General features: G+C 37.9%; 1 protein-coding gene across 1 annotated transcript; it reads right to left on the minus strand.

The window, feature by feature from the left end:
• Positions 1-11,332: 11,332 nt before the first annotated feature.
• Positions 11,333-59,366, minus strand: CTSC (cathepsin C). Its single transcript, XM_043995489.1, has 7 exons — positions 59,014-59,366; positions 55,616-55,761; positions 41,823-41,989; positions 29,172-29,324; positions 20,856-20,971; positions 16,689-16,820; positions 11,333-12,457 (listed from the first exon to the last, which is right to left on the minus strand). Exons 1-7 carry the CDS (start codon positions 59,189-59,191, stop codon positions 11,958-11,960), a joined length of 1,392 nt encoding a protein of 463 aa, XP_043851424.1. The 5' UTR covers positions 59,192-59,366; the 3' UTR covers positions 11,333-11,957.
• Between the last annotated feature and the right edge of the window lie 12,723 nt (positions 59,367-72,089).

The raw sequence follows: 72,089 nt of genomic DNA on the forward strand, positions 1-72,089 counted from the left end.
TATTGTCCTCTACAAATATCTCTGATAAGTAGCCACATGCTCAAATTCTAAAGAGATAAGTAACTCACTCTCTCACAAAGCAGTTTATTTGATGTTTGAACAGCCTTAATGTTTAATGGCACAGTGGATATAGTGCTAGGCCCAGAGTCAGGAAGACCTGAATTCAAACCTGGCCCCAGACACTCCTATGTGACCTTGGGGCAAGTCACTTAACGTCTATTTACCTCAATTTCCACCTCCCTCTCATGGCTGTGATGATCAAATGAAATATGTGTAAAGCACTTAGCACATAAGTGCCATATAAATGTCAGTTATTATTATCATTAGTTGATGATGATGATGGTAAGACATTTCATTTTTCTAACTTCCACTACCATTGTATAGCAGCTGTTTGCTTTCATGTCATTAGGATGGTAGAGAGGCACTACTTATTTACTCATTCAGAAGCTGCAGAGCAGTTTCCTTAAATCCTTAAAGATTGCAGGTGAGGCTTCCCTCTGTCTTTGTTGATGGTATATCTCTAATTGAATCATTTCATTATCTATCACTTAGAACTCTCCCCAAACCAAAGACATGCATGACAAATGTTCTAGGAGTATTTTTGATGAGTGAATAAGACACTCACTTATCTTTGCTCATCATTATTTAGTGGTGAAGTTTCATAGTTCAGAGCTAACAAACATTTTTTTCCCCTCTGCCCACATCTGCCTTTACAATGGGATAAAATACCGCAAGATTGATCTCGTATTCTCTTTTACTCATTCAGAAAAACTGTTTGCTTCCACTCTCCATGTGGTTCTTAACAGTTGGAAGTTACAGACTCATTCTGACACTGACTGGGACACTTCTGGGTAAACTGATCCTTGATAATCTGATAGCTTTTTTAGAATTTACTGCTGAAAGATGAGGAAAATCAGGCCCCCCAAAGGTAGTGACTTACCATGGCTACAGATCCCACAGCTAGTAAGTAGAAGACTTGGCATTCAGACCAAGCTTCCATGTCTCTAAATGCAGTGCTCTTTCTACAAATGGACCATTCTCATAAGAAAGCCAAGACGTTATTTTAGGTCATCTTCCTGAACACAGTGGTCTGGACCAAGGCCTGTGTTTCTATAAGGAGCCATAATAATAGATTTCAAAAGCTATTTAATAGCATTTCTGGAGAACTTTGAATAATTGCTGCTCACATTTCAGTTACACCCCATAATTTAAAAAGCATTTACCTAACAACAACCCAATGAGGGAGGTAACGCAAGAATCACCGTGCTCTCTTTGCAGGTAAGAAAGATGCCTGGTACAGTCAGTGCCTCATACACAACATTTAGGACCAGAGGTTTAGAGTTGATAGGGCCCATGTGGTTGCTGAATCCTTTTTTGGTTGTGTTCAATTCTTCATGACCCCAATTGAGGCTTTCTTGGAAGAGAAAACTATTCACTATTTCCTTCTCCAGCTCATTTTACAGATGAGGAAACTGAGGTAAACAGGGTTAAGTGACTTGCCTAGGGTCACACAGCTAGTAAGTATATCAGTCTAGATTTAAACTCAAAAAGATTAGTCTTCCTGACTCCAGGCCCAGCACTCTTTCTACTATGCCACCTAGATGCCTGATAAGAACCACAGGGGCCATCTAGTCCAACCTTCTCGTTTTACAGATTAGGAAACCATGGACCAAAAAGGTTAAGTGACTTTCTAACAGATATATAGATTACAAATAGCAAATCCAGGATTCAAACCCACATCCTCTGGATTAAAAATAGAGTCCTGGGGCAGCTAGGTGGCACAGTGGATAAAGCACTGGCCATGGATTCAGGAGGACTAGAATTCAAATATGGTCTCAGACACTTGACACTTACTAGCTGTGTGACCCTGGGAAAGTCACTTAACCCTCATTGCCCTGCCCCCCCAAAAATAGAGTCCTCCATTATAATATGTAGCTTCAACTTAAATTTTTTTTTTTTTGCAGGGCAATAAGGGTTAAGTGACTTGCCCAGAGTCACACAGCTAGTAAGTGTCTAGTGTCTGAGGCCAGGGTTGAACTCAGGTCCTCCTGAATCCAGGCCCAGTGCTTTATCAAATGCACCACCTAGCTGCCCTTACGTAGCTTCAACTTGAAGTGACTTGCCCAAGATACAGAGTTAGAACTTGGCCTCAGATCTTTTGATTTCAAATTCAGTAATCTTTATACAATATGACCGCAAACTTTCATAAACATATATACACATATATACATATATATTTGTCATGATTGTGTGACATGAACTTTACATATATGTGTATATATAATATTACATATTACATATATGTGTATAAATACAATATTTACAATATTATGTATATACACATATATATTTACAGTGCGATATTTATAGATCATCTAGTAAAGGCCTCTGAATCAGATGGATAGAAGGAGAATCAAAAGAAAATAGTGTCACAGCCACCCAGCGAGGACTGTCCAGGAAGGGGAGGGAGACCACTCAATAGTGTCAATTGATGCAAAGAAGTTAAAAACCAAACCAAACCAAAAAGGTGATGAGAATTGGGGAATCACCAGCAAATCTGTTAATTATGGGCTCATTGGTTACTTTGGAGAAAGCATTTATATTGAGGGATGAGGTAGGGAACCAGATTGAAAGTGACTGAGCGGGGGCAGCTAGATGGTGCAGTGGATAGAGTACCGGCCCTGGAGTCAGGAGTACCTGAGTTCAAATCTGGCCTCAGACACTTAACACTTACTAGCTGTGTGACCCTGGGCAAGTCACTTAACCCCAATTGCCTCACTAAAAAAAAAAAAAAACAACAAAAAAAAGAAAGTGACTGAGGAATGGGTAAGAGGGAAGGACTTGTAGGTAATTAATGTAAACAGCTTTTTATTGGAGTTTGGCAAAGAAAGGAGAGGTTCTGTAGCAATTTCTCAAGTGAGAGTTTTTAAGGATGGGGAGGAAGGCATCCCAGGAGCTAGTAGATAATACCACAAAAGTGGATAATACCACATAACCCAAAACAAATGAAAGTGATTGTTTATAACAAAGCTCATCCTTAATGTGGGAGTCATCTCTGAATCAGTGTTCTGTGTGTAGTCATGGAGACTTCTTAGAACAAAGATCAGGATATCTTTAAAGATGAAAGAAAAATAATGTAACTATAAAGATACGTCACATAGCCTCCACAACTAAATCCTAGCTCATTTAAATGCTATCAATAACAAAAATAAAAAAATGAATAGTAGACATAAAATTTCATTATCTTGACTGATGTGAATCACTTTCTATAATAAGGATTCTGAAAGAGCCTAAGACGTTATCTTAGTCAGGAAACACTTTTATTTACACATAGAGAGATAATAGCCACGGGCAACACATGGAATGTAAACTATTTTGTAGAATTTTAGGAAGAAGGCTAATGGATGACTATGACAATGAAGAGCTGAGGCTAACTTGGAAGCTGTGAACCTGGATGAGTAGAAGGATAGTGTTAAGAGACTAAAACCAAGATTGCTGAGAAATTGGAGAAAAAAGAGACAGCCTAAACCGGAGTACAGAATTTAAGACCTAACTTATGAAATCTTGTAATCTGGAATACTCTTTGAAAACCCAGGCTAAGTATACCTCTTCAAAATGACAGAGTATATGGGAGTCAAATAGTCCATCTTTCTCATACAGCTACACCAGGAAGTCTGAAAAAAGTAACAGACCCATTAATAATCAAGAAGTCCAAGGAAGTCCAAGGTCTGCAGAAAGAGACAGACAAATGCTTATAGGCCCTAGGGAAAGGGTCATGCCACAGTAACATATCCCACGAATGCAGCACATGTGAGTCTTCTAGCAAATAGAATGGCAGCAAATCAGGAACAATGGGAGCCTATACCCCAAACAGTGGACCAAAGGTGAAGTGTCAGCCCTGGATCAGACTGAACTGGTACAGTGTGTTAGCCTGAGATACTTGAAAACCCACAGTACTCAGTACACAGAAGCAGCAGTGGCAAGACTGCAGATAATTCAGATCAGAACCAAACAAAACCCTACTGTTCCTTTCAGAAGTGTAGAGAACTTGGTTCTCACATGAAACTCCCAATTTGAGAAGTGAGGCTGGGGAAATGAATAAACAAAAGAAAACATCAATGATAAAGACATGCTATGAGTAGTACTTCCTCATAAATCAAAAAGAAGCAATAGGAAGTAAAATCAGTTTACATCAGGAGATCTTAACCTTTTTTTTTTTTTTTTTGCGGACCCATTTGACAATCTTGTAAAACCCATGTACTCCCTTCTCAGAATAATAGTTTCAGATGCATAAAATATATAGCATTGTAAAGGAAAAAATAAAATTGAAATGCCATTATCAACATATTTTTTAAAAAGTTCATGAACCCCAGGTTAATAATTCTAGTTTAAATAAATATTAGTGATAAACTTAACTAAACAAAATTAACCTGAAGGCAATTAAGGATGAGTAGTACAACAAACAGAAGAAAAATGAAAAAAGATCTGCAGAGATTTTTATAACAAACTTTTTACCAACAATAATAATGAGAGAAGAGATAAGAGAGAGAGACAGAGACAGAGAGAGACAGAGAGACAGAGGGAGACAGAGACAGGGACAGAGAGAGAGAGACAGAGACAGAGACAGAGATAAAGCACCAAAAGTTCAAGAGATAGCCTTAGGTATGGCCATCAGTATGGCCAACAAATCAAGTGAATGAAGGATAGGAGGCCAAACTGAAAGCAAAGAAATGTATTCTCATGCCAAAGAAACTGATGACAGCAGCTTCAGCTTCCTAGAATACAGATAAGAGATTTTTACAAGTTTTCTGGCCTACTCAGATTACAATCAATCAACAGTATTAGTTAGATAAGTATCACTTTTCACAGTAGATGTAGGGGTAGAGAAAAAGAAAATCATTTAAGGTATAAAAATGGGACTTCCGGGGGAATTTTTGCCATGCAGCTGAGAGTTTATTATCATTATTGGCATGAGGAAACATTCCCTTTCAAGGATAGGAGCCAGAGGGAAGTAACCAAATATTTTCAAAGTTGTGAAAGAAGCTATTTTAGAAAAAACTGTAGGGTTGAGGTAACCATTTAGGCAAGACTGCAGGTATCTCTAATCCAAGAACAACAAATAGTTGTTGCAACAGTGGATAAGACTACCCACTTTACAGAGGGTTTTTTTTTTTAATTTCTCCTTTCTTTCCACTATTAAGTCACCAGGTAGTTGGGGGATTTCTATATTATCAGTCCATCATGATGTCAAGAAATGATTGTGGTTCTCACTTTGAAAGGGCACTTATAATAGCACAAATATCAATTTGACTTAACTTAAGCAGAACAACAAAATAAACCCAGAAGATGCTAGGCAGCTCAAAGATGCAGTGGATAGAGTTCTGGGCCTGTAGTCAGGAAGATCTGAGTTCAAGTCCAGCCTCAGACACTTACTAGCTTTATGGTCTTGGGGAAGTTACTTCACCTCTTTACATCCATTTACCTTACAGAGTTGTGGGGATCAAATATGATAATATTTGTAAAGTGCTTAGCATGGTATCTGGCACATAGTAGGCACTATAAAATGCATATTCCCTTCCCACCCACTCCTATCCCCTATATAACATAAGCTATCGGAGAGTATTCCTTTGACAACTTTAAAGGGAGCCAAACTAGTTCAGCACTAGGGTACAAGGCTTCTTTATTCAGATTAGCTCAAGTCAGGGCTAATGTTCCTAAACTTTTTGAATAAACTTATGTAGAGGAAACAAACTTGTTCTACATAGCCTAGGACAGAATTGGGAGTGGGAGTTCAATGTAAGGAATGGCTCATTTTAAAGAAAACTTTTCAAACAACTTGAACTATCACAAAGATCATACACTAATAAGATTTGTACCAGGAATGCAAGGTTGGTTCCACATGAGGAAAACTATCAGCATAACTGACAAAATATCAATATCAATAAGAAAACCAACAAAAAACACATGATCTTATAGATGCCAAAAGAGCTTTTGACAAAATCCAGCACCCATTCCTATTGAAATTACTAGAAAGTAAAGGAATAAATGGAGTCTTTACTAAAATGATAAGTAATATCTACCTAAAGACAAGAACAAGCATAATCCGTAATGAAGATAAACTTGAAGCCTTCCCAAGAAGATCCGTGGGAATCAGGTATGTCCATTATCACCAATATTATTCAATATGGTATCAAAAATGTCAGCTATAGCAATAAGACAAGAAAAAAAAATTGAAGTAATAAAAAAAATAGGCACTGAGAAAATTATTATTCTTTGCAGATGATATGATGGTATTGTGTAATTTAAGATTCTAAATGTGGATTCTAATCTGTTCCCCCAGTTTTGGGGGAAACTGACTAAAATCACTGATAAAACGAGTTTAGGTTTTTTAAGGGTTTATTGAAAAATAGAAAGAGAAAGATTGAGAACAGAATTCCAACAGCCTGGCATTCCTATCTTTCCTCAAATTTCCTGTGAAGTCCTCTGCCACCACCACCACCAAGTCAGGAACCCAAAAGAGAGAGAGCTCTCTGTGCAGGCCCTTTTTCCTCCTTCCTGTCTCCTCCCAGAAAATAGGAGGCTCCTCAAGTTGATTGGCTGGTAGCCTTGATAGACAGTACCCATGAGTAAACGTCACTTCCTGACGCCAAGGAAAAGCCACATAGCCTTGCCCTCTGAGGCATTTTCCTCATGGTGAAGCTTTCCTATAGTAAGTCTCCAGTAGGTGGCATCATTCCAATTATTACAGTATATTTAGAGAATCCTAGGGAATCATCTAAAAAATAATAGTCAAAACAATTAACAACTTTAACAAAGTTGCACGATAGAAAATAAACCCATGTAAATAGTTAGCACTTCTATATACTACCAACAAACCCAGCTAGAAGAGGTATTAAGAGAAATTCCATTTAAAATAACCCCAGACAATATAAAATACTTGGGAGTCTACCTGTCAAGACAAACCCAGGAAATATATGAACACAATTACAAAACACTTTTCATAGAAATAAAGTCAGATCTAAACAACTGGAGAAATATTAATTGCTCATGAGTAAGCCAAGCCAATATAATAAATACTAATTCAGTGCCTATGGCAAACTATCAAAGAATTAAAGTTAGAAAAAAAATTCATCTGGGAAAACAAGAATGTCAACAGGACCAATGAAAAAAAAATGTGATGGAAGGGACCTAATAATAGCATATTTCAAACTATATTACAAAGCAGTAATCATCAAAACAATCTGGTACTGGCTAAAAAAGAAAGTGGTAGAGTAGGCACTTTATACACAGTAGTAAATGACCATAGAAATCTAGTGTTTGACAAACACAAAGATCCATGCTTTGGGGACAAGCACTCACCATTTCACAAAAATTGCTGGGAAGAATGGAAAGCAGTTTAGCAGAAATTAGGCAAAGACCAATATCTCACAAGATAGGTCAAAAGAGATAAATGATTCAGACATCAAGGATGATATCATAAATAAATTAGGGGAACATGGAAAAAATGTATCCATCAGATCTATGGATAAGGGAAGAGTTAATGTGACCAAAAAAGAGATAGAGGATCACAGGAAACAAAATGCATCATTTGGATTACTTGAAATCAAAGAATTTGCACAAAGAAAACTAATGCAGTAAAATTAAAAGGAAAGCAGGAAACTGGGGGGGAATTTTACAAGTTTCTCTGATAAAGGATTCATTTCTCAAATATTTATGGATTTGTGGCAATTAAAAATTTATGGGGTGCTCTATCCATGTCCCAAGTGTTAGGGAAAATTAGTTCTGGTTTTTCATATATTGTTACTTAGAAATTAGAGGCTACTGCACCAGTTTGGGGCATTAAGCATTTATTAAAACATACTAAATGTTAGAGAAAGTGAGAGCACATGGTTAGAAGCCCTACATACTTAGGATAGAGAGCAAGACCCAGAAGGTAGTGTAGGAGAGGCAAGAGCATGCAAAAAAGAGTGAGAGAGACCCCTCTCAAGGGTTTTTAACCTGTCTCAGGTAGAGGTGGGTCACTTCACCTTGCTTCAAGCTAATTGGCTGGTAACATTCAAGTCCACTGATTGACATGACTTGAGGGTGATCTTAGGTTAGTTAACTTCCTTTAGTTAGTCTGGAAGGTTGATCTATATTTCCTTTGAAATTCTCCTGAAGCTGGGCTGGTTCTACAAAACCAGCCAGAATTCTTGTGTGTGTGTGTGTGGGGGGAGGGGGTGTCTCTGAGTCCCCCAAACACTCTATTATTAATAATTTTCTCATAGATCTAAGCTAGATTTATTTAAAAATAATGAGCCATTCCCCAATTTATAAGTGGTCAGAGGACATGAATAGGAAAATTTCAGAAGACATCAAAGCTATAGTCCCATAAGAATGCTCTAAATCACCATTTACTAGAGAAATACAAATTAAAACAACTTTAATGTGCCACCTCATACCTATCAGATCTGGCCAACATGACAGAAAAGGGAAATGACCAATGCTGGAGGGGATATAGGAAAATTGAGCCACTAATGAGAGTTGTGAACTGGTCCAACCATTCTGGAAAACAATTTCAAACAATAATCAGAGTTATAAAACTACATTATCTTTGACTCAGCAATGCCAGTACTAGGTATGTATACCACAAATCAAAGAAAAGGGGAAAAGACCTTCTATGTACAAAAAGATTTATAGTAGCTTTTTATGGTGGCAAAGAACTGGAAATTGGTGGGGGGATGCCCATCAACTGGGGAATGGCTGAACAAGTTATGGTATATAATTACAGTTGGATAAGAAATAATGAGCAGAATGGTTTTAGGAAAAACCTGAAAAATCTTATATTAACTAATATTAAGTGAAGTGATCAGAGCCAGGTGAACATTGTACAGAGTAACAGTAATATTGTAATACTCATCAACCGTGAAAAACTTTACTCTGGTCAAGACAATGATTCAAGATAATTCCAAAGGACCTATGATGAAAATGCTCTCTGCCTCCAGAAAGACAACTAAACTCTGCAGAATTTAGCATACTTTTTTTTTTTGCGGGGGGTGGGGCAATGAGGGTTAAGTGACTTGCCCAGGGTCACACAACTAGTAAGCGTCAAGTGTCTGAGGCTGTATTTGAACTCAGGTCCTCCTGAATCTAGGGCCGGTGCTTTATCCACTGCACCACCTAGCTGCCCCTAGCATACTTTTTCACTTATATTTTTCTTGGGTTTGTTTGTGTATTTATGGTTTGTTTTTGTTTTTTTTGGTTTGTTTGCAACATGGTCAGTATACAGATATATTTTACGAGACTTCACATGTATAATCATCATATTGCTTATCTGGATGGGAGGGAGAAAATTTGGAACTCAAAATTTTAAAAAATATATGTTAAAAAAGTTTAAAATATAATGAAGACATATTTAACAAAACAAATAATTAAAAAAAAAAGACAATTAGAATTGTCCCAAAGTGGAATAAACTGTCTCCAGAAGTGGTGGATTCCCAATCCCTAAAGATTTCCCAAGTGTAGGCTGGAAGACAGTCAACAAGCATTATTAAGCATCTGAGATGTGGCAGGGATGATGATAAGCATTGAAGATACAAAAAAAGGTAAAAGACAGTCCCTGCCCTCAAGGAACTTACAATTTATTGATGGGATGATCAGTTGTAAGACATGGATGATGCAAAGATTTCAGTTCACTTGGAATAGATGATCTTGTAAGATTCTGCAAATGGTTGTGTATATAGATTTGGGCAGTTTGATGAGATAATTTACCCTAGTTCTTTCTTTTCCTGACCCTTGTAACCTAAATTCTTCTGTGGCTTTATACATGAGTTTTTTTTTTCCTCCCCTGGAAATGCCCTTGCCTTGGTTACCTTCTCCATGCCTGAGGTGTTCTTCTCTATTCTTTTAGGTGTTATCTTCCATCTAGTAGCTCTCTATTTTTGTGTTGGCATTAAGTATTACATAGTCCAACTTGAGGGATGAAAGCCACAATCTAATGAATTCTGCTTAGGTGAGAGCAAGGCCAAATTGTTGTGTTTTTTTTTCCCCATTGAATAAAATTGAAATGAAGGAACAGATATAAAAATGGCATACTAAATTCCCTCATTAAACAAGCATGCTTCACAACAGTATCCTCTCTGAGCAGTGATATCACCATAGACTTCCACTTCATTTGAGGGACTTCTATATACTGAATCTTCCCAGGTGACTGTGGGATTTAAACTTTATAGATGTAAGCCCTTTTCTAATAACATAATTTATTCAGTCTTCCCTGTATTCCTAAGAAACAAAGCTAGTAGTCATTACTCAGGTGGTACCTACAATGACGCAGGGAAGTAATATAGAAATCTTTTTTTTCCTTTTTTTGTGGGGACAATAAGGATTAAGTGACTTGTCCAGGGTCACACAGCTAGTGTCAAGTATCTGAGGCCGGATTTGAACTCCGGTCCTCCCGAACCAAGGCCAGTGCTTTATCCATTGTGCCACCTAGCTGCCCCATTATAGAAGTTTTATAAAGTGGTTTGATGGAGATTGTATGTGGCTGGCTAATGACCTTCTAGAGAAAATAATGAGCAGATTTACTATTTGTGTTTGGATTTCAAATCTGTATTATACATATGTGTGTATATATGTATGTAATTGACCATCAGTAACTATTAACAAATGAAAATGCCATTCACTATCTGAATTTCATACATTTTCTCTTATACATACCAGGGAATCAAGATTAGTCAGAACTTTCCAGACAAAATGATGGGATTAATTATTATGTCAACTTCAGGATATAATTCTGTTCAAAAGTTTGTTAATTACCTACTGAAAATGATATATACTATGTTAAGAGCTAGAAGCATAAAGCTGAAACAACACACTAAGCATTAAAAAAAAGACCAATTCATTAATTTGCTTGTTGTTCTTTCTAGAGTCATTAAAAGAGTGAAACTTCTAGGGTAGCTAATGCTATTAATCTTTCTACTCCTAGCTATGTCCCTCACCCTGAGTGCTTATAAAGAATTTGCTCTGGCAGTTGGGAGGGGGTTTGAGGAGGAAGAAGAGAAGGATAGTTTCCACTCCCACACCCCCTGGGGGTGGGGGCATTCTAATGCCAAAATATGGATAACAGCATCTTCTTTTGATTATGGACACTTTCAAGTAGTTAGATTTCATTATCTTTTAAAAATCACATTGTTTCAGCCATCCTATCTTGGCCAGTGTTACACCAGATAAGTCTTTAAGGCAGCTACTTCTAAACATTTAGTATATGTCACCAAAATTCACCTATATTCCTCTTCCACATGTCCCTACTCCCTTCAGTCCCAGCCTCTGGACCCACAAAGAAAAACAAATCAGGTTGAAATCACTCTAGGCATTGTTGAATACTGTGAAGGAAGGGGCAAAGAAAGAGGACAGACATTCATCATGCAGACTCAGTAAATAATCCAGTGCTTTGATTGTGAAAATGAATTACACAAGAGTCCCTTAGCTTCTCTCTGTCATATAAGTAATTTTTTAAAAGTCCATGTATAAAAATTTTCTGAAATATATAAGCCATAACATGCCTGAGGTTTTACTTGAATATTCGTCAAGCAGTAAAATCCCTTTTAATGAACACAATCACTCCCCCTGTGATTCATACAACAAAATCCATTTTTATACATTCTGGTGGTTTTACAAACATAAGGCACAACTTTTTTTTTTTAACAATATCTCTTTGAATTACAAATGACTATTAACATTCATTTCTCCACAGTTCTCTATAACCCTGTAAACATAATTTAACAGTGCTCTTGGTAAAAGGTCTTTTGATAGAGACCCACACCCAAAGTGGTGCTAGAGCTTAGTGGTCACCTTTGGTTTTTAAGAGAAAATGATTCATCACATTCTACACAGAAGCTTTCAAAAAAAAGCTTTCATGAAATCTGAAATTGTTCCTGAGTTAATCTATTCAGATGGAGTGAGATAAATGAAGAAATGCCTCACAATATGGGAATTGGTGTGGCAGCCACAGGTATGCTCTCAACGGCACATTCGTCAGTGCCTCGGCGGATTCTAAAGTAGCCATTCTCACCCCAATTGGGCCCCCAGCTATTTTTAACTATCCAGTAATCCTCTCTAGTCTTTTCATCAGTGCCATAACCTACGAGAAGAACAGCATGATTGGTCAATTCAAAGGGATTGAAATTGTCCTTCAGGCCTGTGTGGTGGTAGACCCCACCCTTGTAGTGAACGAAGTCGTCATATACTTCAAAAGCTATGACCATGGGTCCATTCTTAATCAGCTCGTGCTTCATCAGGGCTTCATTGGAGGCTCCATAGAAGCCACCCACATAGTGGTACTCAGATGTATAATAGCGAAGACAGTTCTTTGGGGTACATGGAGAATCAGTGCCCTGATAGGGAAAGCATTCCTCCTCCACCAGCCCAAAATCTTGAGCATACTTTCCCCCGATGAGATATGGGAAGCCACCATCACAGCCTAAGGAGGGTAGAAAAAAGAGCACATTAAGTTATTCTCCTCTACTGAAAAGATCCTTCCTTCTCACTATTCTTCCTTCCTTCCTGCTGCCCATGAATTACTTAATTTCTCTACATTTCTTACAAAAGAGGGGAAGAATTCCTGGCACGTTTAGTCATTTCCCCAGAACTGTCTCCCTGTTAAGCTGGAGTTCATAGCAGAAGCATTAGAAATTGGGGAACTTTTTATGTTGGGCAACATTCTATCATCATCAAGTCCTGAAGGGGCTTTGTATTTATAACCTAAGTTTGACCTTTTCGGAAAGCCAAGGGGAGAATTAAAAGCAAATTTGTGCTTACAAGTCGAAATTTGGGGAAGACAAATTTTGACATATGAAGGAAACATAGAATTTAGTGCCTGAAGGGACCTTAGAGGTCATTTAATCTGACTCCTTAATTTTACAAATGAGAAAAATGAGGCCCAACGAAGGTAAATGGCTTGCCCCAGGGTACACAGTGAACAAGTAAAAATTAAATCAAATGAGACACTAGAGCAACAACCAACATTTTAAAGCAGTCTAAGGTTTGCAAAGCATTTAACATGGCCACACAGCTAATGTTGTTAGATCTGAGATTCAAACTCAGGTTCTCCTGCCTCCAAGCCAAAAGGTCTTTCCATAACAACAGAACATTAGTTCCTTGCTTATGTGGCATGGGGAAAATTCTCCATGGAGGAAGACCTGAGGTGGAGGATCATAAGGATGGTCCCAGACCTTGCACAGTCTATTCACCTGCCTTTGTTAGCTTACCTGCTCCTATCTACTGATACTCTGCTTGTACTCCCTGATGGTTGGTAAACTCCCATAGTTTTACATTCCCAATCCCTTTGATACCAAGTCTCTCACTGCCAATGATCAAACTCTTCTTATCAGTAAGGGATGTCCACTCTCTCATCCCCATCTAATTCAACTTTACCCCAACAATGTTCTACCTCCATGTCTATGCTGTACCTCTGCCAGCGGCTTCCACTGTACCTTCAGGAAATGCTGCTCTATAATTAGCAAACTTCCTTTCATTTCATTTCATTTTTTTTTATATTTTTTTTTTGGTGAGGCAATTGGGGTTAAGTGACTTGCCCAGGGTCACACAGCTAGTAAGTGTCAAGGGTCTGAGGGCAGATTCGAACTCAGGTCCTCCTGAATCCAAGGCTGGTGCTCTATCCACTTTCATTTCAGATCTTTTCCTTTCACCCTCCTTCCAACTCTTGCTCTCACTGCGGACTAGTTCCTTTCAAATGATGATTCAGCCCTGGCAATCCTTTCCCTTACTGGTTGGACCATTTTATACCATCTATTTCTCCTAAAGGTAGAACCAAAAGCCTCCTCACTTGTCCTAGAGGTAGAGTCAGAATCATCCTCACTCTTCATTGTCATTTCCAGACTTCCATTCAACAGCCATTACTTAGCCACCTTCTCTTCTTTCAGCTTCTCTCTTTGCAAATTTATCATCCAATCCAGATCCTGGTAACTTATACTTACCAACCCTCACACATTCTCCCTCCTTTCTCAATTAATTTCTCTTCATGCAGCCTGAGATCACACTGGCTTTCTTGGCTGTCCCATCCTGCTGCGGACTCACTGATGCTTTATGGTCCACAAAAGACACCAACATCTTTTTTCAAAACAAAGGTCTATCCATCCATGCCTCTGCCACCTTGTACTTGTGAAGCTGACTTTTGGTACCCAGATGGAAGACTTTATGTTCATCCCTGTGGAATTCTATTTTCTTCGATTCAGTCCAATGGTCTCAAATGTCAAGATCTTTTTGAATCCTGTCTTTCTCATCCAGGTGTCCCTTCCTGCTATATAAAACCTATAAATCTGATGAGCAAATTATCTATGCCTTTATCCAAATTACTGATAAAAAAGGTTAAACAGCACAGGGCCAAGCACAGATCCCTAAGCTACTCTATTGGAGACCTTTTGTCACATTGACATTGAATCAATAATAATAATAATAACAACAGGAAATATTTATCTAACCCTTACTGTGTGGGGGGCACTGTGCTTTGCTTTACAATTGTTATCTCATTTGATCATCACAATAACTCTGGGAGGTAGGTGCTATTATTATTTTTATTTTATAGTTGAAGAAACTGAGGCAAATAGAGGTTAAGTGGCTTTCCCAGGATGACTGGGAAGCAGTGTATATGCTGAAGCAAGTAAATGCTGAAGGCCTATTCTAGTTAGGTGCCTGACCCAGACCCAACACTTTATCCAGTGATTCACCTATCTGCCATGAGCAATTATTCTGTTTGTCCAATTAATTATGAATCTTCTTACTATACCATCACCTAATCCATACTTCTTCATCTCTCCATGAGAATAAGATGAGAAACTTTATCCAAAACTTGGCTAAAATCTAGGTTTGATTGGATTGACTGACTTTACTGATTAATGTACTTAAAGTTAATTCAATTGAAACCACACCTGCCTGACTCTGAAGAGGGTGTGTTTTCAGAGCCTGTGGACTCTGAACTCAACATAGGACCACCCTCAAGTCCAGTGAACCAATGGATTTGGGTGATGCTAGCCAATTAGCTTGAAGCAGTATGGAAGGATTGCCTATCCTTGGGACTGAGAGGAAGCTTGCTCTTTCAGCTCAAACAGCTGGTGGTGGGAGAACTTGAGAACTCTAGGTTAGATAGGCCTTTTTCTTGACTTTCTGACCCAGGTGTTCTCTTTTTCACTAATAAATGCTTAATGCCAAAACTTGGTGCTAAAGCTTCTAATTTATAAATAAACCCTAGCTAGTTTTCCTTGTACTTGGGACAGAAATAAAGTGACCACACACTAGATTTTAAATGTCACAGTAGACTATATTCAAAGATGTTCCCTCATCTACTAGTTTAGTAATTCTCTCAAAAAAAAAAATGAGGTTATGACATGACTTATTCCTGAAGAAGCCATGCTGGGTCTTTGTGATCACCAATTCCTTTTCTAGAATTTTCCCAGGAATCAAAGTAAACCCTACTGACTTATATGGTTTGCAGCCTCTCCTCTATTCCATTTTTTTGAAAATCAGGATAAATTTTACCCTTCTCTAAATTTGTGGTTCCTCTCTCATTTTCCATGGACCACTGCAAGAACCTACTATTCAGTCTCTGCACCTTGAATCTCTCTCCACTCCATTTTTTCCTCCACACAGTTGACAAAGAGATTTTCCAAAGGCATATTTCTGAACAGGTCACCCCACTGCTCAATGATCTCTAATGTTTCCTCCATTTTAAGGGTAGAACCAATTATAAACTCTTCCATTTGACACTTATAATCCTTTGCAAACAGACCCCTTCCTATCTTTGCTCCTTATAAAATCAACTCTTCTATGCACTCTATGGTTCTGCCAATTTCATTTACTCCCCTTTCCTCAAACATGGCACTTCATCTTTTTTCAGTGTCTTTTCACTGGCCATTTTCCATCCCTGGAATGTGCTTCCTCCTGTTTCAATCATAGTTTCCTTAAAATTTCTGTTCAATCACCATCTTTAGTATGAAGTCTATCCTGATACCTCCAAACTGTTAATGCATTTCCTCCCAAACTATATGTGTTCATTTTAAAATATATATATATATATATAGGATATAGTTATATCTGTATGTACTACACACCCTTTCCTTGCTAGGATATAAATCCCTGGAAGGCAGGAATTGTTTTCCTTTTTAGATCTATATGCCTAGCATTTAGCACAGGGCCTGGTATATACTAGGTGCTTAATAAGTGCTTTTTGTTTTATTCATCTATAAGATTAAGGGGTTGGACTAGTTAGCCTTTGGGTCCCTTCTAGCTCTAAATCTATTATCCTCTTCTCCCCTGACTAAGTCATCATTTTGTCTCTCAGTGGGTATGTAAAGTACTTTGCAAACTGTACAGCATACAAATATAAACTATCGTGTTACTATTTTCCCATTAAGTATCACATTCAAGCTCTAAAATCAGTGATTTTTTTTAAAATTACAACATGCCTGTGGCTTTCAGGCTAAGCTTCATGGTGGCTTGTGGGAATATTTCTGGTTCATCTCGAGGATGCCCACAGCAAAAGGGAAGGGCCCCTTTCCAATGTGGTTCATGCAGTAGTCAACAAGTCTTAGTGATCAATTATCCTTGGCCTTTTATCATCTTACATTGTCTCAACTTTCATTAAGCCAGATGTCTGTAAATGCTACATAGATGTAAGCCATTATTGTTTTTATTACCTTGAGAATATTTGCTGCAAGACACGATCTGCTGGGGACTTAAAACTGGTGTCTGGGAATTATTGGTTAGGATACGAATTCTTGACTCCAGCATACCCATAGAAGCAAATGCGTAGCAGCTGCCACATGATTCTGGAGAAAGAAAGGTAAAGACATAACATGTGAATCCTTCCTAGTGTCACCCTTCCATGTAGTCACAGAGAATCATACTTCCATGGCCAAGCAGTATGTAAAACTCATCATCCTGTTAATGTCTTTTGAACAGTTTAGCACCATACGAAAGACTCAACTGGGACTTCATAATTGTTCTTTATATTTTCTTTTACCCTTTGCTTCTTTCTCTCAGGAAGTTCAAACTCAATCAAATGTCAGGCCAAAAAAGCTTCAGGAGCTATAGAGAGTTTGTTCAGGCATGGAGCTACAACAGAGGTGGGCTTGTGATCTGTCATGTCATTAGTATCAGAGACCTTGGGTTAAGGAATGATCATTATGGCCTAAGTATTTATGTATCTCTGAAGCATGGACATTTTCTCAAGGCAAGTATCTGTGTTCCACAAGTCTTTCACATTTAACAACTGTCTGCTTGATAAATGGCTAATCACCAGGTAATTTTTCATCTCCATGCTGGGGTTTAGTTCAGGATCGTTTTCCTGTGTATATCCATGGTGAAGAGCTACAGATCTCAGGTCAGACTACAAATAATGATTATTTACTCATAATCCACTCTTCCTTCATCCCTACCCACCGCCTCCGCCCCTGTCCAAACACACACAACTGCATTTACATTCTTAAATAAAATAGAGAAGGAGCAGAGATGGTATGATCATTGGTTCCCACTTATTAGCAAATATATTCATCTTTGAGATTCAACATTTATTAAAGAAAAGCAACCAATAGCAAAGGCAATGGACACCTTTATGTCCTAATATGTTACATTTCCTTTAGGAACTCTGTCCAGCTTGAAGGGGGAATTGGGAAGGGAGAGGGGGGAGAGACTCCTTTTAGAGAGCCTGGCTGTGTGTTTATGAGAGACAAAAAGGACAGAACTAAAAAGTGAGTGTGGAATATGGTTGATTGGTTGTTGTCCTTCGTTCTTGAAGAGGACCAAAATGATATCACTATGTTGGGGTCAATGTATGGTGTACACAGCTGTGGCTGATCAGACCAATATGAGCTTGGAAGGCTCTATCAGAGGATCACAGGTCAGGCACAAATGTTCATATGAACATTTAGAGTGGAAATGTGGTTAGAGATTCTGAGTTGGAAGCGAGTATGAACTATGGTTAAAGATTCCGAGTTAGGAGACCTCAGGGGACAGCTAGTGCAAACCTCTCATTTTATAGATGAGAAAATTGAAGTCCAAAGAGGTTAGAGGCTTTGTCCAAGGTCACCCAGGTAATAAGTGGCAATATTGAGACTTAAACCAAGGTCACTTCACTCCAAATTTAGCATCTTCTTCAAAGCATTAGACTGTTCATTTGCCAGGGCAGACACAGTTAGATCCTAATCAGCTACTCACCAGAATAGAATGAGCAAATATTCTCTTCAACCCTCATCCAATTGCTATGTATCCCTATCAATTTTCAAATGGGTTTCTCCTCTATTCCCCAAAGGAAGATATACAGGGCTCTTACATCTTTTAATCCAACTCTAATCCTGTGGGAAGACTTTATCTGTTTTTAATTGGCTAGCTAGATGATACAGTGAAAGAGCACTAGACCTCAGAGATTAATGAGTTCAAATCTGGCCTCAGATACTTACTAGATGAGTGACCCTAGGTAAATCACTTAACCTCTGTATGCCTTAGTTTCCTCATCTGTAAAATGGAGATAATAGTACTTAACTACCAGAGTTGTTGTGAGAATCAACTGAGATATTTGTAAAGCACTTTCCAAATCTCAAAGTGCTATATACATGCTGGTTATTATCACTGAGCTGCAGCTACAGCAGCTGACTATTCTAGCCTATCAGGAGAACAGTGTTCTAATCTTAGTTTTAACAGTAAAATACCATTATTTTAATTTAACATTAACATAACAACTTTAACTTTAACTGAGTCTCATTTTCCTCATCTATAAAATGACCAGATTAGTTTAGATGCCGTCTCTCATGTCCCTTCCAGCTTTAAAATTATGTAATTCTTGAGAAAAAAAAAACATTTAGAATCAGGCCCTTGGTGAAACTGAGCAGCATTCTGCCTACCACTCCAAGAAATCCCTGGGGGAAAACAAATAGACTGGTATCTTAAAACTGACTCTACCAAATATGAACAGCATACGCAAATTATTCCTAGGTTGGGAGAAGCAAAAATTATATATAACCCCCTTTTGATCTGGGACTTATCTTTTTCTTCTTAAATGCAAAAAGAACTGAGCTTCAAATAGTTTCAAATGCATGCTGTTCTGTTTTAGAGAGGGCCTTTTCTGGCCTACATGAAAAAAAAAAAGACTGAGTTGACTCTACCGTGAGAGAGGGCCCTGCTGTTTTCTGGAAAGAGAAGCTGTGGATTTCCTTTTACTGTGGCTGAGTCTATGAATTCTGCTGATTCCTAGGTTTAATGGAATGCTGATAACCTTAGAGTTAGCAGAAATTTCCAAGTTGCCCAGATAAGGGAAGAGAAAATCAAAAGAATCAGTCCCCATTTTTTCCCTCTTTAAATCACTAAAAACCAAGAGGAAATCAAAAGGAGAAGTTGTGGAAGCTTTGTTTTTCCAAGAATCTGCTGGAGTGTAGATTTAGGGTGATTTCAGAGACAAATCGTGTCTTTTCTGCAATAAAAGAATGTCCAAAATGCTGAAAAGAGAATAATGAGGTGACTGGAACAGTGCTAACCCAGGCCAGGTGGAAACCATATGAAAGGGTTAGCTTCAGGAATTTCTTTCTAGTTTTTGCTTACTAAATGAGTGCCCTTCATAACAAGTGGAGCTAATTTTTTATCATTTGCATCTCCAGCTACATCATTCCTCTCTCTTTCAGTCCTCCCTCTTCTCTCTTTCTATCATCCCATGGAGGTCCATTCCCAAAGAAGGGGTGGCAGGGAGCAGTGAAAAGGATACAGACTTTTTAACTTAACATAGCTCATAACTACATGATGCTTGAGGTTTGGAAAGTGTTTTACAAATATTAACTCATTTTATCCTCCCGAGTCAGGGAGATTGGTGCTATTATTGTCCTCATTTTAGAGGTGACAAAACTGAGGCAGACAGAGATTAAGTGAATAGCCCAAAGTCACACAGGAATTAAGCGTTTGAGGTTGGACCTGAACTTTATGACTCATGGTCCTGTGCTAACCACCGTACCTCCTAGCTGCTTCTAAATGGCAGGAATGGTTGGCCTTTAAGAAAAACAGTAAAATAAAGTCTCTGACGTTAAAGTTAAAAATAATAGGACCACAGATCCAGAACAGGAAGTGATCTCAGAGACCACAAGTCCAACCCCTTTATTTTATAATTGAGCAAACTGAGGAACAGGGAAGTTGTGACTTGCACAAGATCAAGACCCTCCCTGAGGCTAGGGAAGAAGGCAATACATTTAAATGAGTGTACAATACTATATGTAATCATTTGTCCAGAAAAGTGAAGAACAATTTTCCACATAGGCAGCGAATTTATGGGGCCACCAGGAGACATTTACTAAAAGTGCTGGTTTTCAGATACCAAAATCCACATCTATTTCATAGTAAAAGATCAGTCACATGCAGAGTAATTAGCTGCAAAATGATCCTAAAAGTAATAAACCTGAGCATGGCATAAATAAATGTTCCAAATGACTATTGACTAACAACATGGGATAATTTGCTACCAGCACTGATTTGAGGGAAAATTATTAAGTTCACACCTACTATACCAAATTTATGAAAATAACTTGTGAAAATTTGACTTTGCACAAGTAGGCTCAAACCAAGGTACTCTATTCGGAAAGACAGGTTACAGTCAATTTAGCAATGTAATCTGAATGACCTTTAAATTATCAAAGTCCCATTGCATCCTGGGATTCTTAAATATTAGCTAAGACCTCAAGGACAGCGGGTTGGTCAGAGACACAGTAAAACTCTCCAATATAGCAATAACCAGGTTATCTATTTTAAAGGGGAAAAGCAAGCCCTTTTAAGCCTATATCAATGATCATTCCTTCCCAGATAAAGATCCAAAGGGACACTTTCTTTACCTTGATTTCGAACAGGGCTAACATAGTTGACACCATTAATATTTCTCCAGTCCCAAGATTTTGGCAAAGTTGAAGTTTTTTGAAGTATTTCAGAGGTCAATGGTGCAGGTTTGGGCCTAAAAGAGATATAGACATATCAGCATTTAGTCAAGTTTCAGTTATTCATTTTGTAGATTATGTGTGTCCTTCATCTTTACTACCACAGCTACTCTAATAGCTTATATGGATCCCAAGCTGACCTCAAAGGAGGAGTAAATATTAGTGTGTGGGTATGTGTATGTGTGTGTGTGTGTGTGTGTGTGTGTGTGTTTTAATGAGACTGACCACATATTTCTAATTATGTTATAATGAGAAATAATTTGGGCATTAGTCATTGTTTTTTGTTTTCTCAGGCCCTTCCTGCATTAATGTAGAGAATTAAAAGTTGACAACAGTGGTTTGCCAAGTGATGAGTTAACAAAAATTCAATTCAACAAACATTTGTTCAGGGGCAGCTAAGTAGCACAGTGGATAAAGCAGCGGCCCTGGATTCAGGAGGATCTGAGTTCAAATCCGACCTCAGACACTTGACACTTACTAGCTGTGTGACTCTGGGCAAGTCACTTAACCCTCACTGCCCTGCCCAAAAAACAAAAAACAAAACAAACAAAAAAACAATATTTGTTCATCACCTAGTAAGTACCAAGAACCTGTGATATCGACATCTTTGGCAACCTTCACATCCTACATTTTCTCACTTTCTTCTAACATGTTTTAATAAGGGAATGGAACAAAAGACGGCCAAGAGCCATAATAGAGAGAGAAGGAAAGATGAGTAGTCAGGAGACACCCTTATACATTCATATTAAAATTGTGAAGAAACTGTAGTTAGATTAATCGGGGCAAGTTATACATGAAAATCAGGGTCATAACTTTAGTCACATCTCATCTAACAGCTCAGAGGCAGCAGATCTATGAAGAGACAGATGACTGAACTTGTTGTGCATAATTAAGGAGGTTAAAGGAGGAAAAAGGAAAAAAAATCCAATCCTAAACAAACATATTAGCAGCTCAGATTGATTTATACCAGTTTCCAATTCATGCCTTTCACAAGATTTCTGCAGCCTAAGTGTTCTTGTGTTCTTAATCTAGGGTCTATAAATATAAATCTATATATATCTATATATATAGATGTATATATAGATATATATAGATATAGATATACACATATGTATATCTATATATATTTGGAAGCTACATTTCAAAATAATTTATTTCCTTTTAATTTAATGCATTTTTATGAATTTTAAAACATTGTTCTATGAAGGAGTCCTCAAAAGTCCTGTGAAGGAGGCTTCAAAAGACTTCCAGAGGGGTCCATGACACAAAAAAGGTTAAGAACCCTTTGATGTAAGCCTTCCTTATTCGCTCTAACTTCCCCCTTTCTTCCATATACTTCTTTTGTAAGAGAAATGTGTCCATTTCTCAACAGAAAGGAAGTTAGAAAGAAATGAAACTCCACAAGTTGACTAGCCCTCAGGAATATCAATAACATACTTAGAAATTTCCAAAGCATGGCCAACATTTCCTATGCAGCAATCCACACAGGGATGCTCTTCCCAATGCAAATGCCTTTGTAGTTCATATTCAGAAGTAGTGCTTGGGAAGACTAATGATCTAGGTAATAAGCTTTCACCATGAACTATATGCTGGTGTTTTCCATTTGATACACTTTAATTCAATACTTTTTATTACTGCATTGTGCTTGGTGCTGTGAACAATAAAAACATGACTAAGATACAGTGCCTGTTTTTCAGCTAACTAAAATCTACTATGTAAATTAAGTATATAAGCAAAATTGATATGCTTGGGGTGTGGATGTTGGTGGTTATATATGATTATCTTCAGAGCTTTATAGAATAAGGTTGAGTTGATAAGGAATTAAACAAAACTTCAATGGTCCTGTGATTTCTTTGATGTGGTATTCCCTCCATCAGTAAAGAAAACTACTCATCTATACCTTCTCATTCTGCTCATGTTCTTCCATACATATTCTACTGAAGATCTACCCAATGTGCATCAGGCCTTTTTCTAGGACTTTTTGTGTGTCATGAATACAAACAGAACACTTAGGTTCCCAATAAAATGTCCTCCTTTTCCAATCACACATTTCCTGAATGATATTACGTCAGTTCTTGACTATAGGTTATCACTGGATATATACTGCAGCCTAGCTGAATCTACCATATGTCTATTTCTCCATTGCTTTCTGGGTAACCTGCAGTTTTAGTTTCCTAAAGACTGTGATGTTTCAAAGTTCACAAGCACAGAGAGAACTGCTCATTGCTGGGAGAATGGTTGTGTTAAAAGGGTGGACCTTTTACTGGGGAAGAGTTTATGACCAGTACAAAGCACTACATAATGTCTAAAATGCAATCCAGCCTACTTTCTTCATTTGTTTCAATTCTGGCCCAATTGTCCACCTAAAGAGTCTGTCCCAAACCTATGTACTGGAGTGTGTATATAGTAGTGTACATAAATACTGATTCATTTATCTTTTCCTTAATTATCAGGCTATTCACTTTATTATTCATTATACTGTGCAAGTCACTTAATTTCTTTCAGCCTCAGTTTCCTCATTTGTAAAATGGGAAGAATAATAGCACCTTCCTCCCACGGTTGTTGTTTGTAAGACATTTAGAATAGTGCCTGACACACAGCAGGTGCTGCATAAGTGCTTACTGCTGCTGCTGCTATTACTATTACTTACCTACCTAGCACTACGCTAGACACTGAAGAGGATAGAAGAGCACAACATGGTCCTGGCCATCAAAGAGTTTATAATCTGTTTTAAAAATAGAAAGACGTCCCCAACACAGTGGGCATATTTTCTGCAGGAGGACTGGGGGTAGATGGGGTGATGATTGAGTCACACAGCGTAAGAACCGGGTAGGTTGTATTATAAAATGATTTAAGAGGGGCAGCTAGATGGCGAAGTGGATAAATCACTGGCTCTGGATTCAGGAGGACTTGAGTTCAAATTTGGCCTCTGACACTAGACACTTGCTAGCTGTGTGACCCTGGGCAAGTCACTTAATCCTCATTGCCCTGTGAGCACACACACACACACACACACACACACACACACACACACACACACATTAAAAATAAATAAATAAATAAAATTATATAAGAGTACTTCAATGAACAAATTTTATCCTAGGTCTGATGAAATTTTTTTTTAATGTTTTGCTGATGGCATTTTAATATAATTGTTTTCCTTGGTAATACAATATATTTTATGAACTTAAAAACGTTATTCTGGGAAAGGTCTACTTCACTGGACTGCCAAAGGAGTCCATGCTAAAAAACAAAACAAAACAAACAAAAAATCCTGGTTAGGTAGTTAGGAACTCCTTAGATTGATGATCAGATAAAATAGCATATACTTTGCAAACCCTAAAGTGCTATTATTATTGTTGTTTTTACTATTATAATCTCCTGTCTCCATGCTTTTGCACTGACTGTCCCCCATGCCTGGAATGTACTCTTTCCTCAATTCTGTCATTGAAAATCATTAATTTCTTCATAGTTCCACCTACCATGAAGTTGTTCCTTAGCTTCTCTACTTCTTGAACTGCTCTGCAATAAATCCATATATTCTGTATGCATTTTATACATCATACATATGTGTGTTGGTTCCCCAACAGAATAAAAATTCAAGGAGAGAACTTGCTGTATTTTTGTCATCCTGGCCACAACACCTAGCACAGTACCTAGTACACCTCGCAGAGTGCCTAGCACATAGCACAGTGCCTGAGACTTAATAAAAGTTTTTTGATTGATTGCTGGAGATCACTGATTCATCAGAAAAAAAACCAACATATTTTTAAAATCTTGACTAATGTTTTTGTTGATTTGCAGGGTTTTCTGAAATAAACTATCAAATCATCCCTAAATAGAGATAGAGTCTAACTGGGGAAGAGAGGATAAGCAGACTTAGAAGTATCAGAGGACAATTATGTTCTTACTGACAATGCAATCAATAAGACTTCAGAAAGAGAGTGCTGAGGGTCTTAAATATCCTATTTACTCCACAAGGAATTGGGAAGGCCAGTATAAAGATGTAAGAATTAAACTTTCAAGATGGAAATTGAGTCTTTCTATAAGGGGTTAAAATAATAACATCAATAATAAATTTATACCTTGCAAAGTGTTTTTACATCCATGATCTTATCTGCTCCTCACAACTGACATGTTTTATCTCTAAAAGCAACTAAAAGTCAACACAATCATTTCCACCTCAATAATTTTCTCTTTCTTCAACACCATCTTCTAAACTCAGTCCTTCCATTTAGCCTTCTAAGTGTACATTCTCAGTACAGGCTGCCCCTCAAAAGAAAAAGATAAAGTGGAGAAACCACAAGGTGCCAGGAAAGATTTTTCCTCCCTCAGAACCACTTTGGCTTGCAATTCTTGACAAAAGAGATCTTTCTACCTTTGTGGCTATGTTTTGTCAGACCAGGAACATCTGTCTCCTCTCACTGTGTGCAGGCAAAAATCCAAACACTAACGGGAACATATCAGAAGCCAATTCTAGAAGACTAACTTTATTTATTTTTTTTATTTTTTGTGGGGCAGTGGGGGTTAAATGACTTGCCCAGGGTCACACGGCTAGTAAGTGTCAAGTGTCTGAGGCCGAATTTGAACTCAGGTACTCCTGAATCCAGGGCCGGTGCTTTATCCACTGCGCCACCTAGCTGCCCCCGAAGACTAACTTTAGATGGTAACTCTTATATGTCCCTTTGTCAGCCACACTTACAAACAATAATCATAAAAATCATTCTTTTTCAATTAAGGCTGAAAAAAAGAAGGGGAAAAAGATTCTAGATGTATTGCTCATTGTTAAACATGATATTTAAGTTAAGAGCATCCAAGAACTTTATCTGAGAGGCAGAAGAAGAGACCAGGAAGATAGAGGCAAAGAAAAGAAAAGAAAAGAAAATGTAAGAAAAGAAGCTCTCAACGGTAAGATCTCTTTTGTTTCTTGCTCATATTGCAGCTTATATTATTATTATTATATTTCTGAACTTGCTACAGGCAGGTTCAGAGCAGATCCTCAACCAAAGCATGTCATTTCTCTACAGAGTCCCAGGTCTGACTCTAGTGGCTACAATGCTGGACTTGAAGTAAGGAAGACCTCGGTTCAAATCTTACACCTAACACTTACTAGCTTAGTGATCTTGGGGAAGTCACCTTTCTGTTCCTCAGTTTCCTCATCTGTAATATGAAGATAACAATACCTCTTAGTTCACAAGGTTGTTATGAGGATCCAATAAGATAATCTATATAAAAAAAAGCATTTTGCAAGACTACAAATGCTATATAAATGTTAGCTATCATTCTAAATAATGATGTCACATTTATCTTTGCTTTAAAGTTTATGAAGTGCTTTTCTTCCTGTACCCTGTGAGATGAAGAAACAAAGCTTTGGGGATATGCAGTGATTTGCCTATGACTGTACAGTTGTTAGAGGTGTGACTTCAACCCATACCTCCAAGCTCTAAGCCCTGTGCTGATTCTAAAACCAATACATGCTCCTCAGCTTTATCAATTCCTAAATATTTTTCAAGACCCACCCTGTGCAAGTCCTTTCTCCTCCAGTTCCCAGACCATTTCAGGCCATGGGTAAGAGCACTGGATTTAGAAACAGAAGACCTGGGTTCAAAGCCAACCTCTGTCACTTTCATGGCCATAGGCAAATCACAATCTCTCTGGATGTTAAATTTCTCACCTGTAAAATGAGGGAGTTAAACTAGATGGCCTCTCCAGATTCTTGCAACTCAAAATCTATGAATTCTGTTCGTCATTTTGTAGAGGATTCACATGGCAACAAATCCCCTACAGTTTTGGGACACCTCTTGTATTTCCATCATCATTAGCTTTCATGAATATACAAGTTGTTCTCTGTTTGATGTCTTCAACCATTCTAATTTGGTGACATCTACCAAAGCTTAAACTCTACTGATATTGCCTTCAAAACCCTATCGTTAGAGGGGCAGCTAGGTGGCACAGTGGATAAAGCACCAGCCCTGGATTCAGAAGAACCTGAGTTCAAACCTGGCCTCAGACACTTGACACTTAATAGCTATGTGACCCTGGGAAAGTCACTTAACCCTCATTGCCTTGCAATAAATAAACAAATAAATAAATGAATAAATGAATGAATAGATAAATAGATAAATAAATGAGTGAATGAATGAATGAATGAATGAATAGATAAATAAATAAATAAGTGAGTGAGTGAGTAAGTAAATAAATAAATGAAAAACCCTATGGTTAATTCTAAGCTTTGATTAGACTATCAGGGGAGAGGAATATCAGAGAAGTCACAACTAACTTCTCTGTATGATGATAAGAACTATTAGAAAGGGGTAAAAAAAAACCCAAACAAAAAACCAAAGTTATAGTATAATAGAAACTGCTGGTTTTTGAAGCAGAAGATTTGGGATTAAATTCCATCTTTTCCACTTACTCTGTTCCTCTGGAATCAGAAGACTTGAGTCTATCTCTGATCTGCATCAAATTACCCTGTCCTTACTTCATTTGTAAAATGAGAGGGTTGGATTGCTGAAATATTGTTTTTTTTAAATGCACAGAATGGGGGAGGGGGGGGTGCAGTTAGGTGGTGTAGTGGACAAAGAGCCAGCCCTGGATTCAGGAGAACCTGAGTTCAAATCTGGCCTCAGACACTTGACACTTACTAGCTGTGTGACCCTGGGCAAGTCACTTAACCCTCATTGCCCCAGAAAAAAAAAAAAAGAATTGTGTAAGCATGATTACAAATATGTGGACAGTAAGTATGGTTATACTGAGCTCTGAATTACCATCTTACCCTTGGGGGAGGGGGGAATGTAGAGAAATTAATGGGCAAAAGCATGTTGGTGAAGGACAAGAAGGATTCTGATAAGCAGAAATTTGCAGGGGCAGAATTGGGGAGGGACTGAAGGATGAAGAAAAGGCATTTTGGGAAAAAGGCATTTTTAAAGAACGGCAAATAATCCAACTTGTTATATGATAGCAGGGTTTGTTTAGGTGATTAGATTGTGAGGGCAAGGATTCTTTTTTTCCACCTCTCTTTTTGTATCACTGGCACTTAGTACAGTACCTGGCACATAGTATGTGCTTTAAAAATGTTAATTGGGGGCAGCTAGGTAGCACAGTGGATAAAGCACGGGTACTGGATTCAGGAGGATCTGAGTTCAAATCTGGCCTCAGATACTTGATATTTATTAGCTGTGTGACCCTGGGCAAGTCACTTAATCCTCATTGCTCTGCAAAACAAACAAAAAAACACCACCACCAACAAAATGTTAAATGATTACTTATCAAGGTGAGCAGAAGGAAATCTGTTTGGAGCCACATTATATAGAAGGCCTTAACTACCAGGCTGAGGAGTTGGCATATTATCATTAGTATTATTTTTAAAAAATAAGAAGACTGTCTAACAGTTATATAGTGCTTTATAGTTTGCAAAGCACTTTATAAATATTGTCTTGTTTAATCTTCATAAGAAGTTTGGGAAGTAGGTATTGTTATTATCTTTATTTTTGGGGTGAAGAAACTGAGACAGACAGTGGTTAAGTAACTTGTCCAGGGTCAGTCAGCTAGTAAGTTTCTGAGACTGAATTTGAATTCAGGTCTTCCTCACTACAGGCCCAAGAGACCTCTCTCTCTACTGTTCCATGAAGCCAATTTTACTTTCTTAGGTAATAGGGAAAGCACTGAAGGTTTTTTTTTTAATTATAGGATATTGATCTGGTGTCTCTGTATATGATACAAGGAGATGAGAATTAGGAAGATCATATGTGACTGTTTAGTTGTCTAGGTAAGAAGGAATAAAGGTCTCAACTAAGGTAGCGGTAATGTTGTGGAGAAGACAAGACAGATTCATCAATTAATCAAACAATTCATCAAGAAACATTTATTAAGACACTACTAAGTGCTAAAATACAGAAGTTGGAAAATGCAAAGACAAAAATGAAACAGCCTCTGTCCTACGAAGCTTATAGTCTATGGAGAGTGGGGGTGGGGAAAGGGGACAAAATGACATCTATAAGACTTGACGAAATATATGTAAGAAGTGAGAGATACTCCAAAAGATTAATAAGTAAGACTTGAGTAATGTTTGGGTGGGGAATAGGACAGCATGGGATTTTCAAGACAACAAAATGACAGCTGGTGCCATTAATAGAAACAAGGAAGTCAGGAAAAGGAGCAAAAAAGATATCCAAGGGTTTTGAGCTCTTCAAAGGGATTGAATTGAGAGGGTATTACCTGGGAAATGGATAACTGCGGCCACCACTTCTCTTCATCATTTGCTCCAGACTTAATTTTTCATATTCCTCATACACAGTAGCAGTCCAGGAGTTCTGAGCAGTGTTGATGGCATTCACAAAGTCATAATTGTTTCTGTAATGTTCCTGTAACCTGCAAATGAATAAGACCTTTAGGTTTATAATCCTTACTACTTTCAAAACCAAAGCCAGGGGCAGCTAGGTGGTGCAGTGGAGAGAACACCGGCCCTGAAGTCAGGAGGACCTGAGTTCAAATCTGACCTCAGACACTTGATACTTACTATCTGTGTGACCCTGGGCAAGTCACTTAACCCCAATTGCCTCACCAAAAACAAAAACAAAAAACAAAGCCCCCAAATCTTCCATAACAAATTTCTTAGCATATTGCTTGGACCTTTTCCTCGCACTCAAAGTTGGTCGGTGGCACAGAGTTAGAGAGGTTATGTTAGAGAGGTCAGGAAAATAAATTCAAATCCTGCCTCAATTACCAAGGCAAATCACATCATCTTGATCAGCCAAGTTTTCCTAATCTGTAAAATGAGGGAAATGGACTCAGTGGCCTTCCAAAGGCACTTCCAACCCGTGGTCTGTGATTCAATTTTGGATTCCCCTTCCTGAGATCAAAGTTATTGCTCTCCTTCCCCTCCCTTCCACTATTAGACTGGAACCTCTTTAAGAGTAGGAGCTGTGTTTTATCTACCTTTGAATTCTGTTTTTTTTTTTTTTTTAAGTGAGGCAATTGGGGTTAAGTGACTTGCCCAGGGTCACACAGCTAGTAAATGTTAAGTGTCTGAGGCCAGATTTGAACTCAGGTACTCCTAACTTCAGGGCCGGTGCTCTATCCACTGCGCCACCTAGCTGCCCCTTACCTTTGAATTCTGAATGTCCAGCACACAGCCTTATCTAGGGTAGGTGCTGAATAAATGTTTGTTGAATTAAAATGCTGTGCCCACCAGAGCACATGGTACTGGAAACCTGTGGGATAAATGATGCCAAGGATGATAATGATGATGATAAATATTGGAATAGGACTTTAAAGTTTGCAAAGCATTTTACAGATATTATTTCATTTGTTCCTCACAACCACCCTGAGGGTGGGTAATGTTATTATCCCCAATATGCTGAGGCAGCCAGGTTAAGCAACTTGCCCAGGAGCATAGAGCAGATAAGTATTTGAATTTGAACTGCTTTTCAAGTGCAAGAGAATTCTGCTTGATAAAATCCCAACAAAAAAGACTGTCCATTTATAAAGCAGATTAAATGAAGAAGAGGATGGACATTAGTATAGAATTACTCAAACCAAAGAAGGAGTTCCCCCTGAGGGAGCAGCTAGGTGGTGCAGTGGAGAAAGTACTGGCCCTGGATTCAGGAGGACTTGGGTTCAATACCACCTCAGACACTTTACACTTACTAGCTGTGTGACCCTGGGCAAGTCACTTAACCCTCATTGCCCCATGGGGGGAGGGGGGGAAAAGATACCACTGGGTATTAAAAATAGAATTTAATTTTCCCAGATTCAATTCACACAGCTTTTCATGATATGCATATTTCATGCTATGTGGCCTGTCTGCATTTTTACACACCTAAATGGTGTTTTTTAATTTTTTTTCTATATTTTGACATTAAGTACATGCCACCAAAGGCCCAGGTGTCATGAACTTATCTTTTGCATTGTGTATCTTAAAACACACTGAACTTGGAGTCAGAAGGTCTGAGTTTGTTTCTCATTTCCCTAAATTATTCCCTGACTAAGAGCAATTGCCATATGCATAAAGCATTGTTCTAGGTTCTTGAGATACAAAGATAAAATCAAAAGTATTCCCTGTCCTAGGAAAAATACATTCTACTACCTAAATAAAGACTCTGAAGAGTTACCACATACATAGAGACAACACTAAAACCACTTCCTTTACAGAGACTCAGTTTTTTTTTTTTTTCCATCTAACACACAGGAGTATAATTAGACTTAATGGGACAATTAGGTAGCACAGAGGTTACAGTGCCAGGCCTGGAGTCATCTTCCTGAGTTCAAATCTGGCACCAAACTTACTAGCTGTGTAACCATGGGCAAGTTACTTAACATGGTTTGCCTCAGTTTCCACGTCGGTAAAATAAGATGAAGAAAGGAAAGGCAAACCACTCTATCTTTGCCAAGAAAACAAATTGGGTCACAAAAAAGTCAGACATGACTGAACAACAACAAATTCAACTTACACTACCTGCCTCATGGGGTTGTCAGGAAGAATGCATTTTGTAAATTGCAAAAAACCCTACATAAATGTGAACAATTTCTTTTTCTCCCTGGCCCCTAACTCTTAATACCCACAAATACCCAGAAATTAGATGAGTTAATCATACAGTAGAGTTACTAGGCTTGGAAAAAGAAGATCTGGCTCACCCCCTTATTACCTGTGGGACTCTGGGCAAGTTAATTACACTTTCTGGGGCTAGGTTTCCTCTTTAGTAAAAATAGAATATTTTTCCATTTATGGCATTACAAAAGATCACCCTCTGGGTTTACAGGGCTTTGTAGATATGTATTTTCTTTTTTCTTTTTCATTCTGGGTTCACTTTAAGCAATGCAACCTGTAGCTGAATGATGGGTGTTATGTAAATAAACTTTAACCTTTGCAAATATTAAAGTGCCAGGAAATGAGAATGATTATCACAATTACCAAAACTACTGTTTTCATAAAGGGTTTTTTTTTTTTAGGATGGGGAAGTGAGAAGAGCTCAGCAAAATTTTAACTCAGTATCAATTCCATGACACAAGTGCCTCTTGAGAGAATCTTATATAAATAACTCTATAAACTATTTTAAACAATCTCCCTTACCACACCCAGAACATGAACTTCTGTTAAAGAGTACAGAATATGAGGCAAATGACTTAATAAACTACTAAGTGCATCTTAACCAATACTTTGCTTCATTATCAGGAAAGGAAACAACATAGCTTTAAATAAGCACTTTGCTAAAGGACAATACTAGCAAGCATAATTTGTTTTTTACTGAAAATATGTAATAGCCATTAGACTTCTGAGTCAGAGAGACCATTCCAGAAACCAGAAATCCAGGTTATATTTTTAGGGGAGAGAGAAATTATTATTTTAAGCTCTTTTATTTATTTATTTAGAATTTTCCTATGTATAAACAAATTTTCACATAGATTTTTAAAACTTTGTGTTCCAAATTCTCTTCCTCCCTCTCTCCCCACCCTCTTTAAGAACTCAAGCAATTCAATATAAGTTATACATGTGCAGTCATGCGAAACATTTCTACATTAGTCAGGTTGTGAAAGAAAACAGACAAAAAAAAAACTTTAGAAAGAGGAAATAAAAAAATTATACTTCAATCGGTATTAAAATATCATTAGTTCTTTCTCTGTAGATGGATAGCATTTTTCATAAATCCTTCTGATAGCAACATGCTCATCATTTCTTATAGCACAATAGTGTTCCATCTTAATCTCATCCCACAATTTATTCAAACTTTCCCCAATTGATGGGTATCTCCCTAATTTTGAATTCAACTTTTTTTTTTTAATCTCTCTTTGGATACCAAGCTAGTAGTGGTATTACACTAGGTCAAAGAGTATGCATAGTTTTATAGCCCTTTGGCCATAGTTCCAAATTGCTCTGCAGAATGTTTGAATAAGTTTACAACTTTACCAAGAGTGTATTAATACCATTGCCCAGCAAAAAAAAAAAAAAAAGAGTGTATTAATGTCGCATTTCCCCCATATCCCCCACAACATTCATCATTTTCCTCTATTGTCTTATTATCCAAACCAATAGGTATGAAGTAGTACCCAGAATTGTTTTGACCTGAATCTTTCCAATCAATAGTGAGAGCATTATTTTTTTCAGATGTCTTTTGATTATCTATCAATTGGGCAATGGCTCTCATTTTTAATAAATTTGACTCAGTTCTCTATGTGTTTGAGAACTGAGACTTATTAGACAAACTTGCTTCATTTTTTCTTTTTCTTTTTTTGGTAAGGCAATTGGGGTTAAGTGACTTGCCCAAGGTCACACAGCCAGTAAGTGTTAAGTGTCTGAGGTCGGATTTGAACTCAGGTACTCCTGACTCCAGGGCTGGTGCTCTATCCACTGCACCACCTAGCAGCCCCCATTTTTTTTTTAACAGTTACTATTGCTAACTGTATTACCCTCCATCCTATTCCCTCCCCTAGATATTTACTCTATTTTCTATCTTCTTTCACTCTATCCCTTCTCAAAAGTGTTTTGCTTCTGGTTACCCCCTCCCCCAATCTGCCCTCCCTTCCTTCACCCCTGCTCCCTTATTCCCTTTCCCTTCCACTTTCCCACAGGGCAAGATTATATTATTACTATATTATTACAAGATTATATATTACTATACCCAATTGAGTGTGTATGTTATTACCCTTTGAGCCAATTCTGATGAGAGTAAGGCTCACTCACTCCCCCACACCTCTCCCATCTTCCTTTTCACTCCATAAGGTTTTTCTTGCTTATTTTATGTGGCATACTCTGCCCCATTCCACCTCTCCCTTTCCCCTTCTCCCAGTGCATTCCTCTCCCCGCCTTAATTTTATTTTTTTAAAGATATCAACATGGGGCAGTTAGATGGCACAGTGGACAAAGCACCAGCACTGGACCCAGGAGAACTCGAGCCCAAATCTCACCTCAGACACCTGACACTCATCAGCTATGAAACCCTGGGCAAGCCACACAACACTGACTATCCCACAAAAAAATAAATAAATGCTTTAAAGATATCATGCCCTCTGTCTAAGTATACTCTATTCAGCTGCCCTAATGAGAAAGTTCTTATGAGTTACAGGTATCATCTTCCCATGTAGGAATGTAAACAGTTTAACCTTTTAATATACCTCATGCTTTCTTTTTCCTGTTTATCTTTTTATGCTTCTCTAGGGTCTTGTATTTGAAAGTCAAATTTTCTACTCAGCTTAGGTCTTTTCATCACAAATGCCTGAAAGTCCTCTCTTTCATTGAAGTCCCATTTTTTCCCCTGAAGAATTATATTCAAGTTTGCTGGGTAGGTGATTCTTGGTTAGAATCCCAGTTCCTTTGCCCTCCAGAATATCATATTCCAAGTCCTCCAATCCTTTAATGTAGAAGCTGCTAGGTCTTGTGTTATACTGACTGTGGCTCCACAACACTTGAATTGTTTCTTTTTGACTGCTTGCAATAATTTCTCCTTGACCCGGGAGTTCTGAAATCTAGCTAAAATATTCCTGGAAATTTTCATTTTACTATTATATTAATAGCCAATTGTTGAAATTGGCATCCAGGCTTTTCTCCTCCATTTCTTCATTAAGGCTCAGTTCCCCCTGGAAGTTCAGCCTCTGCAAGACAGGACTGATTGAAATTACCTTTACCCCTCAGGGAACATGCTATCTGATCTTGGGATGGACTCCACCCATCCAAGAGACCATACTTTTATTTAAGAGTATAAACAAAACCCAGTCTAGGCAAGTTCTTAGCCAGAGGAAAAGAATGCCTGTCCTTATGTCCTTCTTTAGTATAGGGTGGCCCAACAACTCATGAAGGAGAAAAACAACAAGAGTAGTCTGCATGGAGACAGATTTCTCTGCCCATATTGCCCCTCCCCCTGCCAGTATTTTTTCCCCAATTACATGTAAAGATAGTTTTCAACATTCATTATTCTAAGATTTTGAATTCCAAATTTTTCTCCCTCCCTCCCTTGCCTCCCCCCACTCCAAGACATCAAGTAATCTGATATAGGTTACATATTATAATCATATAAACTTATTCCTACATTAGTCATACTGTGAAAGAAAAATCAGAACAAAAGAGAAAAAGCACAAGAGAAAAAACCAAAAACCAACAAATAAAATGAAAATAGTATGCCTCAATGTTCATTCAGACTCCCGCTCTTTCTTTGGATGTGGAGGGCATTGTCCATCATGAGTTCTCTGGAACTATTTTGGATCATTGTTTTGCTGAGAAGAGTTAAGTTTATCAAAGATAATCATTGCACAATGTTGCTGTTACTGTATATAATCTTCTCTGGGTTTTCTCACTTCATTCATCATTAATTCATGGAAGTCTTTCTAGGTTTTTTTTTTTTGTTTTCCCAATCTGCCTGCTCATCATTTTTTATAGCACAATAGTATTCCATTACATTCATATATCACAACTTGTTCAGCCATTTCCCAATTGAGGGGCATCAATTTAATTTCCAATTCTTTGATACCACTATAAATATTTTTGTACATGTGGGTCCTTTCACCCCTTTTTAATGATCTCTTGAGGATATAGACCTCATAGTGTTATTACTGGGTCAAAGGGTATGCACAGTTTTATATCCCTTTGAACATGGTTCCAAATTGCTCTCCAGAATGGTTGGATCAGTTCACAATTCTGTTAACAATACATCAGTGCTCAAATTTTCCCACATCTCTGATATTTATCATTTTCCTCTTTTGTCATATTATCCAATCTAATAGGTGTGAGGTGCTACCTCAGAGTTGATTCAATTTGCATTTCTCTAATCAACAGTGATTGAGAACATTTTTTCATATGACTATAAATAGCTTTAATTTCTTCATTTGAAAACTGGCTGTTCATATCCTTTGACCAATTCTCAATTGGTTAATGACTTCTATTCTTATAAATTTGATTCACTTCTCTATTTATTTGAGAAATGAGGTATTTATCAGAAATACTTCCTGTGAAAATTGTTTCTCAGCTTTCTGCTTTCCTTTTAATCTTAGTCTCATTGGATTTGCTTGTGCAAAACTTTTTAATTTAATGCAATCAAAATGATCCATTTTGCATTTTAGGATTAGACACTGAATAAGTAAATTAATTGAGGTAGAATTGTCATTTTTATTATATTAGCTCGGTCTACCTATGAGCAATTGATATTTTCCCAATTGTTTATATTTGATTTTATTTGTATGAAAAGTGCTTTGTAACTGTTTTCATATAATTCCTGGGTTTGCCTTGGCAAGTAGACTTCCAAATATTTTATATTGTCTACAGCTATTTTAAAAACTCTGCCCAGATTTCTGGCTGTGGCTGTCTCACAATCAAGCCATGTTTTCAGTAGAAGGAACTAAAGACTTCTAGCCCACACACCTCCTCATTAAATATCCACCAATCAGGGTTGATTTTCAGTTGTCAAGAGAATTCCCTTTTAAGAATTATTTAAAGCTTTCAGGATCTCCAAGTCTTTTTTTCTTTGGTTGAAGAGAAAGCACTGACAATCAATTTATTGATTGTTGGCTAGCCAAATTAATAAATTGGTTATTAATTACCCAGAAACTCTGTCTCTCAGGTTTTTCCATTTGTCACAGTGGAGTAGTGGGGTGGACACGGGGGAATGTAGAATGGTGGATGTTTCTTGAGAGGAATGTGTGAAAGGACTTGATGCAAAATCAGCTTTCATAAATAAAAGATTTAAGCTAGTAAATAAGCTTGTTTCAAAAAACTTAGCTGGCTGTTTCTCAGTCACAATATATTTTTCCCATCAAAATGATTTAATAAGTAGCAATAAATGTTCCAGGTGAATCCATATAGCCTATTTTACTTACAGTATGGCTGGAATACTGTACATTTGCAAGGAAAAATAATAGATATTTCTTATAGCACAGTGAAATCCTATTATGCAGAATATGACTATAGAGAAGAATGGGAAGACATAAACTAATTCAAAGTGAAGTAAGCAGAACCCAGAAAAAAATATAAAGCAACTACAACAACATCAATGGAAACAATGACCAGAAGATAATAAAAGACTTATATTGTAAAATTACAAAGAATAGACATGGATCCAAAGAAGAGATATGAGAAGTCACTTCCCCATAATCCTTTGCAGGTCTATAGGTGTGGAACACTTCATGTACTGTCAGTGGTTTTTTTTTTTATTATTATTATTTTAATCAATTATTCAGTTTTACTGAATTTCCCGCCCCCCCCCCTTCTTCCTCTTTCTCTTCAAAGAAATTCTTTGTTATATGAGATAACTTTCTGGAAGGAGGAGGGGGGAAGACAAAGGACAATTTCAAAGCAAAAATTAATAAATAAATTTGTTTTAAAAAAGAATTGACATAATCATTTAAATTCATAGCATCTCAGACCTGAAAGGGGCTTTGAGATGACCCTTTCCTGTATTCAACTCCTCCACTTCAACAGAAGTAACTGAGGCTCAAGAGAATTGTCTGAGGTCACATAGCTGGTAAATGGCAAGACTAAGACTAGAAGCCAGCTGTCTTAACTCCCAGGCCACTATTATTTTTATTAAACTATACTAATTACACCTTATAGAAATATAACATGATTGAATAATTAAACAAGATCCAGCAAGAGTTTTATTTCATCTAAATATGAATGCTTGAAGAAAAAGCATATTTTCTGAGGGGAGAATAAATAATGGAAACAGATGGCAAATTTTATAGTGATCTAAAGTCTTAGAAGAAACTTCTAGGTAGGTGAGAAAGACAGGAGAGGAAAGGAAAGGAAGGGAGGGGAGTTGAGAGGAGGGGAAGAAAGGATAGAAGGCAAAAGGGTAGGGGGGGTATGAGTCAGGCTACTGATCCTGACTGTGTTGTACTGATTATTTGTATGTGTCATATTTTTGCAAATTACATCTTTCATAACTCAGGGAATGTCTACACACAGTTTATGTAAGGTTAGGATAAAAGTATGTTCATCTAGAATCAAACAATCTCAGCAGTTAACTTTAGAGAATAATTGCTCCAATCCACAACTAAACTTATCTCTCCCAATAAGTAATCATCCATTTTCTACTTGAAGAGCTCTAGTGATGAGGGACTTACTAGATTCTGAGACATCTCATTCCAATTTTAAATAACTGTTAGGAACGTGTGGTTCCCTCCCCCCACAACCCCCCCCCCACTTAGGTTAACCTAAAGGTGCTGCTTTGAAAATTCTACTGAAGGCACCTGGGTGTCACAATGGAAAGAATGCTAGACTTGGAGTAAAAAAGCCCTGAGTTCAAAGCCTGCCTCAGTTACTAACTAGCTAGATGAGTCATCTCTTTTAGTTTCCTTAATAGCAAAAGGAAGACAATGATAGCACCTGCCTCATAGAGCTGTTGAGTCTCAAATGAGATTAAGCATATAAAGTGCTTTGTAAATCTTAAAGGGCTAGAGAAATGCTGATTGTTATTATTCCCAGTTCTGCCCTCTGGAATCAAACATTCACATACTTAAAGACTATCTCATCCCTCTTCAGCCTTCTCTTCTCCAGGCCAAATACCCTGATGTAGTTCAAGAGCTCCTTCTACAACATTCCCCTATTATCCTTTTTTTCCTTCCTTTAGGTTTATTCCAGTTTGTCAATGTCTTTTCTAAAAAGCTAGTATCCAAAAATGAATACAGTGCTTTTGCTGTGTCCTGACTGGGATGACAACAAGCTTGTAATCTCCCTCACTCTAAATTGGGTGTTTCTGTTATAGTGACCAAGATACATACCTCACACTAAGACTACAGTCTTCTAAGAATGGTATCCTATTGCAGATACTAAGACACTAGTGCTAAATAGTGAGGCCGTCCTGGGTATCCTTTCAAGAACAAAACTGAGAGGCAATGTGGTGGAGTGCTCTGTCCAAATCCTGCTCCTGACCTGTACAGGCTGTGTGAACCTGGACAAGTCACTCTCTTAGTCTGTTTACACATCTTAGAAAGTGAAATTCTTGAGGGCAGCAAATGTTTTAGCTTTTTCTGTATATCCTCCAAATGTTTATTGCTAGATGACCTGATCATTTATAAAATGTAGGTTTTGGATTAAATGGCCTTTAACTTCTTTTCCAGCTCTCAATGTATCATCCTGTGAGTTTAGGAACACTTGGACCAAGATTTCTCCTATGAGTCTGAGTGTGTTACAATGAAACCCTGTCCTAATTTTGGAGACTGGGCATTAAGTTTTTGTTTCATTGGAAGCACTACTACAGAATAACAAGCTACCATCTTAGAACCGGGGTTAAGAGTTACGCCAACATTCATGTTGGCACTGGAGAATTAACCCAAAAGGAAAATATGCTCACATTTTAGTTCCATAGAAGCCAAGAAAAGAACAGTAGAAAAGTGAGGGGATCAAATATTTAAAAGGATTCATTTTCTCACATTCAACTTAAGCAACGCTGAAAATTAACTTAATATATACAAAAGCCCAACAAGAGCATTATGAAGGAAAATGAGTTGATTGTTGGTTTTAATGTATAAAAGTAGCTCCACATTTCTTTCCATCTTCACAAGGGAAGGCCACTATTTACTTCCTTAATATGGTCTTGGTTAGGAGTTGGGATGGTTGGGAAGGAGCGTATGTGATACAGCATCAGTATGCTGCTGGATTTGGAGTCAAAGTTTCTGGGTTCAAATCTTAGCTCTTCTGCTTAACTATCTATGTGATCTTGGGCAAATCACTTAATATCTGTGGGCCTCCCTTGGCTTACTGTAAAATGATGGAGTTGGTTTAGATGACTTCTAAAGTCTCTTTAAGACCTGGAATCGTATAGCAGATAGACCACTGGATTTTGGACTCAGATGAAGCGAGTTCAAACCCCAGTTTGGTCTTTGTCAAATCACCTAACTCTCCAGGTTTCAGTTTTGTAATTTGTAAAATAAGGAGATTGGACGACTAGACCTCTAAAGCGTCTTCCAGCTCCAAGTCTATGCTTTAAAGGGCCAAAATGTTGGGCCTTGTAAAAGTCCTGAATTCCAGAGTAAACAAGGATTTGGATTTTATTTGGTAAGCAACTGAAAGTTTTTGATCAGATGAATAGTATGATCGAAGATATAGGAAACTACTCTGGAAGTGAAATGAAAGCTAGATATCACAGGAGGGAGCAACTAAAAGAAACAAAAATTATTAGGAGATGACTGAAATAGTCCAGGTGTGAAATAAATGCAGCCTAAAATGGAGGAGGAACAATGGAAACAGAAAGGAATGGACAGAAGTAAGATTTTACATATGTATAATCAATGTGACTTGGAGACGTATTAGATATGTTGGGGGTAAAGACAAGGAAGAGTCCACTATGACTCTGAGATATTTAGTCTGTATGATTAGAAGTGCAGGATACCTAGAGAATGAGGTCCAGTATGCAGTTTTAAATGCAGGTTTGGAGTGGATGGAAGTTGTTTGGGGAGAAGAACAGATGTTGGTGTCATTGACATAAAAGCAAAAATGGATGTCACAAGACAGAATAAGAAAACTAAAGAGAAAAATATAGAGTAGGGTTTTTTAACCCATTTAGTACCACAGACACATTGGAAGTCTTATGAAGCATACGGACCCCTTTTCAGAATAAATGCCACAAAGGAAATAAATTCTATTGAAAATCAATGATTTCAGGGCAGCTACGTGGCACAGTGGATAGAGCACCAGCCCTGGAGTCAGGAGTACCTGAGTTCAAATCCAGTCTCAGACATTTAATACTTACTAGCTGTGTGACCCTGGACAAGTACCTTAATCTCATCGCCTCACCAAAAAAAAACAAAAAACAAAATAATAAATAAATAAATGATTTCCCCTTTCAGATTACCTTCAGTCTCTACATTTTATGAATACCTCTTTATTTACTTGTTGCCTCCCCCAATTACAATGTATACCCTTTGAGGGCAGGCATTTTTTTGTTTGTTTTTCCTTTTCAATTTCTTTGTATCCTCAAGGTTTAGTGCCTGACACATAATAAACACTTCATTAATAAATGCTTTTTGACTCTCTATAATCTCCTCCAATCAAAGTGTGAGCTCCTTGAGAGCAGGGACTATCTCAATGTTTCTCTTTGTATCTCCAATAATTAGCACAGTGCTTGACACATAGAAAGCAGCTAAGAAAAGTTTTTGTTTTTGTTTTTGTTTTTTAAATTCATTCCTTCTCAGGTGTATATTTCCTAGAGTACAAGTAGTTTGAGAGCAAGGGCTTTACACAGACTTTAACAATATCTAACCAAAAATAAAGAATGCTTTGAATGATAAATCTTAGGCAAGATAGGGATTTGGTATTAAAATGGTAGGCTTGTATAAGTAATGCTAATAACTGCCTTTCACATAGGTTTTTAAGCTACAATTCCCTCATGACAACTCTGTGAAATAGATAGCATATAATCTTATTAGCCCCATTTTACAGATGAGAAAACTGAGACACACAAAGAAGTGACTTGTCCACATTTACACAGCTAGCGAGGCAGTCAGATGGCACAGTGGATAGAGCACTGGCCATGGAGTCAGGAGGACCTGAGTTCAAATTTGGCCTTAGACACTTGACACTTATTAGCTATGTGACTCTGGGCAAGTCACTTAACCTCAATGACCTCAAATATCTGGGACCATCTCCAGTCATCCTGATGTATTTCTTGCCACTGGACCCAGATGGCTCTGGAGGAGAGAGTGAGGCTGGTGACTTTTCATAGCCCTCCCTCATATCCAATTCACTGTAAATCATGACATCACCCCCCAATGCCATGGTCCTCTTAGAGAATGAAGGACAAATAACAACTATAACAACACAGCTAGTGGTCACAGAGCAGAGATTCAAAGTGAGAACTGACTGTGCTGGTATGACATAGCTATAATAACAATACAGTTTTGATTTACAAATATGAGAAAACTCAATCCTCAGCCAGGCCAACACACCTTTTCTTATGTTGCTTGTGGGGTAGCTCATTCAAGTGTACGTTTTCAGCAGTGGTCACAAGCTTCTTCGCAGTGAAACATGCCCAGTTCTTGCCCAGAACATCGTGTACCCATCCAGGAAATGTCTCATGACAATAACTCGTCACATTTTGGCCTTCCTTCTTATACTGCAAGAGAAAGGAAGCAAAGGCTTGGTCATTTCCCTGCCCAGCCCTTGTGCATACTCACTTAGACTTTTACCTTGTCCTTTTTTTTTTAATCAGAAGGCTTCTGCAACCCCCACCCCCTCCAAAAAAATTACACATTTACATATTGCTTTAGGGTTTAAAAGTACTTTATCCATAACAACCCTCTGAGATTAGATAAATGTATTATTGTCCACATTTTATAGATGAAGAAACCAAGGCACAGAGAGTTTAAGTGACTAGCCTAAGGTCACACTGTTATTTAAGTATAAAAACGAGATTTGAATTCATCTTCTATCTCCAAGTCTTGTGCTCTTTTTACCTCACCTTACTAAATGCTACGGAGAGAAGGTATGTTCATAGAATAGTGGTAGAAGAGAGAGGAAGAAAAGATTGGATGAAGAGAGGGAAGAGAGGGAAAGAGAATGAATGAAAGAGTGACAGACAGATCTGGTAAAGTGGAAAATAATAGTAATTTTTCATTTAGAAAATAGGCCTGGGCTTAGTTCGTGTATAGTGGATAAGCACTGAATCTAGACTAAGGAGATGAGTTTTTCAGCATATACATATTCGTCCCCTGAACAAAGTCAAATTTTCTGGAAGTAGATGATCATTATTGAACTTGATGGGCAGGAGGAATAAGATTGCCTAGAAAGCTCTTCCTCTCCTTCTCTACACACACACACACACACACACACACACACACACACACACACACACACACACACACACACACACGAGAGATGGGGGAGGGGAGAGAGAGAGAGACTGAGACTATGCTGAAAGAAGCCGTTCTTTGAGTGCAGGAAGTGCTGGGACTGTGTTTTGTCATTCTTTCTATGTCTAGAACTGAACACAATGTTCAATACATTGCAGACACATAATAAGTACCGACTGACTCACTACTGCTAACACTTACTAGCTGTGTGATTGTGGGCACAGGGGACCTCAGTTTCCTCATCACATATCTGTTGACTGAGTCAAAAAAAAAGTCAAGTAACACTTCACATGAACATTCAAGTTTTAGTTTCTATGTTGGAAACTGATGCCCTTTGTTCCCTCTTTGGATGCTTACAGGCCTTCATTTGACCAGCAATTAATGAAGAAGGATGAATCACTTTATTTGGGGGAGGGGGATCCACACAAAATGGCATCACTGAAATGTTCCAGTCTATGCTCACCATTGTTCTAAATCACTACCTTGGTTCCATGGTGGGAAAAGCCTGGAATGGGAGTGAAAAATCATGGAAGAGGCTAAAGCAAAGGTAACTAAAGTTGAAATTTTACAACTTGCCACCAAGATGACTGCCTAGATCTCCAGGGAAAGCTTGCTTCCCTTGTTTGGATTCTGATGAAGAATCTTGCTTTTCAATACACTGACTGTAAAATTTAGGATGTATTCTAGTGAACTATGAGTCACTCAGAGAATATTGCTGTGCTTACACTAAAATATGTCAATGCTTCAAAAGACTGGTGACAATGAGTTGGGGGCTTTGCCCTTAATTGCTGCTAATCCCACCTCCTGTATCCACAATGGTCCAGGTCACTTAGGCTAAAACTCAGGTGAAAATCCATTGTCGGGTCATCTTTAAAACTTGTCAAGGTTGGTATGATATTCCTGAGTTTATCCTTCATTGGTGAAGTATTTAGGTATAGTGGGCATTCATACCACACAGGTATCAGGGACGTGCTTAGTCTAAGGCTGAAATTCAGCCTGCAAAATTCCCGAGTGTGGAAGAACCAGATTAAAATGTAATAGGGAAATATTTAACAAAATAAATAAAAACACAATAAAATATAGATAACATTACATTATTAAACCAAGTCAATATAGCATCCTTAGAGATGCTTATATATGGAATAGTGACCCCTGTTTCTATTTGAGTTTGACATAATTGGTCTGAGGAAGCTGGAATAAGTTTCATTATTTCCTATCCCTCTACATAATGGCCAGGCAGTGTCCTGAAAAAGGCTAGATTCCCATGGAAAACTTAAGATGCCAAAGGTGAATCCATTCCTCGTATTCCCCATGGCTAACAAGTCAGTTGTTCCAGGATAGTGGATAAAATGACATCTATTATTTAACAAAGAAGTCCTTTGCCTCCTGACTTAATGGAAACAGCATCAGAAAACCTCAGAACTGAAAAGAAGCATGAAGGAGAGAAGGCAGATGTAAAGTAATGGGGGTGAGGGTGGCAGTTCAATAGGGAATACAGATTTACCCCATGTCATTATAATAGCTTATAGTTGTGTACTATTCTAGAGTTACATTGTAGTATATAGTTACAAAGTACTGTCATATACAAACATGATTTAATGAAGGGGTTCTTAACTTGGGGTCCGTGAAATTTTTTTTAAAATAATATTTTGATAACTCCATTTTCATAAAATTGGTTTCCTTTGTCATCCAATGTATTTTATTTTATGCATTGAAAAAAATTCTGAGAAGTGATCTATAGACTTCACCAAACTAAAAAAGGGATCTCTCTCCCTCCCTTCCTTTCTCTCTGCTCCCTCTGTCTCTGTCTGTCACTGTCTCTGCCTCTGTCTGTCCGTCTGTCTCTCTCTTTCTCTCTCCCTCACACACACACACACACACACACACACACACACACACACACACACACACACACCCCACACAATTAAGAATACCTAGTCCAGAGGGAAAATTGAATTGGATTGCAGGAGACCTGGCTTCTTATTCCAGCTATAACACTAATAATCTATGTAGCACAGGAAGGATAGAGACTGAACTTCAGGTTTCATTGGCTTGGGGGACTCCCAGCTAAGGAACCCCCCGCCCCCAATACAGGTTATCACCTCTGCAACGTAAAGTCTTAGTGTTGCTCAGAATAAAGGTATCAAACATGTGGTCCACAACATTCCCATGTCTCTGGAACCATATCAAAATGTAATTGGAAAATATTTAAGAAAATAAATAAAACTATAATAGAAGGGAAATAGGCATTTATATATCACCTACTCTGTGTCAGGCACCACGTTAAGTACTTTTTACAAAATTTTTTCATTGGATCCTCACAACAACCCTTTGAGGTAGGTGCTATTATTATCATCCCAACTGTACACTTGAGGAAACTGAGGCAGACAGAGATTAAGTGACTTGATCAGGGTAACAGCTCATAAGTGTCTATAGTCAGATTTGAACTCAAGTCTTCCTGACCCCAGGCCCCATATCACCAGTTGCCTTTATAGAACAATTTCCCAAAGATCACAAAGTAAATAGCAGGGCTGGGAACCTCACAGTCATCTGCTCTAGGTTCTCAGGAAATCGATGGATTCACTGCAAAATGGAATGATCTGTGCAACTGGACATTGGTCTATAATTAAGAAATTTGTCCTATGACACTATAATTATTAACAGAGAATGCATTTCAGCAATATTCTTCACCATAAGAATATCATTACCAGAGACATTTACCAGTCCTTGTTTTAAGTATTCAGCATCAGCCAGCTAAGTATACAAGCAATCTGGGTTTTACCAGAAGAGTTTACTACCCACAGGACAGAGCCTAAAGTCTTCATTTCTTTCCCCAAAAGACTTCTCTTTCAATTTCCAATTCCAAAAGATGCAAAGTATTATAGTGGAAGGAATAATGAAGTTTGAATCTTAAGGTCTCAGTTCAAATTTCCGTTCCAACATTTACTAGCCAGCTGGGTGACCCACACAAGTTATTTATAGTCTCTGAATTTTCTCATCTATAAAATGAAGATAATGTCAACTGTAGTTTCATAGGGTTGTTGTAAAGCTGAAGTGAAATAATGCACTTAGGGTACTTTCTAAACCATATAGTCCTATAAAAATGTAAGTGCTTAATATTATGGTAGATAAATGTAAGCTCTAATTATCAAGGAAGCTGAATGTACTAGTATTTACTGTTTAAAATACAACAAGCCATTATTAAATATCTATTATTGTACAAATTAATCTGTTAGATACTAAGTATACAAAGATGTCCACTTATGAACTTCCCATTTTACTGGGGGAAAACACTATGTGAATAGACAAATGCAGACATCTGACCATTTGAGGAGGTAAGAGGGCATGAATAACAAGAGAGATAAGGAAAGGCTAACCTAGGATGTGGAACATTAGTTGAGCCTTAAGTGAATATACTGGGATGCTAAGAGGAGGAGGGAAGGAGAGAGCACATTCCTGGCAACAATCATAAAGTAGTTCTTTTCTATTTTATCATTCCCCCCAATTGGTTCAGTTCACATTCTCATTCAACAGCTCCCAGAAGTAATTGACCCCAACTTAATCATGTAACGAAAGAACCTGAAATCCAAGGAGATGATATGACTTGCAGTCACAGAGTTAGCTCTTAGCAGAGCTGGGTTTAGAATCCAAGTCTCTAGATCCCTTGCAAATATACTACACATTTGGCACATCAAATTAATTGTCCCCCTCCCCAAACAGAATTTCTATCCTTACAGCAGTCACAGAAGAAATCTCTACTCTCCTCCCTAAAAACAATTAAGACCCTTTTCTTCCAATGTCCTCCTCTTCCCCATCTCTTCTCTGCTCCCTCTTCTAGCAGATTTGCTGTGTGACTGTGAGCAGGCACAGAATGTCAACAATAGAGTTGGCTTGCTCCACCTTGGTCTTATTTCTTTGTTATGTAGACTTTGGCATGGGATATAGCCAACAATCTCCCTCTGGGCTGACTTGCTTACTCCAACCTGCCCTCATACTGGTAGGTGTGGGGTTTCCAAAGATGAACCACTACCATGTGGCTATGACTTAAAATCTCTCAGAACCCTAAAGGTAATCTTGTTATGGATAGAGGATATATTCTCACTACTCACCATTATGGTTCATTGAGACTCTATTGGTATGCTTCTCAATTATACAAAATCAATTACCATGACACTATTAGTTCTTAAAAGAAAAATATTTATTTAATGATAAAGCACCCCCCCAAATAATGACAACATTATAGTTACCTAAGACAAATGAAGGAATAATCAATACATCACAGTTTACACATAAACCTGGGTCATACTCTCTCACCAATATACAGTATTTATAAGGGAGAGTAGACACAAATAGAAAGCTAGCAATGAGGCAAATGAATGAGGAAAACCCATTTACTTGGCTACAAGCACTATCAGTGCTTAGCCCCTTTGAAAAAAAAATTCTCCCAGAGGAAGCCACTTCTGTGCTAGGCTCTTACCTTCTTCACTGTCTCCTGCCAGAAAACTGCAGAGATTTATTGGGTTGTCACTCTGGGCAATACAGAAAAGCCCAGTCAGATTTTCATTCAGGATAATTCTAGGTTATCTAATTAGTTATCATTGGTTAAGTAGAGCTCTCTATGAAATGCAAACAAGCAGTTAGCTTTTCCTTCACAGGAATCAGTTATTTAATCAACAGATTTATAGCTGAGTAGAATTCATAGCAAATGCTGTCTTTCCTCATCTGCTTGTTCAATAAAAGGTTGTTCCATATTCCCCTCCTGAGAGGGGTGAAGAGAGAAACTAGGTATTTTTGAGAGCTTTCACCTCTCTAACACTTAGATGTCACTGAAGGGCAACAGATAAAATTGCAGTAGAGTTCAGCTCTCCCCTAAGAAGATCCTTATCCTTTTCTTCAGCCAATCAACAAGGTGTTTTTTTTTTTCAATATTCAAGCTTCCAACTATAGCAACTGAACCTTCCTGTCAGTTCACTGATCCTGCTAGTAGTGCCTTCTGACTCAGTCCCTACTGCTTTAAAGGGCTCTGTTATCTCCTGCTGGATTCCTCACTGCTCAAATCTGACCCTAACCCTAACCCTTATAAGATAAAACTCAAGAAATCCAACTTTCTGTCAGTTATGAAACTATTACTCTTCATTTAACCCAGTCTCCAAACAGCTTTTGAGTTACAAAATGAGTTTTAACCTCTTAAGATGTAGTCATGCAGGGGCAGCTAGGTGGCACAGTGGATAGAGCACTGGCCCTGGATTCAGGAGGACCTGAGTTCAAATCCGGCCTCAGACCCTTGACACTTACTAGCTGTGTGACCCTGGGCAAGTCACTTAACCCCAATTGCCCCACCAGAAAAAAAAAAAAAGATGTAGTCATGCAAAACGCTGAGGGTCCATAATACCCTGTGACCTTAACCATTTCTGTGCCCTCAAATATGTCCTCTCAGTTGTCTAACAAATCTTCTTCATTGTGTCTGTTCCCACATTTTAACAGAAAAAAAATAGAAACCTGTTTCTTCACACATGGAGTATATCAGTATTTCATGCACAGATGTTCTTTTTTCTTTTCACATATATTTTACATCTTTCTTAAGTTGATTTAATTCTTTTTCTTTACATGATAGTTCATTTTTCTTCTCAAAAGTTTAATGATTCCTTTTCAGCAACCAAGCTGCTCACATACATATAAGTTTGAAACTTACACATGACAGGTTCTACAAAAGTTAGGAAAAGGAACAGGATAAAACTCAAATCTTCAGAACAGGACAAAACTCTAAAACTTTAGACCACAAAACACCTCTAAGGAAATCAGACTTTTAAAAAAAGCAAAATTTCTGCATCCAGCAACAGTCTTATGAAATGATTTCAACTAAAAGAAAAATTAATTGTTTTTTCAGCTCATTTCCTTTTATTAGAACTTTTATCTAGTGAAACACAGGTGACTCAGTAGAGCCTAACTTTTCAAACTCTAGCTGCCTGTGTAGATGTCTGTCCTTCACGTTCAAAGAAGTCACTAGTGTTGTTTCTGCTGCATTCCACATTGCAGGGGAGTAGCTGAAGATGAATGACCAGGAGTCCCTTTCCCAAAGCCTGTAATGTACAGACTGTTCTTTGGTTTGTGGCCTCAGCTGCTTAGCAGGAGAATTCTGAGTCTTAGGCTTAGCATTCCCAAGTACGCCTCAGATTAAAAACCATTTTTGATGGTTCCGTGGTAGACTGGTTTTTCTATTTAACAACTATAAAACAATAAAAACTAGGGTTACTTACTTTTGTCAAGCATGAATTAGGCCCTTCTTTAAACAATATATGTGTTAATGTATGCCCGGCCCAGTGTCCTTCATGCTTAACTAGTAAAAAGATCAATGCATTTTTCATTGCATGATCTAACATTCCATGCAAATGAGGCATTAGTAACATAATGCATGCAGAATATCATATTCAGTGAGCACATCATGCATATGCACAGGCTGGTTAGCAGGTATGATATTAATCTGACCTAATGCTGAATGTTAGTTGGAACACTATTTCCCACTTTAATCTACAAACTCTACCATATGAGCTTAGCACTTGCCAGGCAGGTACTCTCAGGCATTGGGACATTTCATTCCTTTAAGAAAGCCCAGTATCTTCCTCTGCTCCATGAGGTAAGTTTCTCTTGTTGATAGGAGAGAGGAAGCTAATCGGTCACTGCTGTAAGATAGGACAGGAAAGTGAAGCTAACAGGAGGAGATGCTAACATTAGCATCTGGCCTCTTACCTTCTCTTGAATTTCTTTTTCATTACCCAAATCTCAAATTTATGAATGCTACATGAGAAATGAGGGGAAGGTGATGGAAGAATGATATTTACAAGTGGGTGGCTGTGGAGGCAGGGGAAGGTTCTACTTTTTCTTCTCTCTCCTATTCCTTTTCTGATTACCCTACCCATTCTACTGGTCCAGACTAGTTTCATCTTTAATCTAATCCCTCAGAAAAATTAAGGGATCATTGATTTAGAGCTAAAACGATCCTCAGAAACTACCTAATTTGGTCAAGGTCAAACAGGTTCTACGTGGAAGTCCTTAGACTTGACTACAGTATGATGTTTAATAATGAAAATGTTCCTTCCTCATAGTGCTCTCCGGTTTTGTTTTGTTTTGTTTTGTTTTGTTTTCAGTAGGATGGGCCAATGTCACAGAGATGTATAACGTGACAAAGGATAGAGGGATCGGTGTCTGGAAGTATAAGGAAATATAATATCTGAGTATAATTCTAATATAGTGACTTGGCAATTCTAGATTGTCTCAAAGGCTCTCTATTGAAACAGCTCATTCCTTTCTCAAAGGACTGGGGTTGTTATGGCTCTTGCCTTAAGAATTTCCCATATATTCCCTTAATATGAAAATCACATCTGAATAATTAATTAATGCACACCCTAGGCTGCTTGGAGCTCACTATGGCTTAGCAGAAGAACTATAAAGCAACTTACTGGTAGGTAAGGACAAGCAGGCTTAAAGAGGAGGACAGTATAAGCTATAAAGATCGGTCCCTCTTCTCCCAATCTCTTTGAGGATTAAGGTGCAAAAGACACAAGCATTGTGTTATTTGGTAAGAAAGGTAAAATATATCAATAGCGCTCACCCAAGTTGTTCCTCAGATGTTCAAATCATACTTCCCCACAGTGCCCACGTGAAAGAAAAACTGACTCATAAAATCAGTGACATCCTAAGAAAATTTTACAATGGGTCAAATGTGGTTATCAAATTCAGATTAAGAGAAAGCGTGATTAAAGCATGGTAAGACATAAAATTTTCATTTAGACAAACAATGAAAGGCAAATTTTGGTCATTTCTAGCACTTGAATTATGTTGAATATGGCTTTATAAGTCCAAAGTTAAGAACGGTAAGTAACATCAGCTATACATTAGGTTGGGGTAAGTTTTCTTACTGTATTATTAGTATTTATAAAATGGCAGACTTTAAAAGGCTGAAATATCTCTTGCTGCAGAGCCAAGAAAGTCAGTTAAAATTTAATCTCTAGACACACACAAATCTACAACCAAAGAAACACATGATACTGACATCTCTAGCACTGATCACAAATATTAAGGAAAGCATAAAGTAATGTCTAACTTTAAGGATATAGGATTCCCAAAGAAAGGAGTTCCATAGTGAGATTTGTAAGCCATTATAATAATAATAATAATAATAATAATAATAATAATAATAATAATAATAATAATAGGCACACATACAGACACACCCTAGAAAGAAGATCTAAACTGACCATTTTAGAAAGATTCTCGCCCCCAAAAAGTCTTGATTAGAACAGAATAAGGTTTGGCAAGGGTTAACCAAAAAATGTGTTCTTTTTTCCATTCTCATCTCTGACTGGCTTGTGACTCATAATTAAAATGGCAAGTTCATTCTCTATTCTCATTTTGAGTTCTTTTCCTTCACCCCTACGACACAGAGGAAATGACATTAACAAAAGAAAAAGGGGGACAGCTAGGTGGCGCAGTGGATAGAGCACTGGCCCTGGATTCAGGAGGACCTGAGTTCAAATCCAGCCTCAGACACTTGAGACTTACTAGCTGTGTGACCCTGGGCAAGTCACTTAACCCTAATTGCCTCACCAAAAATAAAAAGGAAAAAAAAAAAAGAAAAAGGGGAAAAGAAACCTCCTGCATTTAAGTAATTTGGAAAAGCATAAACTAGTCTGGTCCTCAGCTTACTTTCTATGACTTTCTCCTCTACTAATCCTAGGAGTATTCTGGTAGCAGATATGGGTAAGGGGTTGGTGATGGACACAAACTCAATACATTTAGGAGGAAAACACTGCAGTCTTCTAAAAGATTAAGGAATAATCTCTCTCTCTCTGTCTCTCAAAAGCATAACTAGGTAGGCAGACAGTATAGGCTGGCCTATATGTACGTCTATAGGCTTGATTTTGACTTGCTGAGAATCAAGGAAGGCTTAAAGAACATTGAATCCAACCCCTTCCTTTTATCTATAAAGTAATGGAGACCCCCAGGAGAGGCAGTGATGTGCTCAAAGTGACATAGCTAGTTAGCAACAGAGAACTGCCCAGGAACCCAGTTTATCCATTATTCCCTAGGCCAATGCTCTTTTTTCTGCATAATGAAATACAATGAGGAAAAAGAAATATTGCTTTATTTTCTCACAAAGTTCAAACTAATATTGGGTTGCTGGGAAAGATATTCTGATACAGCTAGATCCCAATTACTATGAATAATGAATCTCATGAAGTGGTCACATGTATTTAAATTCACACTCTTCATTATAATTATTTAAAATATGGTCAATGGTAGCAGCCCAGTAGAATTATTAAGGGCAAATCTGAATATTGCAACTTCTTCATGAGATTTTTTATTCATACTAATTGGACCTAGCTATACAATGCATGAAAAAAAGACAATTTCCAGATAAGAACAGGATAAATAAACCTTAACAAGGTTCTGAAACACAAGAATAAGATCCAATATGGGAATTTCAGTAAAGAGAAACATCCACCCCATTTTCCTTGACAGATATTAGAAAAAATGTATGTCCTATTTCTTCTCTCCTCAGTGCCTACGGGATTAGTTTCCAGTACCACCTTCTTCCAAAAATCTCTGAAAGACCCATAGAATCATAAAATATTAAGTGGTGAAAGGGATCCTAGAGTTCATTTAGTCCAATCTGTTACATGTGGAAATATTCCTTTGGGATGCCCTTGATAAGAAATCACGTGCTTGAATACTTCCAGGCATGGGTACCTCCCTACTTCATTAAATAATGGTTATTTCTGAATGGCTTTGAAGTGCTAATGTTCAGAAAGTTCTTCATAATAATTGCTAAAAAAAAAAGTGAATCCTTCTACTGAACCAAAATCTGCCTACCTGTAACATATACATATTGGTCCCAGTTGTGCCCTCTGAGTCCAAGTAAATTGTCTGTTCTGCTCCCTATTCCACAAGAATGTTTTCCCGAATACTTTACAATAATGGCTATCTCTCTATTCCTAAGTCTTCTCCAGTCCTTTTGTCTGTTTGTTTATTTGTTTGTTTTTTTGCAGGGCAATGAGGGTGCCCAGGGTCACAGAGCTAGTAAGTGTCAAGTGTTTGAGGCTGGATTTGAACTCAGAAATTCTGAATCCAGGGCCAGTGCTTTATCCACTGTACCACCTAGCTGCCCCCTTCTCCAGTCCTTTCAGTTGATTTTCCTATGATATAGTTTTTTTTGTTTGTTCGTTTTTTTTTTTTTTTTTAGTGAGGCAATTGGGGTTAAGTGACTTGCCCAGGGTCACACAGCTAGTAAGTGTTAAGTGTTTGAGGCTGGATTTGAACTCAGGTACTTCTGACTCCAGGGCCGGTGCTCTATCCACTGCGCCACCTAGCTGCCCTCTATGATGTAGTTTTAATAATTATTTTTTATCTGGACACATGATTTTGTAACAAAGACAGCTGCTTTACAACTTATAGACTTATTGAGATAATGCAGGCAGTATCTCAACCAAATAACAAGCATTTACTAAGGACCTACTATGTGCCAGATTCTGCGCTAAGGACAAAAGTGAAACAGTCTCTACCCTTCAGGAGATAACATGGACATATTCTATATAAGCACACAGGAGATATATACACATACTTATATACATAGACACATCTGTGCGTGTTATACATATATGAACATATACATATATAAATTTGGGCAAAGAGATTTGTTGCAGGATGGGTTGGGAAAGACCGCATTTTGAAGATGATGCTTTAGCTGGATCTTGAAGGAAATTAAGGATTTTTAGACACAGAAATGAGGAGAAAAGCATTCTAGGTACAGTGGTCAGGAATGTGTCAAGAGGGAGGACCACAACCTCATCTTCTTGACTACCTTTGGTATTCTCTGCTGAATTGATACTCTTTTCTAAAGAATTATAATCATGATTGACAGATGGCTTAACTAGTGTGTTAAGGTTTGCAAAATAGTTTCACATACCTTACTGCATTTGATCTTTACCACAACCCTGGAAGAGGTGTAACTATTATCTCCATTTTATATATGAATAAACTCAAGAGTCAAATGACTTGTCCAATAAGATGGCTATTAAGGCCCCTCTCAATATTGGCTATCTTCTTCTCTGGTGGAAACACATATTTATATATACACACACCCCCTTTTTTAAATATCTGTAAAATTTGATCTGATTGAATCAAGAATTTGCACATACCCTAAAGACCACTGTATAATGGAAACAACTCTAAACTTAGAAATTCTTGGGGGTGACATTAGTCACTTTTTACTGGGGTGGCCTTTGACTCATTTAAACTCTCTGGGCATTGGTTTCGTTATCTGTAAAATTAGGGCATTAGTTGGGAACAGTTCAATGATTCCCTTGATCATGTGATATTGACTTAAGCCTGTTTCTAATATATGAAAGAGGGTGTTTTTAAAAAGCCAGTGTCATCATAAATCATTGAAAAAGCAGAGTTGTGGGCAGCTAGGTGGCACAGTGGATAAAGCACCAGCCCTGGAGTCAGGAGGACCTGAGTTCAAATCCAGCCTCAGACACTTGACTCTTACTAGCTGTGTGACCCTGGGGAAGTCACTTAATCCTCATTGCCCTGCAAAAAAAAAAAAAAAAAGAAAGAAAAGAAAAAGAAAAAAAGCAGAGTTGTTAAGCTCCTTGAGAACATAAAGTAGACACTGAAATATTATTTGTTGAGTGAAAGTGAGGTGAGGACTGGGGGGTTGATCATCTTTAACATGATGAAAGCTCAAAGATAACGGTCCACTTGTTGAATTCCTAAGGAAATTCATCTATCTGGTTTAGACAAATAACCACCAAGGTCCCCTTCAATGCTAGAATTCTATGTTTCCCTATTAACCAACATTAGCACACGGGGGAGGTCATTTCAACAATGAACAACACACATTCAACAGTAAAACTCTCTAGGGCTTCTGTAGTCATGGACAATATCTTTCTCTCACTTTCCCACGCATTCTTTGCTTCTTAAATTCTGTTTTATTTGTACAATCTTCACCAGATGAGCTTAGTGTTTAAATCCCTGTGCTATGAAGAGGCCTATATTTATATTTACTCTGCATTATATGCTGTAAGAGACAGATATTCTCAGGCTTGTGGATTTAATTTGCTTGGATCATTTAATCCTGTATTTGTATGGGCAGTTGTTTCTGAGTTTAAAGAGAACATCTGGATCACAGACTACCTACTATGTGGGTCACAGTCTGCAATCTTCCAGAAACTAGTTTATTTAAGAGCTTCTATTGAGGGAAGTAACATGATCTGGTATACTATGGCAAGTGAGATCAATAGTTCAGGCCTGTATGTGTGAGGACAAATGATCTAGACTGATCCAACTTCCCCCACTGCTTAAATTAATAACACTTATGTAACCCTTGGGTTGACGATCTTCTGGAGTCACTTCCAGTCCATTCCACCAAGTTATTCTCATGATTTGTTTTGCACATTACTGTGAAAGGGCAGTCAGATCAATAAGTCTTTTAGAGGCATAAAACAAAGGTAAGAGAGGTGAGGTGGAGGCTGTAAACCAGAAATAAACTTGTTTTGTTTTTAATCCACAGTTTTGAGGTACCAGAGCAGGAAAGTAATTGACATTACACTTATAAAGAAGGGTGTAGCCACACTTACCAAACTGTGAAGACAAATGTAGTTAAATGTGTACAATTAAAAATAAATTGAGCTTAATTTGTTTACATATAACTATTTCTGAATTCTAATTTTACATAAAACAGTGAGTGATAAGGTGATAAGACTATTTTAACTCCTCTTGGGAAAAGTGGTGTCCGAAATAGTGACTTTCATTTTTGATGTTGACAAAGGGAACAGATCTTAAACTGAGGCTTCACTGAAAATATGAAAATAATTGGGAAGGAAACTAACCTTAAAAAAGGCAAACCATTTGTAGTCATTTAACACAACCTCAAAACCTTGATTGTAAATGATAGTGAAGAAGCCAGAATTGCCGAAGTCATCAGTTGCCACATCTAACTTCTGCAGGTGCACTACCACTTTCTTTCTTGGTGGCCCTAGGGACAAGAAACGGCAAAGAAAAATTAGGCGTATAAGCGACAGTAATAAATCCTCATTCATTTTTCTCTATCTTAATCAAGCACTTATGCACTAGATTTGGGCTCTTTCTATCTTCTGTTAAAAACATCTTGCCTTATCTTTGCCCATGTCCTCTGAAACATAATCTTTTAACCATATTGTTATTTGGCCCCGTGGAAAACCCTATGCTCGCTAGCAAAGGATAGTGAAAACTTTTTTTAGGAGATCAAGGGACTTGTCTAAAGTCACAAAGTTAGAAAATATTTCAGTCAAAACTAGAACTTAGGGGCAGCTAGGTAGCACAGTGGATAAAGCACTGGCCCTGGATTCAGGAGGAACTGAATTCAAATCTGGCCTCAGACACTTGACACTTACTAGCTGTGTGACCTTGGGCAAGTCACTTAATCCCCATTGCCCTGCAAAAAAACAAAAAACAACAAACAACAACAAAAAAAAAAAAAAACAAAAACTAGAACTTAGATCTTTGGTCTCTATCCAGTATGCCAGCTCAAACAGAGTGATGATTATGAGAGGTAAAAAAATATGAAGAGATATGGAGGGAAAGAACAATGAGGCTAAAAAGTCAGGCCCTAGAAAGACAACAACAGAAAAGGAAATAGGTGGCACAGTGGCTAGAAAGCTGGGCCTGGTGTCAGGAAGTTCAGATTTGGCCTCAGATACTTATTTCTTGTGTGATGTTTCATGTCACTTAACTGCTCTCTGCCTCAGTTTTCTCATCTATAAAATAGGGATAATAATATCACCTACCTTATTGGGTTATTGTGGGCAAATGAGATATTTTTAAAGTGCTTATAGCACAGTGCCTGGGTACACAATAGGTTCTTAGAAATGTTTCCTTTCCACTTCCCTTATGCTCATTAAAATTCAGAATATGGCTATTTCTGAAAGCATACCCAGTGTTTCTCTTCTGCATAATTTATCTGCACTGACTGTGTCAAAATGTTTTCTTCTGTAAAATTTTGTTGGGGTCATGATGATGTATTGTTCTTAGAGGTTTCTTTGGCTATTGAACACTTAAAGCACCACTGTCTTTGTTAATTTACTTTCAAAGAGTTGGGATTTCCTCATTGTGCGTCCCCCCACACCCAAAGAACCTCTGCCTCTAAACACATGCTCATCATAATTGCTCCACACAGGTGTAGACCATAGAATCACAGATCCACAACTAGAAGAACCTTTAGCAGCCTTCTCATTCAAACTCCCCATTTCATAGATGAAAAGTTGTATAGAGGTGAGCCTCAGAGAGATTGAGTAACTTGCTGGGAGTCAAACAATTAGGGCTAATATGAAGCAGATTGAGAACCCAGACTTTCCTGATGTCAATTCCAGAACTCTACTGCTTCTTGCTAATTTTTATGAGCTGTATAAGCCATGAAAAATTCATCTCTTAGGGATCAGTATTCTAGTGATAAGAACCTAAGGTGGTCCTCAGAAAATAGTTAATCATGAGGCCCTAACTCTCAACCCTTTCCAACTTAATGGTCTCTGCTAGAATTTGGGCTCAGTAGCAGAAAGAACTTTTGAGAATCAGGGACATGACCCTACCCTGTTTCCATGCACTGCCTCCTCACACTGTGGGGCTTGGGCTATATTTCATGAGATATAGAACAAAATTAGTGCTCCTATCCAAAATTGAAAATCTTTTTGGCCAGCTAGCTGTCAGCCCTAACTTTTCACTAGATTCATGCCTCCCACAGGGGAAAATGGACCAAAGCTTCTGCAAGGCTTCTACAATCTCTAATTCTACACTTAAGTGATTCTTTTAGGATGTAAAAATTCAGTACCAGCTCTCAAGGCACTCACAGTCTAATGGCAGGTGGTGTTCATAGATTAAGAAGAGCTGGAAGAACCTCTGAGGACATCTAGTCAAACTATCTCTTTTTGAAGGTGTTTTTAAAGATGACTGAGAAGTGAAAAAGTTAAGTGACATGCCCAAAAGTCATAGGTAGTAAAAGGCAGGGTCAGAATTTAAATCCAGGTCCCCCAACTCCAAAACCAGAAAGCTTTCCACTGTAACAAGCATCATAACCTTGAAGAAAACAAGGCATTAGAAAATTCCAATAACAAGTCAGAGATTGGGTATTTTATTTTGTGCTCTGAGAACAGTAAGTTAAAAAAAAAAAAAGCTTTAAATTTTCCTTACTCTGTCAAAAGAAATAGTCTCTACCAAAAGTTATGCCCTGAAACTGCAGCAGTAATCCTATAGTCTATTTAAATAAATACTTTTTTTTTTTTTTGGAAACCCCACAGCTGCCAACTTCCTCATTTTCACCTCCCCCTCTCTGAACATAATATGGAAAAGTTCCCATTGCTGTGTCCTAAAGTATCTGCTAGTTAATTTCTTTTCCCAGGCAAACTCATAACAGACCACACTGCCAAAGGGAACTAGCCAATCAATCTCTAACTTCATCAAATTACCTAAGGTAGTATCAAATTACCTATGAGGTAGTATCAATTACCTAAGGTAGTATCCAAAAGTCCCCATGTTGCAAATTCCCAGCTTCTGTCCCAAAATCTAGGTCTTAGAGGAAAATGGAAAAGGGGGAAAGGAGAGAAATAGCAGCTCTGGGAAGGACCCAGGAGTCAAGGTGACTGTAATCTGCCAGCCTTAAGAGTGAAATTAATGAAGAATATGTATTTAGATCAGAAAATTCCTTTAGAATTAGATTTACAGGACATTACACAAAATACCTAAGTACTGGTATGTTCCCCATTAGACTTTGTTCTGAGGTGTTTTTTGTTTAGTTTAGTTTAGTTTAGTTTTTGTTTTCTGTATTTCTCTGAATCCAAGGCCACACAGCATGGCATAAAATACGCTCTTAATAAATGCTTGTAAACCGACAGCAAGTAAGCAATTTCGGAAGATCTTTCATGGCCGGAAGGGTGAAACATTTTTTTTGTTTAAATAAAGTTCACAACAGTTTAACTTTCCCTTCTTTGACCTGAGGCGTGAGAGGGGCCCTGGTCCCCAAGTCAAGGACACTAGGAACTCAATCTAGGGTTAATGAGAAGGACCAAGATGGTGAGGGAGTAACTTAGAACCATTCAGCACAAGCTCTTATTAAACTCACCTTAATTGTACTGAAAGGAAGACAAATGAAAGAGGTAGTGGGGGGAAGGGACAAGGGAAAGGGACGGGCCTCACTACCTGTTATGAGAGAAGGAAGACATTCACAAAGCAAAGGAAGGAGGTGGCTCAAGGCACTTACCCAATACAGAGCAGTTGATGCGGTTATCTTGCGGCCCCCGCCCCTCGGACACCTGGAAAACCCAGGTGCCCAGCAGATCCGGGTAAGTGCAATTGGCGGGAGTGTCGGAGGCTGCATCGCGGACCTCAGAGAGGAGGAAGAGGAGGACTGGCAGCAGCGAGCAGCCCCACAGCCCCATCGCTACCAGTAGGCAGGCAGAGCCCGGTGCCGGCTCCTGTGGAAGGTGTTCAGAGAGAAGTGCAGCCAAGCGCTAGCTGCACAGGAGTTAGGAGCAAACCCAACCGGGTGTACTGAATTTAAAGCTCAGCAGCTTTAGGGGGCCGGAAAAGAGGAGGCCCCAGAGGGATCACGCGGTGGGGGCGAGATAGGGGAGGGGGAAAAGGGGATCGGTCACGTGATCACCGCCTCCCCACCCACCCCCATTCCGCCAGTCCTCGAGCCCGCCCCTTCCAAAGTTTGGAGACTAGAGTTGTCTCCGTGACGGGAAGGGACCGGGTCTGACAGATGTGTTGCTCTGGCGCCTCTGCTCTGGGGCTGCCTCTGGAGACGGGGTGGAGGGGGGCGAAACGGAGGACTAGGCTCCCTGGGCTCCCTGCAGACTAGCAACAAGAGGGGCTACTGCTAGCCTGAGGAAGGGCTTACAAAAAGAGCCACGCTTCGGAGCCAGGAATTCCGAACATCCACAGACTCAAATTTCTAGTGCTCGGTTACAGTCACAAGGAAGCGGTTGGCCTGACCTACCGCTGGGTCAGAACCTCAGGATATTAATGATGTGTCCTGAGAAAGTCAGCTCTCTAGCTGGACAGAGGAAGGGCTGGCCTTCGACTTCAGTAAGGGGCGTAGGATGAAAAAAAAGAAAGACAAAACTTTCCTTCACAATTTCTCAGAAAGGGTACAGAGAGAATACTACCCTGGCTCTGGTCAGAGGTGTTATTCCTCTTTTTGTTTTTTCCCTTCCTCTAAATTTTGTGACCTTGCCTTCATTGTCCAGTTAATTTCTTTTGACTCCTAATTAATTTACACCCTCCAGGAAGTCTTTCCCTGAGACTTTGGGCTCCCTGCCCTCTCCCCCACCCAGCACTTTGCATCTCTTTAAAGCACTTAATCAGGTAATGTTGTAAGTGTGGCTTATCTGTCTACCAGATTGTAAACTCCCTAAAGGCCTATGACTGAATTATTTAAGCTGTGTTTTCCTTATACCTACCACACTGCTCTGCACACAAAACCTACTTAATAAATGTTAATAATATTAATTATAAATATTAATAAAATATTAATAACAAATGTTTTTATCTTCCCAGTGCTTTCTGGTCTGGCTATACTCCTCAATGTGCGAAAGGGAGAATTTGTATTTCCTATTTCTACCAGGCTAAAATATATCTTAAACCTTGGACCCCTTGGAGGCTGATTAGGTGATGTTGACCTCGGCTGCATGGCCACTTCTTGGGGATATTGTAGCAGGCTTTCTTATGCATTTACAATGTGTGTTATATAGATGGCTGCTGAGGTTCCATGCACTTCTGAGATTCTCTGATTCTACTCCTGGATTAGCTAACTTTTCTTTTAAACTCCTGGAAATTAGTCTTTGCTCTTCTCTTTGCTATTTTCCTTTCCTTTCCCTTACTTTTCATTTATTATCTTCTCTAAATGGGGGGAATAGGATTTAACCTGGAAAACAATGAATAGCTGTACTTATATCTTTGAATATACAAGAAAGTCTGGGGTTAGCTAGGACATTATTTCTGCTGTAATGAATTACCTTTTTTAAATTTAGCATACTTGAAATTTAAGATACTCAGCAATACTGATTCGGCATACCAATACAAACTTTGACTGTAGCAGTGTCTCAGTGAACCAAGGGGAAAGTTCTTTGGTTAATTGCTAAGTCTTTGACACTTATGCTATGCCATTCTTGTTCAACAGCTGAATCTCAGGGTTTCACAACAACTTCTTCAATCCAAGCAGTCACACTAATCAGTTGTAGAAAATTCTGACTTTGAGTTTCTTCACTGATAAAATAAAGGGCACAGTTGAAAAAGATCTGGGCTCAAATTTGGTCTCTGATGTGACTTTAGAGCAGATTGCCTATGATTTCAGAATGATATCTAAGTCCTCTTTGGCTTCTAGATTTGTGAACCTAAAGCAACCTTCTAGACTTTATGTTACAGAAACATGGCAGTGATCTACTTAAGTAGAGGGAATTCCCATATAATGCCTACAGGACTGATTCAGTTATTTTTTTTCAGTTGTGTCCAACTCTTTGTGGCTCCATTTGGGGTTTTCTTGGCAAAGTTACTGGAGTGGTTTTGCCATTTCCTTCTCCAGCTCATTTTACAGATGAGGGACTGAGGCAAACAAGGTTAAGTGACCTGCCCAGGGTCACACAGCTAGTAAGTGTCTAAGGCCAAATGTCTTCTGACTCTTGGCCTGGCCCTCTACCCACAGGACTGATACTGAACCTAAATTAAAGGGGAGGAGGGAACCAAAACAAAACCCAAAACTTGTGTTGTCTGACCTTTCTAGAAAACAAAGGACAGAGCTAATCTAGGGTTTGTGAAGGATTATAAAAATAACTATAAAAATGTTTTCCTCAATAACCTTGTTAAGTAGGCAGTGAATATGTCATTAGCCTCCATTTTACAGATGAGGAAACTGAAGTTGTCTGACTTTCATGAGCTCATACAGATGGGAAATGTTTGAACTAGAATTCAGACTCACATCCCTGGCTTCATAGCCACATATGCGTCAAGACTTAATTGTCTTTGAGTTCCCTTCCAACTTTGTAATTCTGGTGGTAAATTGAGTGCTCTTTCCACAACATACCATACTATCTCTACTGTCAGAAACTGTATTCTTACTACAAGATGTTTTCAACTATCCCAGGGTTTTCAAAGTAAATAATGAGGAAGCTTTTTTTTTTTCCTTCAATTTAAATATTGGAAAAATTAGCTGCAATGTTCCCCTTTTTTCTCAGGGATTTGCTCAACACTTTAGTTCACATTAATATTAAGGATCTTACCAATGAGTGTCCTTTCAGTGGACGACAAGTAGCAACCTTTATCAAGGAAATGAGGACCTCAATTTGCCCTGAACAAACACATTTCTTCCAGTTTGATAAATATACATATACATATACATATGCATACATATATACATATATACATATATATATATATATATATATATATATATATATATATATATATATATATATATATATATATATATATAAGTTATTTCCAACCATCTGCATAATTTACTATGAACACTCCTAAAAAATGTGACTAACTTGAATTTCCCTAACACTTTTTTTTGGCACAGTAGGACCTGGGAATTTAAGTGACTATACAAAAGGTGCTTTCCCAAGAATTATTTTTGACAGATGTTAAGGATTAAGTAGGAATACTGCGTAAGTATATTTGGCAACTTGACCTGATGTATCATTAAGTCTTGAGCAATAGTAGGACCAACCCCCTTCTCATCTTGTGTGATAGTTCTTTTTTTCCTTTTTTTCTTATTTAAGTTAATATACCCTCTCTTTCACTCTATTGTGTGTGTGTGTGTGTGTGTGTGTGTGTGTGTGTGAGAGAGAGAGAGAGAGAGAGAGAGAGAGAGAGAAAGAGAAGGAAAAAAAAATGGAGACATACAAAGTGAATTCATGTCCTCTGTTTTCTAGGCTCCTGCCTGTTGATCTCTTACTGGTCTTCCCATTTAGAAGTTATTTTTCCCTTAGCCTATCTTAGAGCAGTCTCAGTTCTCCCAATGCATTCATCACATCCTAGTTTCTATTATTCTTATATGTATCCCTTCCTTATTTCCCTGATTCGACTTTAAGCTTCATGAAGATAGGAACCATGTTTGAGCAACTTTACTTATGGAGAATTGCCTTACAGTCTCAGTTCTGACAATTATTAACACTGGAACTTCAAGAAAGCCATTTAATCTGGGCCTTATTTTTCTCCAATCTAGTCTTTGAAGATAAAATAAAATAAGAGAGGTAGAGGGAAAAGTAAGAGAGACAGAGGAAAAAATAGAAAGAGAAATGAGAGTGATTCAGGAGGGTCACAAAAAAAAAGTCAACAGCTTGAAAAGCCACACTGGCTAAATGGAAAGGATGTACAAAAGCTCTGTGAAGAAAATCATTGCTTAAGAATTAAGATAGAGCAAACAGAAGCAAATGAATTTATGGAAAATCAAGGTATAATAAAGCAAATCCAAATGAATAAAAAAAATAGATGGTAATATGAAATATCTCCTTGGAAAAACAGCTGACCTGGAAAATAGATCCAGGAGAGATAATTTGAAAATCATTGAACTACCTGAAAACCATGATCAAACAAAGAGCTTGGACATCATCTTCCAAGAAACTGTCAGTGAAAATTGGCCTGATATTCTAGAAGCAGAAGGTAAAATAGAAATTGAAAGAATCTACCAATCACCTCCTGAAAGAGACTCCAAAATGAAAACTTCTAGGAATATTATAGCCAAATGCCAGAGCTCCTAGGTCAAGGAGAAAATATTGGAAGCATCTAGAAAGAAACAATTCAAGTACTGTGGAGCTACAGTAAGGAAAACACAAGACTTATCAGCTTCTACATTACAGGATTGGAGGGCTTGGAATATGATATTCTGGAGGGCAAAAGAACTGGGATTCCAACCAAGAATCACCTACCCAGCAAACCTGAATATAATTCTTCAGGGGAAAAAATGGGAATGCAATGACAGAGAAGACTTTCAAGCATTTGTGATGAAAAGACTTGAGCTGAATAGAAAATTTGATTTTCAAATACAAGACCCTAGAGAAGTATAAAAAGATAAATAGGGAAAAGAAATCATAAGGGATATTAAAAGATTGAGCTGTTTACATTCCTACATGGGTAGATGATACCTATAACTCATAAGAACTTTCTCATTATTAGGGCAGCTGAATGGAGTATATCTAGAGAGAGGGAACAGGTGTGAGTTGAATATGCAGGGATGATATCTTTAAAATAATAAAATTAAGGGGTGAGAGAAATGCAATGGGAGAAAGGGAAAGGGAGAGGTGGAATGGGGTAAAGTACCTCACATAAAAGAAGCAAGAAAAAGCTTGTGAAGTGGAGGGGAAGATGGGGCAGATATGGGGGAGTGAGTGAGCCTTACTCTTATCAGAATTGGCTCAAAGAGGGAATAACATAACACACTCAATTGGGTATAGTAATATATATTATCCTGTGGAATAGTGGGAGGGGAAGAGAATAAGGGAGGAGGGGTGAAGGAAGGGAGGGCATATTGGGGGTGTGGGTAACCAGAAGCAACTTAAACAATTCAATATGAGTTATACATATGTTGTCATGCAAAACATTTCCACATTAATCAGGTTGTGAAAGAAAGCAACCAAAAAAAAAACAACTTTAGAAAAAGGAACTAACAAAAAAAATTATGCTTCAATCTGTATTCAGATACCATCAGTTCTTTCTCTGTAAATGGATTACTTAACTTCTTAAGGGGTGGGGTGGGGTGGGGAGGGAGGGAGGAAGAGAATTTGGAACACAAAGTTTTAAAAATCAGTGTTAAAATTTGTTTTTACATGTAATTTGGGAAAAAATAACATTCTTTTTTTTTTTTTTTTTTTTTTATTTGCAGGGCAATGGGGGTTAAGTGACTTGCCCAGGGTCACACAGCTAGTAAGTGTCAAGTGTCTGAGGCCAGATTTGAACTCAGGTACTCCTGAATCCAAGGCCGGTGCTTTATCCACTGCGCCACTTAGCCGCCCCCAAAAAATAACATTCTTAAAAAAAAATAAAGTTGTGAACTAAGGTAGGTTTGAGGTGAGCATGGCTAGTGATGGCACTTCCTTAAATGAAAACATCAAGGCTGATCACTCAAAGGAGGAGGCAGGGAGGTAGAGTCAAGGCCAGAGGGGCTTGTGCCGGAGTATATGTTGAGAAGGACAGTTATCTCTTCCACATGGTGGAGTTAGAGATATGGTGCCCTGCAATCTGGAAAATATGCATACATTTTTGGCCCTCTTTTCATACCAGAGAAGAAGTCTGAGTTATGGTATTAAATATAAACTATATGGATAATATACAATACTATACATATATTTATGCATTTCTGAGTTTCTAAACTTTTTCTATGTCATCTTCTGGTCTTTGCATGTCATCTGTGGCTTTTGCAAAACTTCCCAAAAATTTCCATTTAATTTCTTATGCTGACTGGTGAGATGATGAAAACCACAGTGGGGAAAGTCACTATTTGCAAGGGATAACTGTAGCTAGGGAAGTCATGGGCTAATCTTGATTTTGAGTGAACATGGCTGGCATGGATAGTTCTTCCAATGGAAGGTCCAAATGGACCTTCCCATCGAGATTGTTCTGAGGGCAGCCCTATAAAAATGTGAATTTTTATTATTGTACTGCTAAGGTGACTATTATGAGCAGAGAATTTTGAAATTCACAAAGTGATATATAAATATCCTTTCATTTTGCCCACCATCATCTAGAACAGCTCATTGTCCATGCTTGTCATTTAATATATACTTATCTCAACATGTTTAAGTCAGAATTTGATATTTTTCTCAAGCCTGCCCCTCCTTCAAACTTCTCCATTTCTATTCTGAGCCCCCAAATTCCTCCATTAACCTAAGTCTGCAAATTTGGAATCATGTAGCTATCATCCTAGTTCGGATCCTTGTGACCTCACCCCATAGTGACTATATTAGTCTACTAGTCTATCTCTGTGTTTTCATTTTCCTCCCTCTACAATATGCACAACTTCCAAATAATCCTTTTAAAGCAAAAGTTTGACCTTGTCAGTTTCCTTTTGAAGAATTTTCAATGGTTCCATATTGCCTTCAGTATAAAAGGCAAACCCTTTAGGTTGGGATTTAAATTTCTTTATGTTCTGATGGCAGAAAATGAAGAGGAATTAAGAAGCCTATTGGGGAAGCTAGTAGGTACAGTGGATAGAACACTCAGGAAGACCTGACTGCAGATCTGGCCTCAGATACTTGCTAGCTCTGAATGCCTCCAAAGAAGGAGGAAGAGAAGGAACAGGAGGAGGAGGATGACAACAAGTCTCTTGAGTGTAAAAGCTGGCTGAAGCTTAAAAAACACACGCAAAAAAACTAAGATCTTGGCAACTAGTCCCATCACTTCCTGGTAAATAGAGGAAGAAGAAAATTAAGAGTGTCAGATTTTATATTCTGTCATGGAAATTTCTAAGTCCAATGAAGGAAAAGAAACAGAAAAGTCTCCAAGCCATAGAAAATAGGTTTACTGAGAGAGGCCCTATTTCACAATAAAACCAGTTAGTCAGGGGTAGGGCCTGAAAGACCCTGAGTAGTGTCACTGGGCTGCTCTTATACCCCAACAGGGCTGAAAAGTATTTATACAATACTAATTTTAGACATACAACAAGGCGAAAGGGTATCACAATGTGGAATCTCAGTCAGACAAACATACTCAAACTCAAAGTAATGCATATCAGCACATAATTAAAAGAATTAAACCACAGAACATAAGAAAAGTGGGGAACTTCTACAACTAAACTAGATGGGTCATAGTGGATGATCAGTCCTGATTAGTCTATCTAGCTCAAGAGTTACTATTCCTGATACTTGACCTTTCTAGTTTGTGGATTTGGCTAAAATATTCTGTGTAGATTTAGCTGACAGCTTGTATTTAAAAAAAAAAAATAAAACAACTTTAATATACTATGTGGATAGCCCACTAACATCAATCTTACCTAATCCATATTACTGCCTTCATCTGCTAATAAAATAAAATAAAGTGTCTATATATAAAAAACCACAATTTTTAGTTGATATACTGATTATTACCATAATTGAATCTCTTAAAACTAAGGGGTGGGGAAAATCTTACAATTCGTGGGCTCAAAGATCACTTCAGACATCAAATGCAGCCATGAAATTAAAGGTGCTTGCTCCTTGGAAGGAAAACTATGACAAATCTTGACAGCATACTAAAAAGCAGAGACATCACCTTGTTGGTGATAAGTTTACCTTGTTGGTAAAAGTTAGTATAGTCAATTCTATGGTTTTTCCAGTAGCAATGTATGGCTGTGAGAGTTGGGCTATAAGGAAACTTGAGCATCAGAGAATTGAGGCTGTTAAATTGTGGTGCTGGAGAAGACTTTTGAGAGTCCCTTGGACAGCAAAGAGATCAAACCAATCAATACTCAAAGAAATTAATTCAGGCTATTCACTGGAAGGTCATACTGAATCTTAAATAGTCTAGGCACATGATGAGAAGACAGCATTCATTGAATAAGACCCCAATATTGGAAAAGATTAAAGGCAAAAGAAAAGGGATGGTGGAGGATGAGACAGTGTCATCAAAACAATGAACATGAACTTGAACAGACTTTGAGAGATGGTGGAATAAAGAAGTTCTATGTCCATGGAATGAGTCATGAAGAATCAGACCCAACTGAACAACATGTTCTGATTCCAATTTACATTTTCTGATTTATTTCACATTATTTCTCTTCATACATTCTATTTTTACCCAAAATGACCTACTTGCTCAGCCCTGAACTGGATGTGCCACCTTCCTCCTACCCTCTCTGTGCCTTTGTGTGTCTGCACTCCATGAATAGGATGTATTTAGTCATCACCTCTGCATTTTAATATTCTTAGATCCTTCTAAGTCTCAACTCATCACTTATAGGAAATTTTTCCTCATTTCCCTAGTCATTGGTGTTCTCTCCTCTTCTTAAACTGCCTTATAATTATCTATCTGTAAACGTATCACACCTTCCTCTCAGTAGAATATAAATTTCTTATGGTAAAGTTGTTGTTTTTTAAAATTTTTGTCTATGGAACCCTAGTTCCTAGTTTATTGCCTAAATCATAATAGGCACTTGATAAATGTTTGCTGATTTTATTGAATTGATGAAAGAATGTTGAACAAATTTTAAACAAAATAAAAATAAAATCAGGCCATACTTTAAGAAAAGCAATTCCAGGGCTAAAGCAGGTAAGAGTATGACTAGTTTTAGGGTTAAAATATTCATCTTTATTAGGGAAGAGCATGTGTCTGTCATCAGTAGCATCATAAGAATATTTAAAACAATTTCACCTTTACCAGTAGTTACAAAGGTCTGTGTATTCCCCAGGTACAGTGAGTCATAAACATCTTTTTGTAGTTAATATATTAACTTATATAACTATAGGATCTAAGAATTAAAGGGACCTCAGAGACTACATAGTCTGACCTTCACCTGATTTAGAATCCCTCCTACAATAGCCCCAATGAATGGTCATCCAGGGTTCAGTTGAAGGCCTCCAGTAAGGAGAACCTCAACTCAAGGCAGGACCTTCCACTTTGGAGGCAATATCAACTATTAAGAAGTCATGGGTGGGGGCGGCTAGTTAGCACAGTGGATAAAGCACCGACCCTTGATTCAGGAGTACCTGAGTTTAAATCCGGCCTTAGATACTTGACACTTACTAGCTGTGTGACCCTGGGCAAGTCACTTAACCCCCATTGCCCTGCAAATAAATGAATAAATAAATAAATAAATAATGAGAGAACTCATTGTTAAAAAAAAAAAAGAAGTCATGGGCAAGGGGGAGGGGGCGGGGGGCGGGCGGCTAGGTGACACAGTGGATAAAGCACCAGCCCTGGATTCAGGAGGACCTGAGTTCAAATCAGGCCTCAGACACTTGACACTAGCTGTGTGACCCTGGGCAAGTCACTTAACCCCCATTGCCCCACAAAAAAAAAAAGTCATCAAGAGCAGCTAGGTGGTACAGTGGATAAAGCACTGGACCTGGATTCAGGAGGACCTGAGTTCAAATCCAACCTCAGACACTTGACACTTACTAACTGTTTGACCCTGGGCAAGTCACTTAACCCTCATTGCCCAGGGGAAAAAAAAGTCATCAAGGAGAAATATGAATTGTTGCAATTTTTGCCCACAACTTCTATATCTGTTTTTCAGAGCCAAGGAGAATAAGTCTGTTCCTTTTTCCATAAGGGAGTTCTTTAAAGCATTGAAGGCAGCTAGCCTGTACCCGTTTATCATCTCATCTCTGGGCTAAATACCCTATTTCTTTCAATTAGTCAACAGGCAGAATGTTCTCAAGGCCATTCTGCAAGTGGAAAGCAAATTGGGGTTCAAAATTGAACAGAGAAAGCAGGTTGGATTGCTTGAGGGAAATCATACGGTGCTTTTAATGACCCCAAGCTGATATCGTATGAGTCATTTTATAGATGAGAAAACTGAGGCAAACAGGATTATGTGACTAGCCAGGGTCACACAGCTAGTAAGTGTCTGAGGCTGGATTTGAATTCATGAAGATTAATCTTCCCAATACAGACCTCTCACTCTATTCACTATACCACATAGCTGCTCCAACAATTAAAATTACCCAAAAGTAAAAAAATAGCCTACCTGAAGGGATAGAAGTTTCTCTGTCACTGTCAGAAACACAGCCAGGAGGGAAATGAAACATGGCTGATTTTTTTCTCAAATTGGAAGCCCTTAAAAGAAATCACCAATGGCAAAAGGAAATTGGCATGGGAGTGGGGTTGTCGATGGTGAGAAGGTCCCAGGCACTATTGGAAATTCCAGAATGGGAGCTACTAATACTTGCACTATCTAATTTACAACATTAATTTAAGAATCAATGAGATAGGGGCAGCTAAGTGGCTTAGTGGATAGAGCACTGACCAGGAGGACCTGAGTTCAAATCTGGACTCAGAAACTTGACACTTACTAGCTGTGTGACCCTGGGCAAGTCACTTAACCCCAATTGCCTCACCAGAGCCAAGGAGAATAAGTCTATTCCTTTTTCCATAAGGGAGTTCTTTAAATCATTGAAGGCAGTTAGCCTGTACCCCTATATCTTCACATCTCTAGGCTACATACCCTATTTCTTTTTCTTTTTTTTTTTTTTAGTGAGGCAATTGGGGTTAAGTGACTTGCCCACAGTCACACAGCTAGTAAGTGTTAAGTGTCTGAGGCCAGATTTGAACTCGGGTCCTCCTGACTCCAGGGCCGGTGCTCTATCCACTGTGCCACCTAACTGCCCCTCCTATTTCATTGAATTAGTCAACAGGCAGCAGTGAGCTGGAGAAGAAAGTGGTAAATCACTCCAGTATCTCTGCCAAGAAAACCCCAAATGGGTTCCAAAAGCATCAGACATGACTAAAAATGATTGAACAACAAACAATTGTGTTAGATTATTTTTTTCTTCACATCTCCCATAAATTTTCCTCATTGCATTGTCACTCAGATCTTCCCACTGGAACAAAACAGGTTCAAACATCCTTTTTAACTTATGATGAAAAATACTTTCCATCCCCAGAGAAAGAACTGATAGAATCTGAATACAGGTAAAAACATACTTTTTAAACTTTATTTTTACTTGGGTTTCTATTTTGGTCTGTGTTTTCTTTTACAACATGGCTATTATGGAAATATGTTTTGCATAACTACACATGTATAACCTATATTAAAATACCTTCTCAGAGAGGGGTGTGGGGAGGCAAGGAGAGAATTTGGAATTCAATTTAAAAAACAAATGTTGAAAATTGTTTTTACATGTAATTGGGGGAAAATAAAATACTAAATTAAAAATAGTAAAGCATTAAAATAAATTAAATTATTAAAAATTTCAAATGATTATCTAAAAAATAAAAAAGACTAATCATTCTTCCAGGTGAAAACTTCAAATTCTTGAAGAGAGTTATCATGGTTATCCCAGGGAAAAGATATGGGATAAAAGATCTCTAGTTCCTTAAACCAGAAGTAGGCTTGAGTAATCTTCTATTGGCTTCTGTTAAATTTTCTGCTTGAGCATTTACACCTCAGAAATAAGTAAGCATTACAAATCAGGGCCTGATTCATTCTTTGTTGAATATTTATACTTAAAAAAATGTCAATAGTGTGAATAAACTTAAAAGTGTGCATGTATTTTTTCAGAGATTGTTGTTTACCATTTTCTAATACACCACTGCCTTCAAGCAATACTAATATCACATGATCTACAAATTCTTGAGCATCCTGGTTACTAGTATTCTAGATGAACATTCATTCAGCTCACTGATGTCTTTCCTAAAATGTATGCTATCCCAAATTGAAATAAAAAACTCTGTACAGATATACTCTATTGGGGGAATCCCAATACATTATGAATTCCATAAAAACAGGGACAGTATCTCATCAAAATCTTGTTTGTTTGTTTTCCCCCAAAGAATCTAGCACAGTGGTTTTCACACATGTTAAAGGAAAAAAAATGTGAATACTTTATTCTGTTTTAAGTACAAGTTTTCCAGGAGCAATTTTTAAAAATTAATTTAATATTATTCTAAATTATAGCATTATTCTGCCTAGAGAGAAATATTCAAACTGTCAGTCCTTCTTGTGTTCTTAGACATCTCTTTCACATAAGATATTTGAAGTAATAGGTATATGAATCTTCAACAAGACAAAGATCATAATACAATGAAATAAAATTTTGAATTAACTTTCTATTTCATCTGATAGAATAGTAGTCACGCAATCTTTATAGAATTCCCCTGGAGATTCATTTTTCTTTAAATATTATCCTCAAAGGTCTCTCCCGAGGTAATAAAAGGGGACTGCTTCCCTCTTATCAATATCCTAATCCCTTTCTAACTCTAGTCCCCAAAAGGGGAGGAAAAAAGGCAGTGATTATTAACTAGACAAGACATAGTTCTCCTTATACATTTGGTTAGTATCTTTATTATATTTTCCAAGGCCTTAGGTTTCATAATTGACCTTTTATATGCTTCTTTAAAAGAAAGGGGTTAGGTCTGAGAGAAGGAATTTTAGTGAAGGACAAATTATGATGAAGTGCTGATATATTTTCCCTTCTTTCAGGTAAATTTGAATGGAATTTTTGATAAAAAAATAGTAATTTCTTAATATTTTCAGTTTTAGGAGTTTTTAATATGTTTCTACACTTAGAAGGCAAGTAATGCATTTTTATTGATATGGCTTTTTTGAAATAGGAAATTATGGGTTCTCATCTATAATTGTTATTTTATCTATTTCTATGAGATGATGTGCATACACAATATCCTACATTCACATGCTCC

Source organism: Dromiciops gliroides, chromosome 3 (assembly GCF_019393635.1).
Source record: "Dromiciops gliroides isolate mDroGli1 chromosome 3, mDroGli1.pri, whole genome shotgun sequence".
Lineage (NCBI taxonomy): Eukaryota > Metazoa > Chordata > Mammalia > Microbiotheria > Microbiotheriidae > Dromiciops > Dromiciops gliroides.

Bases quoted from the DNA above. Each gene is read 5' to 3' on its own strand.
- CTSC (XM_043995489.1), bottom strand. From the start codon at position 59,191: ATGGGGCTGTGGGGCTGCTCGCTGCTGCCAGTCCTCCTCTTCCTCCTC. The intron at 41,990-55,615 runs GTTAGTTTCCTT...TTTCTCTTGCAG, and splicing joins AATGGTTTGCCTTTTTTAAG to TATAAGAAGGAAGGCCAAAA. The intron at 29,325-41,822 runs GTGTGTTGGCCT...ATTCATTTGCAG, and splicing joins CACAAGCAACATAAGAAAAG to GTTACAGGAACATTACAGAA.